General features: G+C 37.8%; 4 protein-coding genes across 4 annotated transcripts; 1 reads left to right on the top strand and 3 right to left on the bottom strand.

The window, feature by feature from the left end:
* The first annotated feature begins 3639 nt into the window (after positions 1–3639).
* Positions 3640–6916, top strand: LOC129259350 (uncharacterized). Its single transcript, XM_054897644.2, has one exon. The coding sequence runs from the start codon at positions 3640–3642 to the stop codon at positions 4657–4659; it is 1020 nt and encodes a 339-aa protein (XP_054753619.2). The 3' UTR covers positions 4660–6916.
* Positions 6917–30700: 23784 nt separating this feature from the next.
* On the bottom strand, positions 30701–37081 carry LOC135153984 (uncharacterized). Its single transcript, XM_064098984.1, has 4 exons — positions 35045–37081; positions 34186–34377; positions 33251–33509; positions 30701–32792 (listed from the first exon to the last, which is right to left on the bottom strand). The coding sequence occupies exons 1-4, from the start codon at positions 35237–35239 to the stop codon at positions 30763–30765; spliced, it is 2676 nt and encodes an 891-aa protein (XP_063955054.1). The 5' UTR covers positions 35240–37081; the 3' UTR covers positions 30701–30762.
* Positions 37082–48356: 11275 nt separating this feature from the next.
* LOC129258812 (UDP-glucuronosyltransferase 2B23-like) lies at positions 48357–53385 on the bottom strand. Its single transcript, XM_054897049.2, has one exon. It carries the CDS (start codon positions 51414–51416, stop codon positions 49827–49829), a length of 1590 nt encoding a protein of 529 aa, XP_054753024.1. The 5' UTR covers positions 51417–53385; the 3' UTR covers positions 48357–49826.
* Positions 53386–64062: 10677 nt separating this feature from the next.
* LOC129259463 (putative nuclease HARBI1) lies at positions 64063–65364 on the bottom strand. Its single transcript, XM_054897751.2, has one exon. It carries the CDS (start codon positions 65362–65364, stop codon positions 64063–64065), a length of 1302 nt encoding a protein of 433 aa, XP_054753726.2.
* Between the last annotated feature and the right edge of the window lie 6725 nt (positions 65365–72089).

Below are 72089 nucleotides of genomic sequence, written 5' to 3'. Positions count from 1 at the left end.
ACAATTGACGTCCGACCAGTTTACGACCGCCTGCAACAGTTTTTTCTTGTTGTTGCACGATCGATCTCTTGGTGTCTTGCGAGCACTCGCAGTCGTTGTAGACGGTCGCACGAACTCGAGGTGGTCGTGACTGGTCACATCTGAACTTTGAACATGTTCAAAATCCGAACGCGATCAAACACGATCGATTCACTCGCATCAGGCCGTACCCGGGGTCGTACCATCGGTCGGGCGATCATCGTGCGAGTGTTGTTCAACGTTGTACGACTTGGTGCGAGAGGTGGCACAACTAAGTAGTCGCATTTACTTGACTGGAGGTCGTGCAACACTTGCACATATGCAAGCGACCTACATGTACAGAGACCTGTCTTGCGACTGGTTGCGATAATAATATGGGCCATAAGACTGTTGCAAGACCGATCGCAACGGCTTACAACATTGCACTACCGTTTCATTCGCATGTATGCGACCGTTCCACTCGCAACCCCTCGTGCAACACTCCCATGTGATCGCACGAGCACAATAAGAGCATATGCGACTTACTCGTGCAACGGGTTTACTGGTTGTTTTTGTTGTACGACAGCTGTTGCAACTGTGAAAGCCTCTGTGCGATCTTATGAGATGACTAGCGATTGATGCCTGTTGCAGCCTGTCGCACGACCAAAAGGTCGCAAATGGTCGTACGTCAATTGTGAAAGGGGCTTTAAGCCGACAGCTCCGAACAAAATTATATGTTCAGCTATATTCATGTATATTAGGCTATCTCTCTCTGTCGTTATACTGGTCAAAGGCCTATCTCTAATGTACCGAAAATAAATAATGAAATATTCCATTCACATGAACAAATGAGTATAGGCCTATAGAAGTTTGTTTTGTTTCTCAAAATTATATGCACCAATACTGACACTACACCGCAATCAAATTCACTTCGACGCGCATCGTCGTGTTAACGTTTTCAGCGCAAAATGCAGATTCACCGATCGACCTCGAAGTTGATGAAAGCGGAAAAAGTTGAGTCGTAAATATCGTCGTCGTTCTTGTAGAGATCCATATCATGACCGTGCGCAGTGCGATGCCCCCAGCTAAAGTGTGCATAAGTTTAGAAAATACAAAGCCCCCCATCTCAACCCCATGACAAGTTCGGTCTCTTCGCTCCCTCGCTTTCGAGTTTCTTCGATTTGGGAGGGGGAGTCTCCCCCCCCCCGGAAAAAAAATATCTGCGTAAGGGCCAGATCCGTATTGAAAACGAAAGCTCCTTATTCTACTGCAGGATGATCTTTTTTAAAATATAATAATAGCGGAATAATGAATAGCCGTTTGGAATGTTTGAGCATAAAAGGAAAACTTAAAGGAGAATGAAACTCTTGGAGCAAGTTAGCTTTTGTGAAAGCAGAAAAATCAAAGAATAAGATCAACAAAACTTTGAGTAAAATAGGACTAGCAATAAAAGAGTTATGAGCATTTGAATGTCGAGATCACTAATGCTATGGAGATCCTCCTATTGGCAATGCGACCAAGATCTGTGATGTCACACACGTACAACTCTCCCATTTGGACACTGAAAATATACCCCAAAACATCTCTTTTTGCTCATTCTAATCATATGACAAACGATTCATCAATGATATAATGTTGTGAAACATCTGTACTTGTCATCTCATAAAAGAGATCACCTCACCTTGTGATAGACTCTATAAAAGTGAGAATATAAGTGAAATAGGTACTAAAGTAATGAGGGAGTTGTACGTGTGTGATATCACAGATCTTGGTCGCATTGCCGATGGGAGGATCTACATGGCACTAGTGATCTCAATATTCAAATGCTCATTACTTTCTTATTATTCATTCAATCTTCCTCAAACTTTCAACAATATGTTTCTTTGATTTTTCTCTTTGATATGGATTCAGCTGGTTTCAAGTGTTTCATTCTCCTTTAATGTAAACTTCCCTGGATAAATGTGACAAAAAATGCTGCCGCCGCCGGTGCTGACGGGGAACTTTATATTGTAGACAAGTTGATCAATGCTTGTCAAGGTTCAAGGAACCGAAAAAGGTGAAGTAAAACGAATAAATTGTGCCAAACTTACTATAATGGGAAAAAATGTGAGGCGGCAAACACTGTATGTAGACAATCACGAATAAGGAACAGAAAAATATGAAGTAAATCGAGTAAACATTACAGAATAATTATGCTGAGGCTTCTGCCCCAACAGCAGATTTGAATTTGCATACGCTATGCTTGTGCAATCGGTACGATCAAGTATTCTGATAGCTGGATAGTGAGTACATAATACTTTTGGTAAGCACACACACTCAATTCGGTATAAACACACACACACACACACACCCTTGTGTGTGTGTGTGTGTGTGGGATATGTGTATGCAGGTGATTTGAATGTATTGCAGTTGGGTGTGAGTGGGTGTGGATGAGGATGGTTGTGATTATAATCATTATCCAACATTTTGGTTCAATTGGAGTTTGGAACATGTAGTGACGAGATACACGCAAGGTATTTCAGGTGGCTATACCAGAATTGAATGTATAATATCGTAATTTTGATAAATCAGAAAATTTATTTCAATTATCATGTGCAGAAGGCAATTATTTCCAATATAAACAAAAATGCACAAATAAACAATATAGAGTTTAAGAAAAATATTGAATATCTCATGGCACCACATTACAAACGAAGATGTGAGGAATCTAACAAACAAAAAGGTCATGCTGCTTAATAATTAGAAAACGATGTTTGGCATTGCTGGGTCACGTCAGAAAAAAAAACAGCATTGTCAAGACGACCCTCACTTGGTAACCAAAGGATTGAAGAGATGAAGACCACCTCTAACATAGCCTTATAGTGGAGAACAATAAATAGGGACCTTACCGAACAAGACATCAGATAGAACGAAGCAGTTCTCGTCGCCCTTGCAGGATCAACGTCATTGGCAAACCCTTCAAGTAAGATGTAAGATCAAGAGGAAGAAAGGCGTGTAAACTGCATCACCGAAACATTCTTCTGAATATGATTTTATGTGCCCCTCTGATAAGGAAGCTCTTCAAGTTTGAGTAGATATTCAACATTGTATAACCTTACATTGCTCGAGCATAATCCCTTCCTTTTCCCCCACCATACAGGTACAGTGAATTTAGAATCATCACACAACCATCTCACGAGTGAATGATTGCTACAGGGCGCGGCCTGGATCTTCCATCGGGCATCAATTCAAACTTTAGTGGACAGTTGCAATCACCATGATTGCTAGCAGTATGAAATTATGGAAACTGGAACTTAGCCCGAAATAGCCGTTTCCGGAACAGAGATCATCATCTACTGCAGGTTTTTCTCAATTTGGAACACGGTCATGATTTCTTCAAGTTGAATATATCCAGAGACAAGCCTTTTTGACACTTGGATAAAGTTCACTCTCTGCAGGAGTCACCCCTATGTTATGTATGTAGGTATGAAAGAACATGCTGATGTTTACCTGTTGCACTAATACCAGGACAGGTTGCATTTTGGAAACCAGTACCATTCGATCGAGAAATTATCTTAGAACGATTTTGTTGTCGTGAATCATATGTTATTTTGCAGTCATATCATTCTTTATTGTTACTGAAGAATGTCAAAGGCTTACAATATGTTTACTGTTGGATTGTCATGTTTCATATTTCTCGTTGTATTAGGCCTATCTAGCTGTGAGTCTGTATCTAAAATACAGGGGCAAAACGTAACATTACGCTTCCCATACCCATGTAACACCACAGAAGTCACATTACAGAAATCAAATAGACATCCGTTTTACATATCCATGTCTGGACCAGACCTCTTTCTGTCGCAATCTAAGACGAATAGATTCAAGGTTTATGATAAAAATGACTATGATAATTGCTCTGTGGATCTGATGATCAGTAATCTAATGAAAGATGATCAAGGCACATACATTTTGTTTGTATACAAGGATGGTGACATACAAGGGGATGACACACATAGGATTTATTTGAAGGTAGACCATCCCCCTGGAAAGGCGTCATGTGTCGTGGGTGATGAAAAGGGTGGCGACTGGGTCTCGCTAGACTGCCAAGCCAATGCAGGGAGTCTACCAGGGAAAATTGAATGTTACCAAACTGGTGTTTGGATGCCTACTTTGGCCGGCCCTACTGAAACGGGATCTTCATTGAAACAGTCCATCCTCATCAGACAATCGGGTCCAGTATTCTGCTGCTCATCTCTGATTCATGAAGACAGAGATATGTGCGAATGTAAAGACACTAGCCACTATCTGTCCGATGGCGACTACATTGACCCCTGTCCTACACCCAGTCCTACCTTTCCTGAAAGTACAACAATGCTGATTCCCTCCACTTTCACTGAAAACAATCAAAGTGACTATTCCTTTGTGACACCATCTACTCCCGTTAAGATGGAAGAGGGCTACGACAACGTACGTTTGATTTTTCTTTCTTCCTTAGGTCTAGCTACAGTGCTCCTTTATAGTTTCCTCGTATGTGTATACAAATGTAACCCAACGAGGAAAAGTAACAGTAACAGTAGTTACGATTCACCAAGAGTGCATAATACCATGCCACTTCTTAAAGAGAATGAAAGGGATAGTGGACAAAGCAAGGGAAAAACAAGTACTACGCAATCATCCTTATAAAGCTTTTACATTGAAAAGGGCTGACAGCTGTGGATGGATGTAAAAGAAGTTTTTTCCTCGTGGTGAGGATTAATTCTATTTTTGTTTTTTTGTCTTCTTCCATGAAAATATAGAAGCTTTGGTATGAGAAAGGGCAAGTTGCTACCAAAACAATTTCGTTGACTTTTACATATATCAAAGTACGTTCAACATGTATCGGTTTGTTACATCTTAACTCCATACAAAAATTAATGTTTTATGTTGATGTTGGCTGTATTTGCTTGGCATAACTTGAGCTATCCAAAATTGTAATCATTTACGTTTGTAATGTTGAACAATGTTAAAATACAAATACATATATATTTGACAACTTAATACATAAATATGAACGCGATTGCATATCTACTTTATCATAAACGATTATGTCATATTAGTTTGAATTGGAAGCTTGGTTTTGTACTTCAGCCAAAAAGAGAATTGTGTGTATATAATTGCATAGACATATATAATACTTGCATATACATTAATTCATCTATGCCGTGTCATTCATTTCTCGATATACTGTATAAAGCAAATAACGCGTAGCTCTAGTTCATGTATCTGTTCAAATCAGCTCATTTTAATATCTTCACATTATTTTGTTCAAACAGACGGAGTGGTTTCGGCAACGTTAAAGTTTTCGCATGCGCTAGTTTGACACACTGGCAACGCACTTTATTTGTATAATCAAAATTCATGAGGAAAATCATTAACTCTCGGCCTTAAACAAACCTAGCACTAATAACACGCGCGTGCAGCAGTGGGAAAATTTACATTCGTTCTTAGAAGGCTAAAACTTTTTGTAAAAAAAAATCGCACGAAGCATTAACACGCGCATGCAGCGCATGTAGCGGCAGCTTTGATATAATTTCCTACAACATAAGCATACGAAACTTAATACCTTCTGCAACTGGACACAGCAATAAGACAAGCATGATACAGCAGAGAGTGATTCTTGCTGTACACACGATACATTGCAACCTTGACTTTTGATTCACAATATCCAAATCAAGTGGTCTTAATACCTTATGCGACTGACTAACCTACGAATAGAGAGGCATGCATGTAATGCAGCGGAAAGTTACTTCCATACTAAGTGAACTTAGATTTTGTCAATTGGGACATAATTCCCTTTGTACTCTACTCTGACCTAGCAATAGAGATGGATGGTGTGTATATATAGAGGAAGAGTGGTAACCGCCTGTGAATAACGGGTCCCATTTGGTTGATCTACAAAAAATAATTATTAACACCCCAACAAAACACACAACAACCTGCCAAAGGTAGCCAATACAACTCTAAAGACAATACTCCAAGACCAGGAAAAACAAAAACAAACTTTGAACTCAAGGCGGAAGCGACACAGTTATCATTGCGACTATGGATAATATTATTTCATAAGATTTAAGCTGTAAAGTATTCATCATGCATCGTTGTACCCCCAATCTTGAAAACGTTGTTCATTTTTGGACTTTGACATCGGTTTCAGGCTTTCTGGCAGGCATTCCTGTAAGGCTATTGTAGTTGATCTGCACCTCAACATGAAGGTGATTTGAATCAGGAAATAAAAAAAAACCTTGACAGAAAAAATATGAAATAGGGTTTAACAATGAACAAAAATTTTATGTGAACATGCGTGATAAATGGGGATTTCAGTTCGAATATTATGAGTTTCACCTTCCAACTCACCATTCGATCTGAATTTTATTATTGAATTTCATTATCTGCACCACAACATGAAGCTGATTTGAATGAGGAAATAATAAAAAAACTTGATAGAAAAAATATGAAAAAAGGGTTTAACAATGAACAAAAAGTTTATTTGAACATGCGTGATAAATGGGGGTTTGCAATTCGAATAATATGAGTTTCATCTTCTTCGATCTGAATTTCATTATGGACTCGTCAAATGCGTAAAACATAAGGGTTTGTTATGTTTCGTATTTGTGTATCATCAAAAGTATTGGTGATTGGTGAAAAAAAATGATCAGAAAATATACAAGCATGAAAGTTGGCAAAACAGAAGAGTATAGAACTGTATTAAACATTTATAGTACGAGTGCAAACTTGAGGTCTACTGGTAAAGCATTGGATGATAGTTTTATTGATTTTGGATATCTTTTCAATAAATAATGTCAAAAAAATTTCGGTTTGCATGTAGATTGATCTCTTTTTGCACATTTGATGATTTCTGTGAGAAAAACTTAATAGGGAATCCAACCTTCGTCAAAAAATGTTGTAATGGAAAAGAGAGAAATATAAAACAGAATAGTGAAAGTTTGAAAGGAATCAGACAAGCAATAACAAAGTTATGGCTGCTTTCAAAGTGAGATCCCAAAAAATATGTAAATTCGAAATTGGCAACTGCGTAAGTAAATTATGACAAGGGGCAAGGACAACTTTATCACAGGCCGTGAACTTAATTATCAAGATTTTGTTTTTTTTTCCTAAGAACACATTCCCCTGGGGCATTAATCAAATTATAACCCAGGTAGCATATTGTTTTATGTTCTCATGAAAAAAAAATATAATTCGAAGTAAAACTTTTTAGCCATTTTATACATTGGAGTAAGTGGAAGAGTAGTCCCTGCATTACATCACTATGACATCACAGATGCGGCAAATTTGAAGTCTCCGTGGGTATAGTGATTGCCGATTTTTACAACTTTTATAAAATGAATAATTTTCTTATGTCTGTCCGATATTGTTAAAACTTTCACGTATCAACTTGTCTGATTTTTCCCTTCCTTCTAGAAACAACCTTTTATTTGGGTTGGATTCCTCTTTAACCCACATACGAACACAGAGGCAGAAACCGGGGGTGTCGTGGATAAGGGACCATAATGATGAGCGAAAGTGGATTTTGTTCATTTTCATTACAAAAAAAAATCGGGTATCATCACAGATGCACAAATAAGCAATAAATTTTCACACTATTTCCCCTTTCTTTGCCTCACTCATTGTTTTTCTTTCTGTGGTTTGATATATATATATATGTATATATGGTTTGGTACGTTTTTATACATCGTTTGGAAAGAAAATTCACAGGGGATGAAATGTTGCCCATGCCCTATCGACAGTCGCCCCTGAAAAATGGAACGTTGGTAAAATCACGCCAAGTCACCATCACGTCATTATCTTTATTTCATCTATCTCGTCCCTTGGTCGAAACATGACACCTTGATATCGCAGATATGACGTCACACAGATATGACGTCAGCATAGAGTGTTTAAAGGAGAATACATCCAAGATTCTCTATAAGAAAACTCGAAGAATAATTGGGTGACGAAAAGCGGTCGAAGTATGAGGGGGGGGGGGATTTATGATCATTTGAATTCCGAATTAATGTCTTCTTAGAATATGCAAGTGACCAGCAAGTGAGTGAAATTGATTCTAATTTCTAATTGATTTGACATACAATAGGTTAACTCAAATAATTCTAGATTTAGATTAGATTTATTTATTTCCACAATCTGATAAAAATACAGGTATAAAATACCATAAAACACACTCAAACATAGAAATACAAGAGGGTACATTATAAATACAGCAAATAACAGAAAGTGGTGGGATTAACAATTTAATTGAATTAAATTGTATTGAGCAGAAAGAAATCTAGAGTTTATTGACTATGCTGTTACAGATTTTAACTCTTCCAGATTTTATATTTCTAATCGTAATTACTTTTGTAATTTCCTGTCCATTTTTTCATCAAACTTTCTTTGAAATTCTTCGTAGATTTTTGCCGGCCCTGGTTAACAGCGATTCTGGACAGGAGTATATTAGTGTTATCTTTAACTCTAACACGTTAACCAACGTCTATTCAGGATGTTACCATTACATGGCGATGTTATCGTAACGAGTTTGAAGACGATAATTCGAACACCTGAGAGGACAATTTGGGGGCATGTTATTCTTTTTTTTTGGGGGGGGGGGGGCGGGGGTGAGATCTTAAATATTCTTCGCGTGATCAACCACATGAGAAAGTTTAATAACATGGAAAGTTCATTTTTATCTGTATATACGTTGTCTATTTACATGATTTATGGATACATATTTAGATTATTTACTATCGCTAAAATCATAAACGTGATTATATACTGTACACGCAATCAATCAACAGAATTGAAACAAATATAAGATGCATACTGTACATGCATATACATGTGGAAGCGTCGTGGTGTGTCGGTTCTGACACTCGCCTTGTAATCAGAGGGTCGTGTGTCCGAATCCCACCATGGCCTATAGCGTCCTTTGACAAGGCTTCAATCCACACTTTGCCATTCAATCTCGGTACCTGGTAGAATGTGAAAGCCTATATAGTATATGCCTATCAACTGAGTCTTGAAACTCTTTTTGGAATTCTCCACAGGTTTTTTTTTTTCCTTGTAATACTTATTTGTTAAAATCATTCGATATCTTTCTCTGGATATTACGTTGAAATCTATTCAAAAGTTCGATTTTTTTTTAATCAAACAGGTCAAAGTTTATTCTCGCTCGCAACTTTGTAGAAATTTTGCCCCATACGCCATGTCTAGTTCCCTTAAGAATTTTACTGTTCTGAAATAATTTTGTACCTGAACTAGGCCTCATTTGTGAGTGATGCAACCCATAATATTATTTCAGATAAAAAAATACTAAAAGTTCCCATAACAGGATTTAGAACTTTGATTGTTTTCACGAGAAAATGCATTACTAAAGAATATTACCTGTATCCTATCTGTAGCACTCACTTTCTAATCGACTAGATTTTTTGTAATTCTCGACTAAAGTTCCCTTCATCAAACATCCATTTCTTAATGAACATATAAATCAACACAAGGGGTATTAAATTGATCCCGATATCTCTCCACCTCCTAACCCCTATTTTGCTCCTAGTAATCTAGATTTCTGGTTGTTCTTAACCTCATTAACCGAACGGTAGCATATGTCATATCTCTCTTCCTGATTGAATTTGTACCTTTGATTTTTTTTTTCAAAGGATTGTGGTTACGTGTTGATATCTTTATCGATATCCAGATGGATGATGAAGTAAGCAAGAACATACAGGTGTTGAAATATATTATAAAGATAACGTGAATCTACGAATGGGGCTACATCATTCGTTCACACTAAGAATTATGGGTTCAAATTTGAACCCTCGGCACTGTAAAAAAAATTTAGCTAAAATTTTAACCAGCACGGGGGTAATTATGTGTCCAACCAATTTTGGGCAGTATTTTACCCAATGCGGGAAGCATATTGTCCAGTAAGATTAAAAAAAACCCAGCAATTACTTTAGAATGGGCACAATTTTCATCACACTGGATAAATAAAATGCCCCAAAGTAATGCCCAATGTTGGTTGGACACATAATTACCCTCATGGAGCATTTTCACCCAATAGTTTTAGAGCGGGGGTTGGTACAATAGCAATACCCCAAGGGGTGCTAGTGCACTCTAAAAAAAGGTTTACCCAATAGTGGGTAAAATGGGAACATGCATGTTGGTTGGGTAAAAAGATACCCAATATTTTGCAAATTTTACGCAATGTTGCGTTGAAATAGCCCAATATGGGGTAAAGAATACCCAGCAAACATGCATGTTCCCTCTCTACCCAACATTGGGTAGAATTTTACTCAGTTTATTAAGAGTGTGAGTGCAATGACACTGCAAAAAATCCGGTGTTGATTTAACACCAGCCAGGAATCTATATCTGTCCACACCAGGGAAGTGTTAAACAACACCAGTTTGGTTTTGGTCTAACACCGGATATGTGTTTATACAACACCAATTAGTATTAAAACAGCATCGGTTTGATTCCAAACTGGTGTTGTTTCAATACTTCTCTGGTGTGGACAGATATAGATTCCGGGCTGGTGTTAAATCAACACCAGAGTTTTTGCAGTGTATGCTCATTTGTGCACCTTTAGGGGTGCAATGAGCTATATTAAGCACCCTATAGCCGGGTGCAGAAATGAACCATGTAATTAAGGTTCAAATTTGAACCTTTTTAATGTCTAGTGTTATGCATTAAAATATTAAAATTTGAACCTTTTAGGGTGCAAACTGGCATTTCTTGGGGGTACTTTCGGACCAGAGGCTTGTTTCCTAAAGACTTACAGTATTGCTATCATAACGCATGTTCAATGGCCAATTGATATCAAGGTTTCCATGGTTATTGTCATAATTGCAAAGCTATTCATTGCAGGGTTGCAAGCAGGGTTCTCATGAAACATCCATGCAGCCGGCTGCAGAATTTTCCCGATCCGATTCGCAAAATCTCTAATTAGATCCGAAAATTTGATACTTTGATTGATACAGAATGTTTCCCATCTGTATTCTAATAGCAACAATTATGAGTGACAGTGTGCATTTTGCAGGTAATTTATTCAGTTTATATAGAAAGTCATAAACATTAATTGCTGCGAAGATGATTACGAAGATCTAAAAACCTGGTGGGCGAGAGAGGATGTCGTGAAGTCAGCCCAATGGCTAAAATCCGCGTAGCCCCCCATACATTAATAAATGGATGGATAAAGAGATGAATAAATGAACAAAATGCTACACATATAAATAAGTAAGTTCTATAAAAAGCATAAAGAAAAGAAGATAAATTTAATGAATAAATTAATAATTAAACATGAATTGGTAAAAAAAATAGAAATCAATATAAATAAGTCCATGAAAAAATATCAAAATGATAAAAGTTATCAGCAAAATTTATGGTGAATTATTTTCAAAACAATAGCAGATAACCATTGAATGTATTAAATAATGTTTCAACTTCTACCAACCTTAAAACAAAATTGAGGCGAGCTTTCATCCCAAACCAAAGATATTAAAGTATATTAATAAACAAAACAAATATACTGGAAATAATAAAGTAGACCTAACTTAACATTTTCATTAAAACAAAAGAAAGATATAAATTTATAATTTGAAGAGTGAATAAATTAGAATAAACTAAGGGCCTTTTCACAAGTGAATCTTGAATCATCTTTGTAGTGATGATTGCTATTGTAATCGTGACTGTGATTAGCGTTCGCGATTCTAATCATAAGTTATAGTTTGGTTTCACACATGCTAAATATTCGCCATTTGCCTTATTTTTCACTGGAATCATCATTCACATTACGATTTTTTTTACCGTGTTGAAGGCGAGAAAAAACATGCAAATATTAAAAAGAGGCGATTATCAAAACCAGATCAACAATCATCATGAATGGATTATACCACCAAATTTAGAAGCGCAAAAAGCAACCCTTCTCTGCTTCATCGAACATTACACCCCTAACATCACAATATGGTCTATATCATAACTGTATCATGAGTGTTATTTCATGACCAAAGGGATGAGATCAACAGTAGTTTCTCACAACCAGTAACGATAAAGTCACGCGGACCGAGACTGGATATTGATTTACTCAAGGCAAACAAGAAATGTACATTAATTATGAATGTCCGTTTATCAATTTATGAAAGTTTGTATTTAATGACGACCGCAACGAGTGGTCAAAGCGGTGACCATTCGGACTAGAATAAAAAAATGCTGGAAATTGACCACAGTCAATGACTGATTGGCTGACTTTATGAGACAAAGAGATTTAACGGTGACCGGTTAGACGAATTCTGTATGTCTGAAAAATAATTATAGGGGCTGAAAATATTTATATCTAAATAAATAGAGTAAAATTCACAAAGCAAAATGCTGAAATTTTCATTAAAATCGGATAACAAATAACAAAGTTATTGAATTTAAAGGTTATCGATATTTTGTGAAAACAGTTTTATGCACATCGTCATGAATATTCATTAGGTGGGCTGATGATGTCACATCTCCACTTACCTTTTTATGTTATTACATGTGTGACGAGTTAATAATACACGTTTAAGTCTGGAGCACAGACTAGTGAAAGTATATATCTCTATGTGAACAACGGACCTGTGAGTCGGAATCGTCATGTGTATATTTGTAAATAAACTGTGTTTTAAACGATTTGACATGACGGCGTGGCTTGTTTTCTAGTTCATGAGTGTCAGAATGGAGAACAGGATTCAGGAGGTTGTCCGGACCAGCAAACGTAACACATGAAATAATAAATGTTTCATTTTTCATACATGTGTAAATGATGTATCTCCATTATGATGAAGTAAGTTGCGGCAATAAATAACTAATGCACTTAATCAGTTGTCAATCCAAATGTTTTAGTTCTTGGTAGAAAAATTTTGAATAAACCTAATTTCATATAATGAAATACAAAAGAAGAAGTGGAGATATGACATCATCAGCCTACCTAATGAATATTCATAAAGACATGCCTAGAACTGTTTCAACGGAATAATGCAAATCTGTAAAATTCAATAACTTTTTTATTTGTTCTCCGATTTTGATCAAATTTTCAGCATTTTGCTCTGTGAATTTTGCTCTATTTATTGAAATATAAATATTTCCAGCCTGGACCATCCCTTTAATTTCTTAATTTCCTTACTTCTCCCCTCCACGTTGACAACACCCGATTCCCCCCAATACAGTAGTGTTAACACTGTGTGACAATGAATCATTGTTATTCGAGACAAATTTCAACTCCAAAATTGTTAAAACAAGCCAAAACACAATTATTAGAGAAAAAAAAGACAGAAAGAAGGAAATAAAGGAAGGAAGGAGGAAAGAAAGAAAGAAAGAAAGAAAGGAGGAGGAGGAAGAAGAAGAAGAAAGAAGCAGAGGAAGATAAAGAAGATGAAGATGATGATAAACATGGTAAATAAAGTAATTCATAATGATACCAATAATATGAATATGACGTTAATTGCAAATAAAATAAACCAAAGGTTTGCAAGGAAAATGCAAATAAATGCACAAAACGGACTAATTCAAGAAAATACTGGAATTAAAAAATTGTCCTCGTCTGGTTACCTTTCATGTCATTCATGACGCCATAAGAAAAATGAGAATTAAAAGCTCAGGTACAATGGGATATTCTTTGATTAGCCACATCATGAACTCCGGATAAAGACATATAAAGCATCCACAGAAATAAATCTCAACCCAAACACCTTTTCCTTATACAGACATTAATTTCATAATCTTCCTCATTCTGGTATAGCCCTGTTTCTAGAACTAGTTCGGAAGATCGTCCTCAATTTTAATTCTGTCATCACTCGAGCTAATTTACATATTGATAATGATAATGATAATAATACATATGATTTATCTAGCGTCTCTTCCCTTTTCATTAAATGCTCAAGGCGCTTAGAAGAGAGCAAAACATAAGACAACTAAAAGAACATGTTTAATTATAGAAAGTTATAAATTAACCTCCCTGGTTATACAACCCATATGGTACAAAGGGCTCAAGGGACCTTTGGTTAAAGTTAAAAAGAGATACTTTAATTATGCTGGAAGGAAAGTGTATAATTATTGGATATAATGTCTACAATATAAATAATAAATAGGCCCCTTGATAAAGGAAACACATGGTTCAATTTAAAACTGCGTTGCATATAATAAGGACCCCCTCCTGAGGGGGACAGTCATATATTTATCTTCGAAATTCCGTCTCAAGGGCAATTTCAATATCCCGTATATCTTCATATATATACTGTCTTACGTAATATATCACATGAATATTGGAGTATCTATAGGACTGACGCATAAACGAGGCCATTCAAAGCCTAGAGTGTTTCATAAATATGATAAAAATTCACTAAAGGGGCACAGCATTCTAGCACCTCGTGATAAACCCGAACTCTATCACGTTCGAAAATGTGACTGCATGAGGATTCCTCATTTATGTTTTATATATTTTTTTTCAGATTAAATTATGTCTCCTAATGATTTTCCTTATAGTTATGATAATAATAATGGTAATAGTATTAATCACAATGTTTCAAGAATAATGATAATCAACTAAAGTGATGAAAATAATAACGTTAATAATAATAATCCGATTTTATATAACACTTAATACATCGGAACGACGTCTCTAATAGCTTTGCAGATTTTGCTATTACGTACAGTATATTATTATTACCTTAAATATAATAATCATACCGCAATCGAGAATGATTATAACTCAAGTTCATTTAATATTCGAGAGCGATTTCATAATTATACTCAACGGTACGTATGAATCCCTCTTTTAACGAATTATTGGACCAAGATTACATGACATGATAATGACTATATAAAACAAACATTCATTTTAGAAACATCAACTTTGTAACGGATGTGCGATACAGTCCGTTTGGCTGCGAAGTTAAGTATTTAATCTCTTTGAGGAAAGAGTGTTATACATGTTTTTTCTCCCTTTTCATACATAATTTAGTAAAACCCAAATGGATACATGGATGTTATGACGTCATGGGTCATAAAGCTTGAAGGACTATTTTTTTTAATTCAGTGCAGTGGGTGCACCATTTTGAAAATTTGTGATAGAGCGAGGCGTGCAAGTTTAATAATTGAAATTTTGCCAAAAATTAGTAATTATTCATTTCTTTAAGGAAAAAGGGGTGTATATAAGTCTAGTCAGCAAGACGTCATGATGATGATGTCAATATTTAAAAATTTTAAGGGGAAGTTCACCTTCATGAAAAGTAAAAAGTAAAAAATAGCAGGAAAATGGGGAAGGTTTGAAGGAAATCCATCAAAGATTTTAAATATTATTTTATCTTAATCTTTCTTTAAATTCGTAACGTCATATGCGAGCAGCTTCCCCGTAAGTCGTGCGTTAAGAAAATCAATTAAATGTGTTTCTTTAATTAAAAATTGTTTTTCATTACCTTCAGTAGGTCTTTATCAACAGACAAATCATTTCCCATCCGCTCATGAAAAGAACAAATTATTAATCATCATGAACCATAAAAACTTATGCATTTCATATTATAATATAAAACGTATGGGGGCCGCTGATCCTATATGACGTCATAAATAAATTTTTTTTTAATAATTTCAATAATTTTCTTAATCTTTGATAGGTTTCCCTCAAACCCTAAATATTTTTTAAAATCATTATTTTTCTCGTATTTTCACATCAAATGGGGTGAACTTCCCCTTTAAATGACACTTATTTAAAAAAAAACTTTTGGAAAAAAATGGATGGGGCACTGCCTCAAATCCAAGACACCCCCTCCCATACGCCATTGCGGGGATCAATGAGGTCCTCCTGGGACGCTTCAAACTCTTTTTAGTCACGTGATCTTGGGAAAAGCACGCATCGTAGATTAGCTAATTAACTCTAATTGGAGACGGATTAGCATGTGATTGTTTTGGTTTGAGGTGTTTCGGGGCCCTGTTGCAAAAAAATTTATGTCATTATGACATAAATTTCGATCATGACATAAAATCATGCATAGCTTATGCCGTTGACATAAATTCTGTTGCATAAAAATATTTATGTATTGTTTTAGCTTATGACGCGATTTAATCATCATTACATAAACTGAATAGTCATGAACGAGCCTGTTGACATAAACTTGGCATAAGTTGTCATTTTTCAGCCGCAGCAAGTTCTTGCGAAAAAGGGTCATCGGCTTCCCATTTTGACGGGATAGAGGCATATTTTGGTATGTATCCAATTTTCATTGTTATATATCATAGATAATAGATCTATCTCACGTTCTGACTAAAAATTAAAGTTTCTTAGTATAAAGAGATATTTTAAATTAATCATTATCGCCGTCAATTTTATGCAATGATTGCTTGTAAACTCTCCGGCTGCTTTTAGCCGTACAACGCCGGCAGTGCTAGCCGGAGGTTCCGGCGTGTGACACAGACAAATAATGCATAGAATCAACACCGTCAGAAAACAGTTTTAAATGATCTTCACGACATTGGACATTGTTTTTAAGGTTCCTGTGTCGGATGAACATGCGTGTCGGATGAACATGCATGTTGGATGAACATGCGTGGAATGAACACCGACAGAAAACAGTTTTAATTCATCTTCACGACATATAGGGCCTATTGGACATTGATTTTTAAGGTTTTTTTTAGAGCACCCCTGCCCTTTCTGGAAAATTCTAAATCTAGTCAGTATATTGGTAGTCTTTCTAGAGTCTAAATTCTAACGTTAACAAGTTAGATCTAGTCTAGGCCTAACGTTAGATTCGACTAGACTAGTCTAGACCCTCTAGTTAGGGCCTAGACTAGAGTCTATCCAGCTCTGTCACTCACTGACCGTCGCGTCAGAGCCAGGCCCTAGACTTTCTAGCCCTCAGTAAAGTCTAAGACAAACTAAGTAAGAATAAGTTAGGGCCTAGCCAGGCCAGACCTATAATAAGTTACAACAGAGCCTATGTTAGTAGATAAAAAAGAATTAGGCTAGAGAGTAGAGCCTAGTTATGGCCTACTTCAAGCGAGGGTTCGTACATGTATAGGCTCCACTATAGATAGTACGTACTTCACTACCGCTACCGTCCGCTCCACTATCAGATATAGTACAAATGAGATAGGTTGAGTGGAGGGTAGCGGTAGTGAAGTGTATTGGAGCCTATAGTATACGAGCCCTCGCCTGAGGTAGACAGGGCCAGGCCCAAAGCCTAAATTAGCTATATTAGCTTGGCCCCTTTTAAGTTCTAGTCTAGATCTGCAGTAGTCAGTAGATCTATTCTGATCTAGTTTTCTATCTAGGGTCTTAGTTAGACTTAGACTAGTCACTAGACCTCCCAGGTCTAGATCTAGATCTAAGAAATTTTAATTTGTCTTGGTTAGCCGAGCTGGCTCTACCATTGTATTACTGCTTTACTAGATCTACATGTAGGCCTACCCCGGTTTGGGCCTTGGTTCTGGCCAGGGAATGAGGTGGTGCAGCCCTGCCCCTGGACCGGGTCTGGCTTGGGTTCCTTCCATTCATGCTTTTATTAATAGATCAAAATCGAGACCTAATTCGGGATCCAATCTAGTTTAGCAATACAAGAGATCTGAAATAGATGTAGCTCAGGCAGAATGAGCGATTGCTTGTAATTTATTTGTATATTCTAGGGCCCAAAATTGAAACTGTCTTTGCATCATTAGTAGTATTAGTAAGCTAATCATTTGTAGGGCCTATCTATCATAGATTATCTAACACTATGGATCTACTAGAACTACAAATGTTACTCTAGATCCATTCTATGTCTAATCTTTAGCCTGGCTTCTTAACTCTGACATTAAAATTAAAATTGAGTCTAGTACTGTAGGTTCTAACTTAGACCTTTGGAAGGCGGGGCCTCTGCTGCCTACGCTACGGTGGTGGAGCCCCCTGGGTTTATGATAGAGCTATGGAATAGGGTAGTCTAGCTCTAATATTGTTTTCTAATGACAGGGGTAGAGGCCTAGATCTAGTCAAGATTCATCAGTTGGAAGATGTGCACTACAATAACAGTTAGAGTATTAGACCCTAGGAGCAAGTTGGGGGGGGGGGGTCCCTCTCTGTTAAGCAAAAAAAAAATGAAATGATTGGTGTGTATTGTGATAAAATAATCTAGAAAACCCTGGGACACCCTCTGTGTTAACAAAGACTGGAGACTACTGAACAGGATGGGAAAGAAAGGGGGGGGGGAGAAGGATTACGCACTGAACTAATTAATTTAAACACTGAACTGAAAAGACATGTAATTTCACAAAAAACTTGTCTGATGAGACTGATGACTACATTGTATGTTGATATCTAATATAGATATTAATGTACATCTTCGATTTATATTTTAGACTCTTCCAATTTTTAACAAAAGCAATGAGTTGAACATGCAGTCAAAAAAAAAGAGATCTACATTTATGTATCCTCTGTGTTTTCTGATTTGAATATATTCTCTGTGAGCTGGCTGCTGGCATGTAGACAAGCTACCTGTTTGATAAGTTTAATACACTTCTGAGGATATAGTGCACATTTTAGTTCTTTGATTTGTTTAACAGGTTAAAAACCTTATCAAATGCCTTCTCTATTAATTTTAAACCAATGCACAAGTAATATGTTTGGAGAAAAGGCATTTCCATTACCGGTAACTACAAGATTTGGTTTCTGATCTGTGGATAAAAATAACCATGATAATTGAAATTCTCTTGGTGACTGTTATCAATAATTTTTTATACTATTTTCTATTTCCTTTACCTATTTACTCTAAAGGATTTTTCAGATAAATTATTAAAGGGGTGCTTTTTTTTAGAAAAAAAAACCTTGGCAATTTGAATTTTTTTAAATCCCAATTTTTTGTATAAATAATAGAATTATAAGGCCTACAATTTCCTATCTTCATTAGAAGTATTCACATATTGCGTGTGTAAATCATTTTTCTAACATATTTTTCTAACAGAAAAAAGGAATTTGAAGCCTTAATGAAACACTTGTACTCTCCTTGCAATATTGCATCCTAAGTGATAAAGGTGCAAAAATTGACCTTGTCATTATTGTTTGCACCCAGAAATGTTCGTTTGCACAATAAAAGGGGCAACATTTTACCTTTTAAGGTGCATAATAGTATTACTTAAACATTAAAAATGTTCAAATCTTTTAACCTTTATTACATGGTTCAAATCTGCTACACCCATAAAGGTGCACAAATGAGCATAATTGCTCTCATTGGCACTACTTATTGTACCAACCCCTAAGGTTCAAATTTGAACCTTCTTAGTGTTTTCATCAAACCATTTCAAGGTTGAATGACTAGACCTTATTTGCCTTTGATTAGTATTCTCAATGCACTCATGGATAGAATTCATTTTTACACAGTTCTGAAAATAGCCAGTGAAACTGTCCCAACACCCCTGTCAAATATATTTGACAAAATCTGTAATTATTAAAATATTTTTTTTAAAGAAGGAACTTCAGTTGTTTATTCAAAATGTAAATATGAATTCATTCTCATATGTTACTATTAAAAATTTTGTATTCACTTTCCTAACAGTTGAACCACACAAACGGTGAGAAGAGGTAGAAATAAAGAGGGGGATTGCAACTGGAAGGAGATGGAAGTCCAGACACTCTGCCACTGTGTACCATTGAACAAGAAATCTCTTTTAGTATGAAGGTAAGTTTTTATATAAAGTTGTGTTTGTTGAATATTCTACTTGTAAATACAAGTATACTATACGGTAATATTTATTCTAATTTATTTTATTGTTTTTAAGAGCGGTTGTAAATGTGATGTACTGTTATATATCATTCATTTTCAAATATGAATCTCTTTTACAATTCATCTCAACAAAGAGACTAACAATGTGAGCTTACAAGCATAAACACAATATAAGTGCATTTAGGAATAAAATAGTGGTAGGAGTAGAAGGGAGAGGTCGCAAGTTGATAACATAAACATGATTTTGACCTCAATTTTGTGTTGTTGTATTTTTTCGCCAAATATGAACATTTTCTCCAACAATGACTTGATTGAAATGAAATATATTCTTACAACCATATAAGGGTATACAAAATAATATTCGGAGACCATTTTTTATTTTACATTATATACATTTTTTTTAATTTAAGCCTGTGATTGCAATCTCAAAAGGCTCTTTCATAATCTTGAAGAGATAAATCATACATGCACATGTATGTGAACACTCTACTATTACAAAGTTGAGTTGCTCAAGTTGTTTTCACTGATTATTCTTATAATTTCAGATTGTTCAAGAGTCAAGACTGTTGAAGACGTGACATCATGGACCTGGTTGCACATGGCAAGGGAACTATCTGGCTGTACCCTTAAGTATTCTCTTTAAGATTTGAAAATTAGCAAAAGTACTAATTTTCATTTTTTCAGAGATAATAATCATTATATTGACATTGTGGATATCTTTTTATGATTGTTATCATAAAATTATTATAATGTTAATGATGATAGGTCATAATAATACAAATGAATTATAAGTAGAAAAGAAGACAACCAAAAAGGAGGAGGAAAAGAAGAAGATGAAGAAGAAAAAGAAGAGGAGGGGTGGAAGAGGAGAAAAGGAGAAGAATAAATAACATCACTGTGAGTTCCTCTTCATGATATTACATAAATATTTGTCTCTTTTAAATGAAAATATTTATTAAGCATAAAAATAGGATTTAGTTATTCTTGTTTTTTAAGATGTATTATTATGTATCATGTTTGTAGTTGTACACTTGATTGAGGTACATGTATTGTATTCATATAGGATATAAATAATATGTTTTATTTGAATCCATGTACCTCTTTAAAGGACAAGTCCACCCCAACAAAAAGTTGATTTGAATAAAAAGAGAAAAATCCAACAAGCATAACACTGAAAATTTCATCAAAATCGGATGTAAAATAAGAAAGTAATGACATTTTAAAGTTTTGCTTAATTTCACAAAACAGTTATATGCACATTCTGGTGGGTATGCAAATGAGGTGACTGATGACGTCATCCACTCACTATTTCTTTGGTATTTTATAATATGAAATATGGAATATTCAATTTTTCTCCTCATTGTCAAGTGAAAGAACGATTAATTCCTCCCTGAACATGTGGAATGAGCATTGTTTAATACTATATGATCAGTCAAGTTGTTCCTTATTGTCAAATCTATAAAAAAAGAAGAAATATAGTATAATTCAAACAATGAAAAACAAAAGATATAGTGAGTAAGGGACATCATCGACTGTCTCGTTTGAGTTGTGCATACAATGTTTTGTGAAAAATAAGCAAAACTTTAAAATGTCATAACTTTCTTATTTTACATCCGATTTTGATGAAATTTTCAGCGTTTTGCTAGTTTGATTTTTCTCTTTTTATTCAAATCAACATTTTCTTGGGTGGATTTGACCTTTAAATCATATTTATACAGTCATGATTAAAGGACATGGGACAGGTAACAAGATTACATTGTTTTACAAATTTTAGTGTGATTTTATTTTAAAAGTAATAAATTTACATAAAATGTCATTCTTTTTGCTTCATCTCTTTGTTCGTTTTTTTTTATTGAATCGGGAGGGGGTGGGGTGTGGTAAAAATATGATTTGCCCCTCAGAACACACTTGTTTCCCTCCTAAAAATATTAATTAATATTTGTAGGAAATTGTATGATTGTTTTTTTATGAACTCTGAATATTGTCCCATAAATTGTCAAATTAGGAAAATAATTGATTGAGATGAAGATTTGAAGTAGGAAGGGCGAGAAATTAAAAGGAAATTCATATAAAAGTGAGAAAGATCCAGAGATGCAAAGATATATATATATAGGGAATAATGAGAGAGGGGGGGGGGGCGAGGTGAAGTAGAATGGGAAAAGGGAAAGAAAAAGTACTATAAATGTGAAGGAGTCATTAACAGAGATAGATGTATTGAGAATTGAAGAGATAAGTTCCGAGAATGATAGTGGGCCAATCTCGGAGGGAGGATGATAATGAAAGGGGAAAAGAGGATAAAGCATTTTTTTTTTTGGGGGGGGGATTAAATTTGATGAGAGAGAGATAGACAGAAAATGGCCAGGTGCTCAAAGATAAAAAAAATATAAATGATGGGTGACAGTGGTATTGACATATTATATAATGTTACCATGGCAACACGATTTCCGACACATGTAAAAAAAATGTCCTGTATTTGTCTTTACCTCGAGACCAATGTGTGAGCCAAATTTCATGAGAATTGGTTGAAAACTAATCAAGTAGTTGGAACCAATATATATTTTACCCAATTTGGGGCTTATAATATGTTGTAACCATGGCAACACAACTTCCAACACACACAAAATATGTGTCTCTCACACCTTTACCTCTCATTCAATGTGTGAACCAAATTCCAAGAGAATTGGTTGAAAATTTATGAAGAAATTAAAACTGAAAGTATTTTACCAATTTTTTGTCATATAATATGCCGTTACCATGGCAACATGATTTCTAACACACAAAATAGGTTTTGGAGCTAGGGGAAGCAATCGCAATTCCAACACCAACGCCAACACCGGACTTGAAGTCATCCAATGTGTGTACCAAATTTCTTGTTTAATCACACCTGAATTAAGCACAAAAGAGGCGATTCTAGACTGAAAGTCAACGTTATTATCATTATTTCGGGAGGGAGGGGTGGTGCTTGAAAAACATGTGACGTTGATATATTAAATTATGATATTATTCTAAGGAAAATGTCCTATCCTAAAAAATTAAGCACAATAACTTTTAAGCTTAGGCCTAGCTTTGCTTATAAAAATAAGGGAAATATTTACGATAATTATATTTTTTAATATTGAAAGAATACATCTTAGGCTATCCAATGACACAAAAATTATTTCGAAACTCCAAGTAAAACTCAATATATCATCAAAATTACAAAGGGCATAATTATAAAAAATAATCCTAAAATTACCCTTAAGTCACTTATTGCAGAAAGCCGCAGGTTATGTCTTGATTTTAATCACGACATAAATTTATGTCATTCAAATGGATTTATGTCATGATGTTATGTCGTGATTTATGACATAAAGCTTTATGCAACGGATTTATGTCAATATTTGTGTTTATGTCATGATTTATGCTGTATGACATAAATCGTGACATAAATCATGACATAAATCAATACATAAACTTTTTTGCAACAGGGCCCGGAATTACTAAATATATTTGTCAGGGATTTTGACAGATGGGTAGCCGTGGGTCGCCGTGGTCTATATAGTGGTTACGAATCTCGTCTTTCAATGAGAGGGACGTGGGTTAAAATCCCACTTTTCCTTCAGCAAGAAATTTTTCCCAAATTGTGCTGCACTCAACCCAGGTGAGGTGGATGGGTACACGGCAGGATTAATTCCTTTAGTGCACCAAACGCCTTTAGCAGCTGGAACTAAATGGAATATCACAGCGCGCCATTGAATAGGAAACTAGATAATCCGCGCGCCTCATAAATGCTATATATTTACATAATATTGAATGGCCTTGATGGAAACATCAAATATATTGCCCGCAACAAAATCAAATTTGCCCAAGTCTAAACGGAGCATTTCATAAAAGTTTCCTTTATGATTTTTCCCCGGGGGGGGGGGGCACTCGACCAAAAAAGTGGTAGGGGTGTGCCGCGGGCGAGACAAAAAACGGGGGCCTTGGAGCGGGCTCATTGTAAAAAGGAGGGTCCTCGGAACGGGCTTCGGAACTACAAATGTTTGTGAAAACGGGGGTCCTTGGACAGTTGGAACGGGTCGCCTGCGTGCGAGTGCGTATGTATCCCTATGGAACGTACTTGCAGCTAGCCCGGCGGCACGACTGACGGGCGCGCTAGCGCAGAGGCGATGGTCGGACAGCGAGCTGCGGCCGCTTTTCACCAAAATTGCGACCGGAACGGCGTAACGGAAAATATGCGAAGCCCTGGAGCGGATTTTTTCTTCTTTTTTCTCGAGAAGAAGAAAATGCTATGCTCTGGAGCGGCTTTCTTTGTTCTTTTTCTCAATAAGACAAAAATGCTATGCCTCGAAACGGAAATTTGAGTGTAAAAATGGGGGTCCCCTCCGCGGCACATACCCACTATGCATTACATACTGAGTGCCCCCCCCCCCCCCCGGGGATTTTTCACCGTCAGAAGTTTGAAGCTACTGCAAACCCTTGCATCTGAATGGCTGAGAGCAAAATAATTGGTGAATTTACTAACAAAACTTTTCATGGAAAATATCCCCTTGTGTTATGTTATATAACTACAGTCAGATGAAGTAGCTCTTTGTAGGCATTAATAGCCTCAAGTCAGTTGAAACAGAATGAGACGTGGGAAGATGCCCGGATGATAACGCAACCTCGCTGTCACTTGACAGGAAAATCTCGGCGGACGTGGCGGAAACGAGTCCCGGGGCACTGTTCCTGAATTAGCAGCGGGATCCTCACTGGAAATGCTGCAGATGCCCCCATTTCTATCAACTTTCTTCTCTCTCCCCCTCTTCTTTCTTGGTCTTCTCATGCGTTATAATTATTGTACCAAGTTCTTTCAGGAATGGGGGGGGGGGGGGCGAAAAATGAAGACGAACCCCTCAGGAATAAGGGGATGGAGGAGAGGGAGGGGGGTTATCTTTCTAATGGTATTGAAAAGGTGGGAAGAAAGAACAAAATAATCTCAATCAAAGAAATAATAAATATTGATTGAATTGGAGATTTTTCGCAACTGCAAGGGAGACGGATTCAAGAACACAGTACATGTATTAAAAATTCTCGCCCAAAGACAGAGACAGCAGGGAGGTCTTTGTCGAAAATTGGTGAACCGGAACAGCAGTTTCTTAATTCCTAAGCATCTGAGCTTAACAAAATTGGAAATATATATATGTCATTTGTCCAGAGTCCAGGACGATACTGATGTTTTAACACACCAATTTTCGACAAAGACTTATTGGTTGTGCTTTGTCATCTGTTGTTGAATCCTCTGTGCGTCACGGAATCGAAAACTCCCCAATTATGTAACAGAGAACGGGAGGGAGTGATACACAAAAGGAGAAGGAAGTGTATAACGAGGACATGATATTTCTATCACTTTTGTTGATGACACATGCAGTTACAATGTAGATTTGATAAGGAAAAAATACGTTTAACATGAGCAAATCAATATTGAAATTAAAGGAGATTTCGAAATTCAATTTTTAGAATATTTTATGCATATCTTTTTAATACATGACATCGGATTAATCATTATGCTTTATCGCTTCCCTTATGATATGCAAGTCCCAATGTTTTCACGTCATTTAGTGAAGAAGGGGCTAGTTACAACAGAAATCGCACGAGTGCCAACTGCCAACTCTAAGAACAAAACAAAGAAATTAAAACAAAGGACGTGCAAAAAGAATTCTTCAGGATATCCGCAAACTGCTCATCATGTAATGAGGAACATACGAATCGGATGCAAGACCCGACTGACATACACCATGAGCAATGTGTGTGGAAGGAAAATAAATCATGTCATGTCAAAAGATTGGCTGCCATCTTACTCGACAGGTTGTTGACATTTCGAAATACGGAAGGCTTCCTGGCAACATTAACGGCGGTTTTCAAGAATATCCTCCAAATCTAGCATTGATCAACACAAATACTTTACTGATGTTCAGTAAAGGATTAATCTCATTGGAGAAGAGTTATGAACACATGCTTCTCTCATATCTGTATCCACTGACGGACCCCTCCCTTTGAGAGGCACAATCCAAATTTGTAATGTAAATATGTAGCTATAACACAAGTGTGCCCCCCCCCCCCAATTTGAAAGGCGGGACCCTTTTTTGCTTGTTAAATTTTTTTTTCGTGGACGAAATGGCCTTTAATTTTGAGTGAAAACTTAAAAAAAAAATTGGGGGCTTGTATTTACTATAAGAAAACTAAATCAGCATTTAAAAAATATTTAAAAATGTTGTGCAAACTAGGTAAAGAAAAAAAACATGACAAATATACTTTGAGTATATAATTATGTAATTAAAGTGGTGTAAACTTTCATTATCATCATGGTCGGCCCATGTGATATTAAACGGATCGAATATCATCGTCCTTTTCCATCGACTTGGAAAATATTGTGCCAGAACCAAACCACTTACTGTGATCCACCTACTACTGTACGTAAAGTGCTACTTGATCGTGTCAAACAGTTCGCAAAACAATTATTGTATCCAATACTTTTTATGGGGTGGGAGGAGGCGATCTAAAGGTGACGTCATTTTTTTCTCAATGAATAACAGGGTTAATAATTATAATAGACATGATAGACGACTCGGACCTCTTTTTAAACTTTTTCTTTCTTAATTTTTATTTCCGTTTCATTACTCCAAAATCGATGGGGTGGAGAAGCCACTCCCCCCCCCCCTGTAGCACAAAACCATCATATGGGGGGAAATCTTTGCAAGTGAAGTACGGGCGGGGAAGCATAATTATAAAAATCAGCTCAAAGTCACTTGAATTGTGACCTTTTCTCGAGGATCACTTCTAACCGCATCACCTACTTTGGTCTTCACAAGTAACTAGATCTCTATATTCAAACCTTATGTTCGAGAAACCGTTCCTTGTCATTCAACTGACCGACAGGGAATAAAAGTGGATGGGGCATTAAGCCTCCCTTTAACGACAATAAAGGAGAAAGAAACTGAAACAAAATAGCGAACCTTATTTTCCCAAAGAGGACAAGGGATGAAAATATATACATGTATGAATCGGACTTATTACGACACCTAATTCGGATAAGATTGATTTTATTTCCTCCTACATGTATTCATGATACTTGTATCCAAATTTTCCAATTAAACCACAACCACCAAATAAGACAGAGAGACAGGCCTAGGGCGGGGTAAAACAAACACATAAACAAATAACCCCAGCAAATCAACAAACTTTAAGCAGATAAGAGTCAAGAGGCAAATGCTTTGAAACGTGGACACTCAACTCTTTCCTGGACCCTATGCCCTAAGGCGACCGCACACCTTACGATTGGTCTGTGACTCAATTTTGGAAATAACGTAGTAGAATATGATGCTAATATTGAGACTTGGAATATCTTACAAGGATCGAAATCATCGTACGAATACCTATGTTTGAATCTGTGACTATGCTATCATCTTTCTCAGAACAAATTGAATATCTAGTCGTAATGACGTCATAGCAGTCGTACGATTGGCTACGATTTGAAACTGATTTGGCCTTTACTCCAAAATAAAGGCTTGCAATCTTTTAAAATGGTTTTATAGTATTCTTTCAATTAATTTTAACCTCAAATAAAATGATATGTTCCATTCACATTTTCAGAAAAACAGCAAAATGCGATTTGTTCCAAAATCGGATCGCGAACAGTCGTAATGTGTGCGGTGGCCTTTAAGCTTGTTATGTGTTGTTGTTTGCACCCCCATCGCCCCCCCCAAAAAAAAAAAAAACACACACACACACGACCGCTCCAATGCCCAATTTTGAGACATTTGGAAACCTGCCTCTTGTCTTTTTAATCAGTGGTTTCTAATAGGAAGGAGAGATGAAGCAGATCATTAGAAACATTTGAGAAATGACCTTTTTCAGTGGCATGGAAAAATCTGAAACAGATGCCCCTAGTATTTGGAGAAACACCCATTTCCAGATGGTGAAGTCTATAAGGACAGTGGAAGACTTGTTTCCTCGGAAAGAAGGAGTCGGGGAATATAAATTCAAACAAAAAAGTAAAGAAAATAATAAAATATACAAGTAGAACAAAAAAAACACAATATGATCAGAAAAAGATTATTACTTACCGAAACGGTGGAAAACTCAGTACATAAGGAAACAACTTATTAAGAACATTGATACAGGTGTTAGTTTAAAATAATAGTAATAAACCACTGGTGGTAGACAACGTAATTCCAAAATAAAAACATGAAAAGGGAACAAAATGAACGAACAAAGAGCAAAGCAGTAAGTTAACGAAATAATGTTCACGATAAGCTGCCCCCTTCATACCCCCCCCCCCCCACACACAGATACCATCCTGTGTGTCGATACATTCGTTTTCTCGCAAAATAAAAAAATGCTAGCTAAATGTCGCCGTCACAACGGAATAATTTCTGCGTATTTGTATACTTTAAATCTTGTAGCTTCAGTTTGTCTAGGGTCGGGTATGTTGGTTGGGCTCGGGTCTGCAACTCATTTAATAGAAAATCACCGTAGATGGCGCAAGTCTTCTTCAAACGATGAGCAATAATTCATAAACAGTAGGATATTATATCAATTTCGTATATGAAAGGCAAATCAACTTTGAACAATGAATAAATAAATAAATCGATGAATACATATATGAATAATTAAAATCTAAAAATCCGATGAATACTGAAATGTGTAGTAGAAACAAAACTCTGTATTGTTCTTATTACTAGGAAATGCCATTTGCAACAGGTGATTAAAAAATGCAGCGTCCCGTAACACAAAGGTTAGCGATTAATCGTACGCTTGATTTTCACGATTAATTGTACATGCAATCAATCATAGAAAAATGTTCTACGATCATTGCTAAGCTTTGTGTTACGGCCTCTGAACAGATCGTTATTTTGTTTGAAAAAAATGGATTTCTTCCTCCAATCAACATACACAATTTAATATATCTTTTGAAAGGCATACGGTAAACATTTATTACAAATAAAATGACGAAAATCGAACAGTACTTCTACAATATAATATTTGTAAACAAATAAAAGTAAAGAACTGACCCCAAACAACCTAAAGAAAAATACTAAATCTGAATAGGTTCTCGTAACATCTCGTATAGGTATAAAATTGTAAGTTATTCACTAATGTACACTGGGTTACACACGAGTATGTTAAAGGAGAATGAAACCCTTGAAACCAGCTGAATCCATATCAAAGAGAAAAATCAAAGAAACGTATTGTTGAAAGTTTGAGGAAGATTGAATGAATAATAAGAAAGTTATGAGCATTTGAATATTGAGATCACTAATGCCATGTAGATCCTCCTATTGGCAATGCGACCAAGATCTGTGATGTCACACACGTACAACTCCCTCATTACTTTAGTACATATTTCACTTATATTCTCACTTTTATATAGTCTATCACAAGGTGAGGTGTTCTCTTTATGAGAGGACAAGTACAGAGGTTTCACAACATTATATCATTGATGAATCGTTTGTCATATGATTAGAATGAGCAAAAAGAGATGTTTTGGAGTATATTTTCAGCGTCCAAAAGGGGAGAGTTGTTCATCAGTGACATCATAGATCTTGGTCGCATTGCCAATGGGAGGATCTCCATAGCATTAGTGATCTCGGCATTCAAATGCTCATAACTCTTCTATTGCTAGTCCTATTTTACTCAAACTTTTGTTGATCTTATTCTTTGATTTTTCTGCTTTCACAAAAGCTAACTTGCTCCAAGAGTTTCATTCTCCTTTAAGTTATGATTCAAAGTTTTACATACAAGATTATAAAGCAAGAAATATTCTCGTAACATCAACTACACAATACTTTTGTTAGATATGCTTAAACAATCTGCAGTGTAGAACTGTAGGCAATGATACAAGAAAGTGAAGAATATAATTGACTAATTTCGTTATAAATGATATAGAAATATTTAGACATTTACAGAAATAGCCCAATTCGTTGACATAGTAGGGACCTCGTTGAACTACAACGAAATACACAAAATGAATAACGAATAAACTTTAAATCATCACCATCGCAGAAGGTTAAAGAAATACATTGAAAAAATAAAATCAACATTAGAGGCTGGATACAGCTATCACTATATGATATGAATTTACTTCAAATAAAATTCTAACTCTAAGTATAAGCGTTAAGTTTGGGTTACATCATATCATGGTAAACATTTGCCTTTACGTCTTATATCATTTGTTACTTCCATTACAATGTGAACACATTCAGGCATGTATAAAGAATTCGATAATTAGATAACGAAATGGAAACTTCTAATTGAGAAATCGCCATTATCAAGGAAAAACTGAAAATTGCATTAAATTCCCTCGCCTATCTTTCGTCACATTTTCTTGTTTTCTTATCATCATTGGCGTTATGCTAAAACAGGGGCATTGTCACTAAACAAAACCATTGGAATCAAGATAATTTTGTAAGATCTTCTCTCTTCTTATATCAACAACTTTTGGGTATTTCCTCATTCAAAACAGTTCAATTTGTGAAGATATACAAATCTTAATTAAAAGGTGAATCAGATAGAAACTCTCAGAACTTCGCAAAAACCACTGGCGAATTTACAAGCATTGGGGACAGGCCCATTCCTTCCGTTCTTTATATAAATTACATTCTCATCATCTGACGCTGGGTCCGCCCATGCATATTTATGAATAGAGAACTTCCAAAAGACCACGGTCACGATGGTTGTTATAGTTCGACGAAAGAAAACGAGTGTGATCCATATATGTTCATGGTGTCATTTTTTTAATCGCCCGTCCGTCAAACTGTGAGAGCACCCTAATCTCTTGCACAACCAAGAACATACAATGGCAATGCCGTTGGTCACCATCACAATCGATCGGTCACCCATGATAAAAAAAGGAGAGCTCCCTAATTTCCTGCACAACCAAGAACATACAATGGCAATGCCGTTGGTCACCATCACAATCGATCGGTCACCCATGATGAAAAAGAAAAAGGTATTTCAAAATGAAAACACCTGACATATTCTATTCTAGAACATAAATTTGGAGTGATTGTTTGAAGGGCGGAATTTAAAAACAAATTAACGCGGTGGTCCTGGTCCTGGCATATTCCATTCCGGTCTGCACCCTGGATGCATGTTCATGTGGTATGGATGCGGAGGAAACAACCCTGGAGGGTGATGTCTCTGAAGGGCCAGGTGGCGCTGTTGATTGTAGTAGTGCATCGCCGCCGTCCTCAACGCCATCTGGTGATGGTGGTAGGCCGAAAAGGTCGTGTTGAATTGATGGTGCTGATCGGATGGGTGTTGGAAAAGATGGACATTGCCCGGTGCCGGCATCGGGCGCATGTTAGGGGGTACGTTTGGGTTTATGTGTTGATGAGGATGCGGGAACCGATGAGGCGGGCTCTGCATTAGTGGTTGCAGAGGGGGCCCTTCTCGACCCGTCTCTGACAGAGAGGGACCTCTGCCCATTTCGCGGTCATCCTGCTCGGGGTGCAAAGGCGTAGCCGCTTCGACGTTCAACAAGGATTCCGATTGTGTTTCCTTTATAGGACGTGTCTTTGTACCAGATGATTCTTTCTGCCGTGAACCCGATGAAGTGTCAGTGACGTCTTTTCCTTTCTCATCTCCATCATGAGTCGCCCCATCTGGAAGCTTTGATAGGGGATTTATCTTGGCACGAGGAACATTCTTTGCAACTCTCTTATTCTTGACGTCAGGAAGTTCAACATCACGATGCCCCGAGTGCTGTCTTTCGGTCCGTCTGGGTTGTTCACGTTCTTTCGATAATGAACCCGTGTCTCCCGCAGTTGTTTCTTTCGATTTACTCTGGTCTTTGAGACGATCGGGTACAGTCGCCAGTCTTGCCACTTCTACGGGGCTGTTCCCATGACTTTCCTTGAGAATTGCAAGACGTTGGTTCATCATGGCATGGTACTTCGGTTGACTGACATCAATGCTGCGTATTCTCGAGTCCGACTGGAACGTACGGGACTGATCAACCTTTTTCGATCTAACACCATCCTTGCGTTCTTTCAGTTCATCTGTAACCTTTTCATCAGGGAAACCACCTCCCACGTTGTCATCACTCTCAACTGCGTCCGCCATATTTTCATAATTCTGTACGTGTACTTTTACAGCTGTATTGTATGCTGAACTAGTAACATACCTACGTGTGTCTATTGGTCTTAGTTGAGGGATGCGTCTCGGTGATGAGCTACCAGTGCCTTCTTCTCCTGCAGCGAGTGATCTTGAGACGGAACGCCCATCGTCACTTCTAGTTTGGTTTCCAATCGCTTGGGCAGGTCGCCGGCCCATTACAACCGATATCTTGTGGGCCACCTGTCGCCTGGCTTTCCCTTTGGCTATTGGTTTTATGGATGGCGTATTCTCAATCTTCTCAGAATCTCGTATTTGTTCCTTTTCATGTTTCTTCAAGGATTGCTCCGATTCTACAGTTCTGGATTCACCTCCTTTTAAGCAATGTTCTTGACCGTCACAATTTCCTTCATTCCCCATCATCTTCGACTTTCCGCATTCTTTGTTATTCTTCCCCTTTTCACGCATCGGAACGCTCCGTGTAACCGCAACAGGGACCGGCTCAAGAGTTATGTCTTTAATAGGCTCCGCATTCGCGTGAGCCGAAGCCTTGGGAGGTTCCTCGACCCTCTTCTTGACATCCCTCTTGTCTTTCTTAAAACGGACATCGCTCGGATAAAATTTAGTTCCAGATGTGACAGCGTCGTCCATCTTCTCTTTGTCCCGACCGTCATCCGTCAACTCGCAGTCAGCGAGTTTCACAATTCGCTGGTCCTCATTATCTTCTTCAGGTGTGTATCTTGGCCTGAAGGATCTGGCTTGTGGGTCCAGGGTATTCATATTCATAAACCTTGGTGCCCTCTTTGGTTTTCTCCTCCTTACGGCACGGTCGGAAAATCCGGAACGGAAGTAGTTAGGAGGATACTTCGAGTCGACGTCTAGATCGTCTAGGATGTCGAAAGTGATCTCGTTGAGGATGTCGTCGGAACGGTAGTCGTGGTGGTGTAACTCTTTGTCGACGATTCGGCAGATATCATCGATGTCACCATCATTATTCACATCTTCCATATCTATAGTGCATGGAAGAACACATATGAACGATTCTTAAGGATAATTGGAGAAATGACACGGACGCTAATTTTTTTTTTACTTTTTTCTTACTTTTTACCGTCCTCAACTCAGACAAAGTCTTTTCAAATTCCGACAACGGCACGTTGGACCATTTACTAGATAAGTTGAAATAAAATTAATCATCTATACTGTTTGAGACTCGTAATACCAGTCTAGGAAGCATAAAGGCACTCATTCTGTGAGTGATTTGATATGGTTTTGGACACGGTTTATCAGACCCTATTATTATCATTACCCTCACCAAAAACTCCACAATTATTTACATCATCAACAGCATCGTTATCAATGACATCGACATCATCATATTTTTAAAATCATTATTATCATCATCATCTTCTTCTTCATTACTAGAGTTGTGATCGATTGCATATTCTACTAGGACCCTGGTTACACTTACCCTCACGGCAGTCATCTGTGTCGACAATCTCGCCCTCTTCCAATTCTTCGTCCCTCAATTTTTCGCCCTTCAATTCTTCGTCTTTCAATTTTACATCCCTCATTTCATCGTCTCTCAAATCTTCGTCTTTCAATTCTTCCTCACTTAATTCTTCCTCCCCGTAGCTGATGTCTGATAATTCGGTCGGATCGACATCAACATCCCTCCCGTCACTCTCCGCATAGGACTCGTCGGCGACTCCGTATCTCGCTTGGCAATTCTGGATTAAAGACAAATGGAAACAGGAAAATTTTGACACACTACCTTGACAAAATAAGGCACAATACCTAACAAGTTACCGAGCATTTAAATATTTATCCATAGGATTTCATTTTCCGTGAACTATTCATCGCAATAAGTATTACATCTTTCTCTTAAAATATTGATGTACATTCGCTAATTTTGGGAAATACAAGAAGGAAAAATTATTGTCATACGGGGTGGTTACCGAACCCCTGTAGCACTGTCTCCTATGAATGTAAAAAAAGAAGATACATTTATGTCCTGCTTTCATCATGTACATTCGCCAAAGGGATTCGTTTGCTTACAGCAACGAGAAAGGAAATGATGAAAAATAAAGAAAAATAAACTTACAGAACACGAAGACAGCAAAGAAGAAGAATAAAGAGAAGTAGAAAAAGGGAGGATAATAATAAGAAGAAGAGAAAGAAGAAGAGGAAAAAGAAGAGGAAGAAGTAGAGGAAAGTGAAGACGAGTAAGAAGAAGAAGAAAGATAAGAAGGCAGGAGAGGAAAAGAAGAAGGCGAAGGGGAAGAAGGAGGAGGAGGAGAAGAAGAAGAAGGATTAGGAGAATGGAAGTAAGATGAAGAAGCAACAGGTGGAGGAAAAATAAAATAGAATGAAAAGGGAATAAGCTTGATGTTGAACGTTCCAAACCTTTCTAATAGCGCGGATTCCGTCACCGATGGCCTCGCTTAGATCATCATTGGCATGGCTGTTGTTAGTGGAAGGGTTGTTATTGAGACGGTCATCGAGCTCGTGATCGCTGACGTCGGTCTTCATCGGTGGTGTGATATCGCCTGGTAGGATAGGAGGAAGCTGCAAGGGTGATCGGAGAATGCCTTCATTCTGTGACAAAAAAGCGGCACAAGATATTCTAAGAATGTATAAACCTTCTCGAAAATATTCATCATGATAACCCCTCGAAAATTGTTTTTTACGAAATACACAACAATTTGATCGATTTTGTTTTTGGGAGAATGTATTACGATTAATGAATCATTGTAAAAATGTTATTTGGCATAATTTTCTACGTTACCTTGTCACAGTTTTGATTTGATTTGATTTGAATTTATTTTTCTTCTACATAACAAAATAATATAACATAGATGTAACAAACATATATTGACAATAAATCAGGTATAAATCATTTAGCATAAAATTAATAGCAGAAGATGGATTGCCATAGTAAGCAAAAAAATGCTTGAAAAATATGACAAACCGAAACATATTTTAACCATATAATCATATTATGAGCAGTTTATAGAGACAAATGTGTAATCAATCAAGATAATACAAATTCATTCCAATCAAATGCAGAATGAAACCAAAAATGTGCCGGACAATTCAGTTCTTTTTCCCCTTTTTTATCCAACAAATTGATCATCATCGAACTGGTGAAAAACGGACTGTTAAATTTGGATCGGTTCGAAATACCCCTCCTGTATATTAAAGGTACAACTTCCCTCCATTTTAACAGACAACTAGGTGACGTTGCAAGCGGAATTTGGCCTACCTGGACTACGTCATCCAAAGAATTCCACGAGATCCTCAGGGACTTTGGGGTCGGCGGTTTTCGGACTTTTCCGGAAGAACTGCGTCGGAACTTTCCGCCGTGCCGAGTAGCCACCTTCTGATGGCTATGTCTCCAAGACTTCTTCGGATACTTCGTGTCGACATACGATCGAAAGAGGATCGGATCGTGAGACATGACGTAATCTTTCCATGCCGAAGACTTCCGACAACTCTCGTAAGGTTCCTCGGCATCGCACCGTCCCTTCTCATCAGATGTCGGCGTGCTGGTTCGGAAGTTTTCGGATTGGAAGGCTCCTTCGGCTGGACTAGGAGATCGAGATGCACTTCGGCCAGCTGCCGAAGACTCAACATCACTTTCGTCTTTAGATTCATTGATTTCCTTTAAAAATGTTGTGGCCGTAGGCTTACTTTTCACATCTCTGGCTTTTGAATTCGGTTCCAAATGTTTGGTTTCATTTTTCGTGTTTTTCTCTCGTTTTGAGAACGGGTAAACCGTTGGCGGTGACAGCAACTCTTGATCATCATATCCAGACCAAGAATTCGTTGGTTCGTGTTCTGTGAGTGCTTCATCGCTTCTGTTTGTTTTGATTAGTCATGAGGAAGAAAATAATAGGCATACATAATGAAAAAAATATATCAACAATCCCCCCAAAATATAGGCTTGACAACTTACTTCCAATGGAGCTTTGAAAATTTGTAACGAAATAACCAGAACAAATTCTTTTGATTGCTCAACCTACTTGTCTTAAATTTCTTGCATAAGATTCACCTCTCTCACTCTACCTTACTCTCACGTCAAAATATTTAACGCTAATGATGCAGTATTAAACAGCGGATCTCCGATACAGCTGAGGAAGGATATACAGAAGAAGAAGCTGTAATCACCGTGGAAGTCATTAGCGAGTGACGACTCTAGGACATAGTAAATACATTGAAAATACCCGTAAAATCACAATGAACTGCTGAGCTTTTAGGGATGTTGCAAGAAAATATTTGAGATCAATTGCAAATTTTATATACCGGTATATACAAAATAATGATAGATCAATATTCACAATAGCAAATCAATTTGAACTTCTTGTTTCTAAACGTTGTCCAGTAATTGAATTGCAAGAGTTATGATTGATTTAGAGACGCAGAATTGACTTGCAATTGATCGCAAATTTCTTGCAACACTCCAATAGTCCAAAATTGGTGAACCAAGACAGCAGTTCGTTTTAAGATTCGAAACTGAAGAAAATTGCAAATATATCGTTTGTCCAGAGCAACAGACGAAACTGCTGTTTTGATTCACCCAATTTCGACAAAGACTACTTTGTTATGAAAGCTTTTGACAACAGATTATACACGTTCCACAGAGCTTCTGCGTAGTGGTTGCGTATAATTCATTAATTCAAAATAAAGTGGAACGCCACTCGTGTCACTGACAGTCTCGCCTGCATTACACCATTTAATATATAAGTTTGCAGCATTGAAATATTATTAACCCCTAGGCCTACCCCCTTCTTTCTCTCTCTCTCTCTCTTTATTCAATTTTCATAGAATAGGTACATGCGTTTAATGTTAGATCCATTTTCTTGTTATGATGCTATCAATATTGACGACGCCGTCCGCCAAAGCTGCGCCCATACTCGCTCTGATATGCATGCGAGACAACAATCATCCAAATAACTCACAAATGTTAATGTTTTAAAACATTTGTTGCTGTCGATTAGGCTACCGCAAAATGCTAAATTGCAATGACTTCAAAATTTAATGATCACTAGATCTAACCTTGAATTTGTGACCTAAATTTCATGCAAATTCATCTTTCAGTGACATGCGTTGACATGCATTTTTGGAAGAAAAAAAACCTTAGGCCTAGACTAGCCTAATCTTGTAGATTTTGAAGTTGACGAAGACGTCATGTCCGGACAAACAACCCTTCCAGACATTAGGCCTATACAAAAACTAGGCAAAAGTGAAATTTTCGTGACATGCAGTCATATCCTACCTTATTCGTTTGTGTCTACTTTTCCTCTCAATCACAGACTCGTCGTCGCCGTCTGATCCTCGCCTTCGGCTTCGCTCTCCTGTGCACTTCAACGTTTCCAGAACCCCAGCAAGATGATCATCAGCCGTGGTCTTCCGGAATCGCTTTCGGAGGTTCCGATGATGGTGGACTAGCCATTCGCAATGGTTGTGCCACCTGTCGGGTATCGGCGCCCACCTGCGGGAGTCATCCACCCGTTCGGACAGGCGGGAGAGGGGTGAGATGGGCTCTCTGTTTTCTTTATCGGCGCCATCTTCTGGCATCTTGGATTCGCCTCTGGGCCTAGTACGTGACGACCAAGACAAGTTATCACATGGATATCGCGACATCCTATCCTCTTGATATTGACGAAAATAAACCACTTTTTAAATCTATTTTATTGTGTCCATTATCGTCATTAGATTTGTTTTATCTTACCGTTTTTAAATTTCAATAACGTCACGCAAAGATGATATTTTTATGCTAGCTGTGCGCGTGCGCAAGTTGCTGAGACATCGCGTTACCAAGACAGCGTTACCAAGCAGAGAGTTGCATACCGCGCGAAACAGCATTTCTGGCGCGGCGGCGTCACATGTTTGCATTGTGACGTAGGGTATGAAAAATCTCTAGCAACCTTGCGTAACAACTTTGCAATATTAGCTGTTTGTTTTTCATATATAACGTGGCGCAAACAAAGCATTATTTCCTCTCGTCATCTATTTGCTGAAAAGGGAATAGCTGGTAAGCTCTGTTACTCTATTCATTTTTCCTTCTAAAAGTCCAAGAAGGCATAATTATTTATTTTATTGGTCCGTATCTTGCTTGATATCGGAAACCCTTTCAGAAGACTAAAATATATCAATAGAACATTGGCGGATCCAGGGGGGCCCGGGCCCCCCTATTGGCGGAGCAAAAATAGAAACGAAAAAGGGGAAAGAAAGAAAAAAAAAGAAAAAGAAGGGGAGAGAGGAGAAAAAGAAGGGGAAACATAAGAGGAAGAAGACGAGTGAATAAAATAAGATGAGGGGAAGACTTAGAAAATAATTAAGAAAATCATTCATGTCATTAAAAATAAAATGTTCGCTCGCGCTTTGCGCTCGCATTGCCTTTTAGCTCATTTACATATCTTGTTCATTATAGAGTTTAAATATCAAGTTTGGAAGTCACTATACAAAACATATTTCATCTCGGAAATCGAACTTTCATTATTTTGTGTGATTTACAAATTGATTTTTTTTTTAAGTGCTCTGTACAAATGTCAGTTTTATGGTCTGAATATTAACATTTTCTGCTCGCGCTGCGCGCTCGCAAATCTTGATTTATCAGGTAGGATGGGGGGTCGGGTGTCCGGACACTTTATATTTTTGAAGCCTTCATTTTTGTCTTTGGATTACACTAAAAATATGAATTCAATAGTTGTAATCATCTTCCAGTTTGTTCTCCATAATATTTCCTTACATTTTGTACGAAAAATTGATGAAACTTCGCTTGTAAATTTTTCCAAATGACTTTCTAAAATTGATCGTCCGGACACACAACCTGTCCGGACACACAACAACTGGGTATACCTATTATTTTCGTGTGTTTCATAAAGTTTACAAAATATCCCTTTTCAGGTCTGATTGATAAAACGTATCAGCTAGCGCTGCACGCTCGCATTTTGGTTGGCGAGTTATGTATGTCTCAATATTGATTATACAACAAACTACTTTTAATCCCCTTTTCATGACAGTATAAAAAAAATTAGGCTCGCATTAATGGTTAATAACATATTAGCTGATGCATCCTAGTTATAATTACAAAAGTGATTGAAATGTCCAGTTTTCAGGCCATCATATCATCAGATTTCGCGCCCTCATTAGGCATTAATGAATAAGATATTAATTGAATAATTGAATTGTCCCTTTTGTTTCATCTCGAGCTTAGCAAGAGGAATAGGAAGACCGTCTTCATTTTCATATGATGAAATGTCTATCATTTCCAGTTTCAGATCACAATATCAAAAATCTTCTGCTCGCGTTTTGTGCTCTCATTATTAATGTAGAAAGATCCCCTATTACTCATTCTTTTCATGATTTACAAAACATGAATAGAGTGTCCCGTTTTTAGGTCTAAATCTCAATTTTTTTTCCGCTCGCGCTTCGCACTCGCATTAATTGTTCAGTTATATACCTATTCTTTTAAAATACAAAAATTGCTTAGAATTTCCATTCTTCGGGTAAAAATGTCAACAAATTTCAGCTCGCCTTTCGCGCTCGCATTATTTGATTTTTAAAATACGTAACGACTTCATGGCTAACTGCATGCAGTCTTTAACAGGTACCTTTTCCATCAGTTCACTTCTGCTCGCGCTTCGTGTTCGTAGTAATTATTTAGTTGCATACACATCTTTTTCAGGATAACAAACATTGCCCAGAATGTTCAAATTTTAGGAAAAAATACACAAGATTTCCAAAAAAAATTAGCTCGCGCTTCGCGCTCATAAATAAGGATCATGATATTATGTATTTATGTTGATTAATAAGAATAAATCTAAAAAAGTGACTATTAGGACTACCCCTTCAAAGAAACCAAAAATCGAGCGGCCGATCGGGGAAAATATGGCTGAAAAAAATCCGCCCCCCCCCCTATTGGCGAAGGCTGGATCCGCCCCTGGTACTTGCCATACCGGGTTGCAATATTAATGAATGATTAGCATTGTACGTGTGAGCAAAACAAAACATGGTTTTTGGTCGAAGGTGTTGGTTGACTCTTAGAACTTCTTATGCATTAAGGCTTCTTTCGATTAGGAGGAAATTGAAAGTGCGATGAATTCAAGTATCATGGATCAGAGTTTAACTTTGTATTCATTGTGCTATAAGCTCTTATTAAAGGGATGGTCCGGGCTGAAAGTATTTATAGCTTAATAAATAGAGTATAATTCACTGAGCAAAATGCCGAAAATTTCATCAAAATCGGATAACAAATAACAAAGTTATTGAATTTTAAAGTTTAGCAATATTTTGTGAAAACAGTCGTCATGAATATTCATTAGGTGGGCTGATGATGTCACATCCCCACTTGTTCTTTTGTATTTTATTATATGAAATTGGGTTTATTCAAAGCTTCACCTCCAAGATCTAGAAAAATTGGATTGACAACTGATTTAGTGCATTAGATATTTTTTGCTGCAACTTATTTCATTACAAGGGAGACATATTATTCACACAAGTATGAAATAATGAAAAAATTATGATTTTATGTAATAACATATGCACGTCGTCATGAGTGTTTAAGAGGTAATCTGATGAGGTCATGTCACTTTCTTTTTTCTTAATTTATTGCATGAAATCTTAAATATTTCGTAGTTTTATACATGTTGGTATGGTATGTCTCCCTTAAAAGTTGCAGTAATGAATTTCTAATGCATTAAGCAAACCATTGTCAAACCATTTTTTTGCTCTTGAAGGGAAAATTAATAAACATTATTTCATATAATGCAAAAGAACGAGCGGGGATATGGCATCATCAATTTTTTCTTTCAATATTAATGAAGACATTCATAGAACTGTTCCAACGAAATCTCTAAAATGTAACTTCGTTATTCCTTGTCCGATTTCGATCAAATTTTAGTGCTTTGTCTGATTTGTCCTTATCTGTTCAAATTATTTTCAGCCTGGTGTATCCCTCTGATATAAAAAAAAAAACCTTACTTAATCGGCAGAACTTAATCCCCCTTTAGACCTTTAAACTACTTTGTAACTTTGATGCTGTCTAAATTGTGATTTACATTGCATGTAAGCACAGACGCTTATGATTCAAATTTACTTGAATGTTAAAGATAAGATTCTCGGGAAAACCACAAACATAATTTTTGTCATAAAAATACGTCATATGCATACTAGAACTGTTATTCCTTATTCTAAATTGCCAATAAAATTATCCACATGCTGAATACTTTGAATATGTAGACCTGAAAACGGAACATTTTAAGCACATCCGTAACTCACTAAATAAATGTGAGTGGGAACTGAAATGTCTGAAGATTAAGACAGGCAAATTGCACTTTTTAAGCATCTCACTAAAATGAAAGCATGAAACGTGAACTAAAATATTGTTTGTAAATTGACCTAAAAACCAGAGATATTTTAATTCGTTCATCTTGAACATGATGTGTATGTCAGTAAATAATTCGAGCGGTTCTATTTTCCAATTCTTAACTTCTAATTTTTTTTGAAATTTTCAATTCCTCATACTTTTTTCTCCTTTCTTTTCTTTTCTTTTCCTTTCTTAAGGCACCAACACTGATGGGGGGGGGGTGCTTTGCAGCTCCTACAAAATGCTCACGGAACGCTTAAAAAACAGGTAAAGTTGATGATGATATAATTTAAAATGGAAGCTGTAAATGTAGTAAAAAGTATAAAACTATCATAGGACATTAGACCTGAAACAGGTTAGTATTGGCACCCCACTGTACTAGTGGTCAAAGGTCTACTTATACAAAGATAAGATAAAGCTTTCTGAACTATCGAGCAATAATGATGGAGAATTAAAAAGGCCCAACTGAAGATTTTCATGTTCTCGAGCTGTCGCTTATGTTAATGGTTTTAATGTTCAATTTCAATACAGGTCTGAATACATGAATTTTCCTAAAATTTGAGCTCGCGCTTGGAATTTTACCTCCATAAAATGTTCCTGACTGACGGGCCTGTGTTCTGGGCCCCGTTGTACAAAGAGTTACGAATGATCCGATCAATTGTAACTCTATGGAAATCCATCAGTGTCATAATTTTTTCTACAGGAAATTTGCAAAATGTCCTTTGTAATCAAAGGAGAACACCCCAAATTGTCAAGAAGTCAATGAATTTATGGATATGCGTTTCATATCTAGAATTTTTTTAACAAACATGCATTTCATTTGTTGACTTTGCTGGCTTTCCATAGTTGCGATTGATCGGATCAATCGTAACTCTTTGTACAACGGGGCCTTGGTCTATCAGCCCCTTCCTCTATACAGCGTGTCCCTCAAAAATGTTAATGGCACTTTAAATGAGTATAATGTAAGAATTACTTAATCACGTATATCATTTTATAATCTTGGACTAGCATTTATTTCATACAACTGGCTCATCAGAAAACGTCTCAATTCAAGTTTCGGTAATCCGTAGAATAAAGTACAGTGCATCGTCCACATCTTCATTCATTCTTATTTTATTTCCTCTTTGTTTTTTTTAGATTTTGGCCCACAATTTCCGGGCCAAGAGTTTAATTAAAAAAACTTAAGGTTTAAGAAACTTATACTAAAAGACATATAAAATAACATTTTTTAAATCCATGATCTCACCTTTAAAACTTCTGTAATCATGCCTAATCTGCAGTTTGTAGGGGCGAAATTTTGGTCTTTATGTGTAATTCGGTTGAAAGTTGATTAAGATGCTTGTGGAACATTGAACTATTACTCTTCTACCGATCTACCATTGTTAAGGTTTTTGCTTGTAGTCTTTTTCCTGTATTTGAGCCCCGGATTTGAGCATAATATTATAATAAGTATTGCCATCTTGCATGGTGCTCGTTAATTGAATTCTGCCTCGAACTCATCTTTATAACCTATTCAGATTTTTATTTTTTTGTGGCATATGTTAGAATCACAAAGGCCCTTTGCTCGGGTGTGAACGTCCGTCCTACATTATCAATAATGGTTGAGAATTGCAGTTTTCTTTTGAACCAAGATGCAATTAAAATGTTGGTATATGTTATGAGATGTGTCCTGGTCAAGATATGATAACCTACACTGCTCAGAATTTGAGACCTCTGTTTCAACAATGGACCTATATGAAGAGATGGACATTCATCGCTTAGATAATGAATTCACTAAAAGGTGACTATTATTGTCATCTGAATAACATTCTCTTCATACCTGTCTACCTTGGTCCTATGATCGCTACCATGAGAAGGGCCTGTACCCCCCCCCCTGTAGCAGTCCGTGATTGGAACTTTATATTTCACAGATTGTATGCGCAGTTGATAACAAATCACCGTCATGGAAGATCGATGTGCAGTTCTGATTTACCTTTGGTTTATAGTTCTACATGTATGTGTTTTATTTGAGAAAATGTCTGCATATTTTAATATAGAGCCAAATGTGTCATTGATTGATAACCATTTAGAATTCCATTTTCTAAAGTTTCTCCATAATATTCCAGATATATATACGTGGCACACTAACGTGTATATATCGTGTATTTCTCAATGTTATTGAGGTTCTTACGTGCTTCTGGAAGTGTCTGGATTGAATAATACTTTTATATCACAGAAATCGTCTGCTTCTCAAGTTTGCCGCTCCACATATGAAGCCTGTTGACTGAAAGGCACATGCTAAAAAAGGGTAATAATAATAATAATAATAATAATAGCCAATTTTTATAGAGCGCTTTTCCCAGAATGGCTCAAAGCGCGTTACAGCATACCATTACCCCGGTCATTGGATTCATTTCAATCCCGCACGAAAAGTGCACAATTTCAGCCAACAAAACTAAGACTGGGAAACTGATCCGTCTTGGTAGTCATGGTAATTTCTACTGTCACAACATTCTGTATGTTCTTATGAAGATGTACGTAACCGGGTGACGGTGACTATCACTGGATCAAAGAAAAAATAATAATCGCGTTAATCGGAGGTTAATCGTCCATCTCTTCATAGGTCTATGGACCTTTTCGCACGTGAATCATGAATCATCATTGTCTTGATGATTACAATTCGTCTTTAGAATCATCGGACCTTTCACAGGCTCTCTCGAAAACTGTGATTTGAATTCGAATTCCCGAGCGAAGGCGGCATGTGCCCTTGGTGACTTGTCAATCAATTATTATCTACGGAAGTGCTTGAAGGATACGTAAGCTCCCCCCCCCCCAAAAAAAAAAATGTTTTGGCGGTGGAAGAATTCTGGCGCAGTGATAAACTGGTTCAAAACTAGACAAAAAAGATGCAATTCTTCATTCATCACATTCGATGTCGTAAACTTCTACCCATCCATCACAAAATAACTGATGGTTAAAGCACTCCAGTTTGCAGAGAAGTTCACAAAAATAACACCAACAGAAAAAGACATCATCATCAAAGCGAAAAACACCTTGCTGTTCCACAACAACACACCATGGAAAAAGACAAACTCATCAGATTTGTTCGACGTCACCATGGGCTCATATGACGGAGCATAAACATGCGAGATGGTGGGAACGTACATCCTCGCCGAAATCAACAGCATCATACCCAAAGAAAACATCGGCCTCTACAGAGACGACGGATTAGCCGTGATCAGCAAACCACTAGCCATAGCTGAACGCATCAAAAAACGGCTCTGCGACAAATTTCAACAACTAGGCCTCCAAATAACAGCCACAGCTAATTCAACAGTCACCGACTTCCTCGATGTCACTTTCGACTTGACCAAGATGGAATACAAGCCATACGCCAAACCAGGAAACATCCCTACGTACGTTCATGTTGAATCCAATCACCCACCCAGCATCACCAAAAGAATACCCAAATCCATAGAAACCCGACTATCCAATATCTCAAGCAGCGAGGAAATATTCAACAATGCCAAACCGGAATACGAAAAAGCCCTGAACGAAGCCGGCCACAATGCTACCCTCACCTACAACCCCAAGAACAACACGGATACAAGGCCAAGCCAACAGAAAAGGAAAAGGACGATAACCTGGTTCAACCCGCCATATAGCCAAAATGTCAACACAAACATCGGGAAAAGATTTCTGGCCCTGGTGGACCAACACTTCCCCAAGTAACATGAACTCCATAAAATCTGCAACAGAAACACCCTAAAGATAAGCTACAGCTGCATGGATAACATGGGCAAATCCATAAAGGCACAGAACAACAAAGTATCGACAACAGAAAAAAGCCGAGAAACCGAAAAGTGCAACTGCCGGAAAACAGAAGACTGCCCTCTACCAAGAAAATGCACAACAAAAAACGTGATCTACGAAGCCAAAGTTACCACCCCCCACGACGAAAAATCCTACATCGGATTGACCGCCACCACATTCAAAACCAGACATGCATCCCACAAAGCGTCATTTAAAGAGAAGAGGCACAGCACCGAGCTCAGTAAGCATATCTGGAAACTGAAAGATGAGGGCACACCCCACATGATAACCTGGAGAATCGTACGCCATGCACAACCCTACTCTCCACTCACAAAACGCTGCAACCTCTGCCTATGGGAGAAATACTTCATCATCACCGCAAACAGAAACAACAATTTGAACTCTCGAACTGAACTCATATCTACCTGTAGACATAAGAAAAAGTTCCTCCTTGCTGGATATGGATAGCCCCACCAGCCCCCCCCCCTCACATGTAAACATGTAGTAATGACCCCTAAGCCCGGGGGGGGGGGCACTCGACCAAAAAAGTGATAGGGGTGTGCCGCGGGCGAGGCAAAATACGGGGGCCTTGGAGCGGGCTTATTGTAAAAAGGAGGGTCCTCGGAACGGGCTTCGGAACTACAATTGTTTGTGAAACGGGGGTCCTCGGAACGGATCTCCGTAACTTTGTGAGTGCGTATGCATCCCTATGGAACGGGCAATCGTGCATGACGCAGCTAGCGCGGCCTCCGCCGGGTGCGCTCGCGCTTAGGCGATGGTCGAAAAGCGCTCTACGGCCGCTTTTCACCAAAATTGTAGCAGATCAATGCGACCGGAACGGCGTAACGAAAAATATGCGAAGCTTTGGAGCAGATTTCTTTCTTCTTTTTTCTCGATAAGAAGGAAATGCTATGCCTTGGAGCGGCTTTCTTTGTTCTTTTTCTCAATAAGACAAAAATGCTATGCCTTTATGGAACGGAAATTTGAGTGTAAAAATGGGGGTCCCCTCCGCGGCACATACCCACTATGCATTATATACTGAGTGCCCCCCCCCCCCCCGGGCCCCTAACTACCCCTGATGTAATAAACAATACACATGTACCCCTTCAGTAACCCCTTTCATCTCTGTCAACCCAATGTTATACCCTAATGCACATGCTCTGTATACTTTATTCTGTCCCAAAATTGTGTTATTCATACTAATCAATCGCTGATGAGCCTTAGGGTGAAACAGTCTGTACGACTAGCTTAGTTAAGCAATCCAACCAATAAATTATTTATATATATATATATATATGTCATTGTTCAAAACCCACCTTCACCCGACAAAGGAAATTATAATTGGTATAGTGTCGAAAATTTGTCTATCTGACGGTCAATCGGATCGGGGTCGCCCTAGCCACTAACCCGTCTCTGTGGTCTAGTGGTTAAGGCACCGGCGTTCAAAGCTGGGGGCCCGAGTTCGATTCCCGGCAGAGACATTTTTTCGGCATCACCAATTTTTCCAAAGGGTAGATAGCTCTGGGGAACCTTGATTTAAGCTACGCCTACCATTGTTCTCTTCATCCATTTCTTTACAATATATATATATATATCCGAACTGGTCATGTTCAGTCAAGGCCGTTGACTGAACATGACCAGTTCGTAAAGTGAGCACTAAAAAGCGAGAATTTTTTTTAACTTATTTTGAATTGGTAAGAGAAAGAAGTTTGGCAAGATATGATTCTAGAAGCGGTCACCTCTCTGACCTGTTATATTGAATTATCTCAAATTCAGGTGGAATTTCAATGCCCATTCCCTTATACTGTTGTGTGTTCTAGTTTCACTACGTTATTTCCCATGACTTGCATCATATACTTTCCCTTATACGTTGATAATTCCAGTGTCACGAGATATCGACATGTCTTTTTTCAATTTTGTGTGACAAAGAGCACGCAAATATTATTTCTAACTATCACAACTATTTTGTACAAATTGGATTTTCATTACAAAATGTAATAAAAGGTCAAGATATACATGTATATAAAAACAGTGAGGTTTAGCGAATCAATACCCCTGAAAACCAGTAAAACAGTAAATTGCATTTCAATAGTGGAGAAACATGGCAAAGCTATGCAGTATAGGTTCATTAAGAATTGCCTGGTTTGATAGAAATAGTTATATCAATGTATAATTTATAATGTATCAGTGATGACACACGTTCAACCATTCATTTTTGTATTCAACATGATCATAAAAATCAATTTGTGTACTTTCTTTATCCCCGAAGATTTGACCTGAAATAGGGATTGACTCTCAACAACTATGAAAGATTATTGTGATAGGGCTAGTGATATATTATAACTTAGTTTTAGATGGACCCCATTATATTAAAAAAGGAAATATATTTGAGTTTCCATTATGGAATTCAAAATCCCCAGTATATTTTTCTCGGGAAAGATATGTATACATATTGGCCTACTTGTATTTCCAATGCTTTGACCCGTAGACATGTTTACTAATTGAATGAAATCAATGAATGCCTCTTTCCTATGAAAGTAAGAAGGTATTCAGTTACTTGTTGCTATGTCTTGAATGCCTCTGATCTCGGCTTTTAAATCAAGAAAGTTTTCCAAGGGCGGCGCGGGGAAATTTTGATATAGCTGGAGGGGTGGGTCGGACGAGACGACCCTCTGTCATAATATGTCAGTGTCAAAGTGATTTCATATTTCTTTTCAATCGAATTATAGGATAAACAGTTGCACGGACATCTTCATTTTATACTCTACCACCCTCTTTCTTCTCTTCTCTCACCCATCCCCCCCCCCCCCCATTTTTTCACGACTTGAAAAATCATGGGGGATCGCTTCTGTGGTGCTGTCCTTGAAGTATGTCAATTTGAATATGTTAGAGAACCTATAACAGGTCTATTTCGTGTTTTATATGATTTTCACAAAATGTCATATCCAATATTGTCTTGTATGTGAAGGTTTCTTTTGATAGTGTTTGAATTAAAAACAATAACAAAGAAATTATGCTAAAGGATTAGACAAATATCTTATGTGTTAGGAAATATAATCATGTCACAAATAAAGAAAAAATTTTGGTCAAAATTAACGAAAACATTGCTTAGAATATATACAGAAAATTTGGTTGAGTGACCATTTTAGGTCGGACACCAATATTCACAACATATATTGATTATTATAACTAATCTTTTGAACATTGTGTGATCTAGATAGTTGATAGGTGAATTCAGACCTTTTGTTAATTAACGACCGGATAGTCTTTTGAACATGCATGTTAGCTCATATAAAAACGAGAAACTAGTCATCCATATTCCTTCACATTCAAGTCGCCTTTTTCATCCTATATTTCACAAAACAAAGAGTAAGACATAGAGTATCAAAATAAAGAAACGTTAAGCCTTCAATTTTTGTGTTAAATAAATTTATTTAACTGATTTGAAACTATGTAGGATATTTTGTCACATTCTGTCACTAATAAATTGAGGTGTTCCGGAGAGCTAGAGAATATAAAAGTTTATATATATAGATATATATATTCGAGTGTATGGAGAGGGCCGTAGCAAGGTCAATACCTGTCTTCATCAAGCTTTCGGGAACATGCCCTTCATCAGGATCTAAACCAATATATAAAATACAAAATATAGGCCTACTAATAACAATGGTAAATACAATATAATGCAATACATAACGGAGATTAGTAATTATAGTCCATAAATAATAACAAATTATACATGCAAGGTAATGGTAAGTCAATATGTAACGAAGTATAGAATATATAGTTACCGTAGGGTCCGTCAGTATAGTGTATGTTGTTTACAGTTTACAGTTATCAATTGAAAATGCTGATTATTGTTATGCAAGGGATTTTCACAAGCTACAGATAAATTTTATAGAAATTGAAGTAATATAATCAGCATAATTCAATCTGCACTTACTGTCAAAGAGAGAAAAAGAGGAAATTCTTTGGCAATTATCTGACACCATTGTATTTACCTCCAATCGGCGTCTTTTAGATGTATTGACATTAACTGAACTACCATTTTAGTTGATTCCTAAATGCCGTTTTGATATTATTGTAATTGAAGCTTGTTCAATGCGGACAATTTGCAAAATAGTAATGTAGCAATTTTTACTCAGACTTAAACATGTAACTTACGTAAGCGTTTTAATACTGTTTTATAAGACTTAGTCATCTGCAAATATACGTCCTGGAGATTATGAGGGGACTTTAATACCGGTAAATGCATGTTTATACATGGGCTTGTTGACTAAACGGTTGATTTATGTACATTTGTAATTTCATCGAAAAGATTGTGAGATGTTTTGTAGCAGAACCAAGAAATATACGTGCAGACTGGATCCCAAGAATAGTTCATCTAAAAACATGGTTCCGGTTTCTAGCTACCTATAAGAGAAACTTCATCTTGAATATATTTGTTTGATAAAGTTTAATTTTTAGTCTTCAGTAGAATGTTACGAAGATGTAATATAATACGTCTATAGATATCACATTTGAGACTATATTCATTGAATGTCTAGAGGTAAACAGTGATATAAATGAATATCGACTGACATTCCATACCTAGTGCATTTTCATGCTATTGAAAAGGCACTTAAATGCAAAATATTCTACTCCCTGAATTATATTCACATAAATTACGCATTTTGATCAGTAGGAAATTACTGTTTTGAAATCCTGAATATAACGAAGGAGCTGTTATTTCCCACCTAATGTTCGTTGGTAGTGATTTGACACTTCAAAGGCACTTAAAGTTGTATTGATTTTGTTATAAACATTTTTATATACATAAAATTACTGTTTTGTAAGAATGTTTGCAGAGAAATAAAAAAAATATAAGCATATATATTATAATTTAGTCCGCTTTTACTTTTGACATCGTATGTATGACATTTATGATAACTCTATAGCAAGTCCTTCCTATTAATATCAGGAAAACTGATAAAACAGCGAGGCAAGCAATGAAGAAAATTGATACATCTACAAGGTTTCGTTCAATAAAATTTAGGTTAACAATAGGTACTTGATACTGCGCTCCACCATGTTTGATGATATGATCCACCCAGAAGGCTGCCTTCTGAGAAGGAAGCATTGGTCGATCAAGAAACATGCCTGATAATCTGTCCATGTTCCTCTGAAAGGTTTCATTGGTGATGACGTCATGAAGTGCATCATGTATTTTATTTTCTGTTAGTGTGAGTTTATCGATGGTGATGCCGATTCGATGAGCACTAACCTTAGCACCTGTGTCGTACTGATCACCATGGATAGGTATAACAACAATTGGTACACCGTGGTAAAGTGCTTCATAAAAACCATTATTTCCTCCTTGGTATAAAAAAGCACGGGTCTTTTCATGACCCAAGAGGTCATTTTGCGGTAACCATGGCAACGTCTTCACGTTGGGAGGAAGGTTAAAACCAGTCGGGGTGCCTTGTAATTGGAAAATTACCTTTTGGGGAAGACGTGCGAAAGCATTGATGAAATCTTTGATGACTTGAATAGGAACTGAAGTGAAATAGGTGCCCATGGTGCACACGATGACACCGTTCTCTCCAGAGCTTTGCATGAAATTTTCAAGTTCTTCCGGAAGTGCATTTGATGGTCTTGTTGTTAGACCCCCTACAGGAATAACATTAGGAGGTATGGCGCATGGAAATTCCACCGCAAAATCACTATTTACCAAAAACAATTCACTCTGAGCAAAAAGCTGCTCGATGGAAGTATCTGATATGATGTTATGTTTTACTTTAATTTCATCGTATGGTCGGCGAAAGTACATTCCAAAAAGTATGATGAATAATTGTGCAATCGAGTTCTGGACACGTTCCTTAAAGTTCAGTTTATTAGAAAGACCACTAAATATTTGTGGAACGTAGGCTGGGGAATTATCAGATCCAACTAACGCGGTTACCATACATGGTGAAGATACAGCTGACAAAGCTATATGAGGTATATTAAACCGTTTAGCAATAATTAGAGGGCACAGCCAACTGATGTCTGAGATTATTACACTGTAATTAGCACTTTGAAAATGATCCATGATATTAAGATCAGAGAGTAAGGCGTCGCAATCATTAGCTCTACCGTCTCTCATCACCTCGGCTAGGGTCCAGATCTGGGCAGAAGCAGGCATGAAAGCACGTTCATTAAAAGCATTGAATTGTTCATGAACTTTCTGCACCGGGATAGGATGACGAAATATTACAAATTCAAATAGTTGCGAGAATTTGGGATCAGTGGCCCTGTGGGCGTAGGCATTGCTGATAAGAAACGTTACATTATGACCCTGCTCAACAAGACGTTCTCCAACAGAGGCTGCACATAAAAAATGGCTTCCCTCACCGAGGATGGCATTCATTAATATCTTATGTCCAAAACCAATCTGGATAAATGACATAGTAAAGAATACAGAAATCCATTTAGATGACACACTCTCCATCATCTTGACACAATTCACAACCTATCTGGAATAGTTGGATGAAGAGCTCAGACGTACTGGTCTATTTGCCTGACGCATGACGTATCATCCCAATACTGTAGTATGAAATAAGATTGTTCGGCTACCAACGTGGAAACGGCCGCAACTGGTGCGTTGCAACTTGAATATCTATTGTATACGGAAAATGTTTATGGTTTGCAGCTCTTTCAGGCCCAGGTGGGTGTTTCATAAAGCTGTTCGTAAGATACGAATGACTTTACGCACGACTGGTGATCCTTTCTTGGGCTATGTGATATCTCTATGCAATGGATTTATGACCTAAGAACATGTTCCACTCATGCGTAAAGTCATGCGTAACTTTACGAACAGCTTTAAGAAACAGCCACCAGGGGTGTTCTCGGAGACGAAATTGTATTCTTCTCCATGGACTGGTTTTCAGTTTTCACGGATCTATGCTCCTTTTGTCAAAAGGTAGAAACCCACCGTCCCTTATTTATATGATTGTACGTGTAGCCAGGATACTCGTTCGATGTGAAAGGTTTATATTACTTTAACCCTGTTCAAATCCCCGGAGGCGCCACTTCCATTGATGAGAGGATACCATGCGCGACCATGGGGTCTCGAAAAGCACCCTAAACACGTATTTTCCATATTCTGAAAATGCACCCCTTAACAAGTATTGGCGTGTGAAACCCTACCCTTAACAAGTATTGGAAACAAACCGATACCCTTGGTAAGTATTCCCTGAATTGAACCCCTAAACAAGTACAGCGATATTCTTATGTCACGGACGTTGGTTTTACCTTTACCTACATCATTGGTCTTAGTACGGCCCCACCTCCCACCCCTCATGCAAATCGGGACTCTAAACACGTAGTGTTGGACTAGTGTTGGGGCATAAAGTACATATTTTATATTTTAGTCTTTACCCTCGCAAATATGACCCTAAACACGTAGCTTTCCTAGCGAAATAGATATCCTTTTTTCATTATTTTAGTGTTTTTGACACCCTTATTACGTTACGTACGTAACGTGCCCTATGTTGAAAAAGACATCCTTTTTACGTGTTTTTTTTGGTCGCGCATGGTATCCACTCGTCAATGTAAGTGCCCCCCCCCCCCGGGTTCAAATCAAGAACTGGACTGTTTACCTTACCCTGTTCAAATAAAGCCCCCATCGCACTTGTTCCGAATCAAGCAGAATCAGCCGGAATTAAATGACTATTGTTCGACCACAAACTGGTAAAGTTTTAGAAAAAAAAATACATAGAATGCATTCAGAATGCAGTAAGAATGTACTTTGAACACCATTCGATATTCTTTCCACTTCGAACGCACCTAAACAATTTCGAACATGACCTAATCGTTTTGAGCGCCCACAAGAACTGGCCCGAATATTCCGAATGCAAACATAAAACAGTCAGAATTTTTTGAATGCCCCTCGAATATCCAAATACGCAGCACAGATTTTAAACCTGACTCCGATTGAGGCTCATTTCGACTCTAGTGTGACAAGTGTACAAGTCGCCTGGTAAATTTACCTTATTAATTAGATTAGATAAGATTTATTGATTTATTTCATGTCTTTTCTTTCCATTTTTCAAATACAAGTCATAAATACATAAATACAAATACATAAATACAATTACAAAAATGAACAAAAGTAACGACCTTACATTTGCTAAAATTGGGTAATGTAAATTATACGAACAAAATACGATACTTATATCATCATTTCATAAAACTTAACATTCTTAAAAGCATGAGTATTCTTGTGTATATTAAAAAAAGAAAGGGGTGAAATGAAAAGAGAGACCGGCTGAGAAGCTTGGCTTGTTGGACGCTGATCTCTCGAATACGTAAATAATGTAAATAACGTAATATAAAGTGAACTTGGTAAATGATCTTTCGAATCAAAGGAACGTAAATAGTAGGAAAATCGCTGAAAGTGTGGAAGATAAATGCATGGTCATGAATGAAAAAAAAAAAAACAGAACAATGGACGGGGGACAAGGAGAAAGAATAAGACACAAATAACGATAAGAAAAAGACAAATAAGGAAGAGGGAGTGGGGGAATGGGGTAGGTGGGATCTGTATGATTATCAAGTAATCGAAGAGGTTTGTTGTGAGTAGGGGGCAAGTAGTGATTTTTTAACTTTAAATTTAAATGTACCTAAACTTAAGCTCTCTCTCGTATTCAGGGGAAGGGAATTCCACAGTTTGGGGGCAGTAAATATAAAGGTGTTTTGTGTAAATGCTGTACGAGTCCTTGGCAGGTGAAACAAATTGATTTGTCTAGTTGGGTAATGGTGAATTTCATTATTGACTCGAAATATGTTGTTAAAAATGGAGGGTAACCCTTGGTTGTTATACTGATACATGAGAATCGCAAGATTCAATCGATAAATATCGTAAATTTTTAGGATATTGTTTGAGTAAAAAAGACCGTCTGTATGGTGTCTAAAATCAACCTGACTTATGATCCGCATAGCTTTTTTTTGTAAGAGTAATACTTTATTTAACATATATGTTGCACTGTTTCCCCAGGCGAGTATTCCGTAATTCAAGTGGGGTAAAACTAGTGTTGAATACAAAGATTTAAGAATGTTAGGGGGGAATACCCATTTGAGCTTGTTTATTACACCAACATTTATAGATATCACCTTACATATGTTATTAATGTGATATTTCCATGAAAGTTTGTCATCAATGAATGAACCTAAAATTTTTGTTGTAGTTACCTGTTTTATTTGTATGTTATCTATTAGAATTGGATGAGGTAGTTCATTAAATGTGTTGCTAAATAACATAAAATTAGTTTTCTCTAGATTAAGGGATAATTTGTTGGCCTTAACCCATGTTGACACTAAGTTTAATTCGGAGTTGACCATCTGATAAAGAGTTTCTATGTTTGTGTGTGAAAGAAAAAGATTGGTGTCATCTGCATACATAATAAATGAAAATAAGTCCGAGGATCTGTTAAAGTCGTTGATATAAAGTATGAAAAGCAGCGGGCCAAGTATGGAACCCTGAGGGACACCGCAATTAATATTTCTCAATTGTGACATATGATTTTCAATGCTAACATATTGTTGGCGTTCGTGTAAATAATTACGGAACCAGTCTAAGACAATGCCTCTGATACCATAATGTGACAGTTTATGTAAAAGAATTTGGTGGTCTTTTGTGTCGTACGCTTTAGAAAAATCTAAAAACATTCCTATCGTATGGGAGCCTTTGTCAAAAGAGTTTGCTACTTTGTTGATTAGGGAAAAGATAGCATGAGATGTACTATGATGTTTTCTAAAACCAAACTGACAGCAAGTTAGAATTTCGTTATTATTCAAAAAGTCAATAGTACGTGAAAAGACTATCTTTTCTAATATTTTTGAAAAAATTGATAATAATGATATGGGTCTGTAGTTTGATATTAAAAGAGGATCACCTTTTTTAAAAATCGGTATTATCTTGGCTAATTTCATTTTAGTTGGAAAAACACCAGTTTTGAAAAAACACCAGTTCTCAAAGAAAAATTACATATATAAGTAAAAGGTTCAATAATACAAGAAATAATCTTTTTCGTTATTTCATTATCAAATCCGTCATGTCCACAACTTCGTTTGCTACGTAAATTATTAACTATATCGAGAATTTCACTCCCATCTACCGGGGTAAAAAACATAGAATTCGGGTTAGGATTAGGTAAATATTCATGAAAACCTTTGTTACTGTCTGGTATCTTACTGGCTAAATTTGGGCCAATCTCGACAAAAAAAGTTATTAAAGTGATCGGAAATTTCTTGTACATTATCAATAATTCTATTATCGATTTGTATCTTAGATACAGAATTTTTCTTTTCATGTTTATTCAATACTTCATTTATAATTTTCCATGTATTTCTTGCGTCTCTTTTACACTTCGTGAACTGGCAAGAAAAATAATTCTTTTTTTCTCTTCGTAATAGCCCTGTCAGTGTGTTTTTGTAATCTAAATATCTTGATTTATTATTCACAGTTGGCTTTGCTTTATATTTCAGATAAAGATTATTCTTCCTATTGATACATCTGAGTAAGCTAGTTGTGATCCATGGGGATCTGGGGCTTCTTTTCCTACTACGCTGATTAGATTGTCTTACCGGAAGACATTCATTAAATAAATTAGTCAATTTATCCATAAAATCATCAAAACAATTATTTTCTTCAATCATATCATAAATATCACCCCAGTCTAGTTCATCAAGTCTATCTTTGAATGTGTTAATATTGCCCTCAGAAAAGAATCGTGTGTATATTTTAGAAGGTTGTTGAGTCTGTTGTAGGAAATTTGCAAATATTGGGAAGTGATCCGTGATATCAGAGATGACCACTCCAGCGTGTGGAAAGGATGCATATTGGTAAATATGTTGTCTATTAGAGTGGATGAGTGATCCGAAATACGAGTTGGTTTAGATATAAGTGGAATAAATGATGACGTAAGGAATGTTCCATAGAACTCCTGAACAAAGGAATCAGAATCATATTTCAGTAGATTAGCATTGAAATCACCCATTAAAAAGCAATCCTTACTCCGTAAAATTGGGTTAAATAGAATATTATCAAGATTTAACAAAAAATCATAATGACTGGGATTAGGATGTCGATATATTATTCCAATCACAATATTTTTTCTACCAACGAATTCGATTTATATAAAAATTGTTTCTCTGGAGTCATTGACATGGTTTAAAATATTTTTTTCAGTATAATTAAAGTCAGTTTTAATGTATAACGCAACGCGACCTCCCTGTCTGTTGGGTCTATGGAATATAATGAGTGTGGTGTGTCTGAAAGCCAATGTTCGGTTAAGCCGATTACGGAACAATTTAGATTAAGCCTATGGTCAAGAAGGTTACGTAGGCACTCAAAATTGCTATTCATACTCCTAATGCTAGTGTGGAACATTGAAAAGACAGACTTATCTAGATTTGTAAAGTGAGAAACAAGTTGATTTTCAGTGTAGTAAGAGGAAGGGTTAACCTGTTCTTCAAAAGGGGCTACAAAATCCAAATTATTTGAGTTGAGAGTAGAGATCATATCATTAACAAAATCACTGTCGCGATCGTTAGAATGGGAATGCATTAATGATTGAAAGACATTCAAGAAATCATCATTAGTTAGGTCAGTACCAGGAGTGACATTATTTGCCATAAAGGGTAATCATTGGCCACCTAAGGGGAAAAGGATATAATAGCTGTGGGGGCTGGGAAAAAGCTTGTCAATACGACTAAACGTATAGACAACGGATAAAAAGAAAATACAAGCATATAATGAGTAATGACTTGAAAGAAAAAAAAAAGCAAACAAACAAACAAACAAGATAATTCAAATAAACTCAAACGAGTCGCCGAAAATAAAGAATATAAGACAAAGCCGTGACCATGCATCCATCAGCGAGCATTTGAGAAAGGATTAAATTAGAGAATGATAGAATACACCAGTTTTGTTTTTCGAGGGGAACTATACGGTGTGTCAAAGTATATAAAGTATATATACTCACTACGTGCGGGTAAAAAGATACCAAATAAATCAAAATTAAAGACCAAAGTAAGAAGAAATGGGGGAGGGAACAAAACAAAACAAAGAGAAAAGGCGAAGATATGCATGGGGGGGGGACCTAAATAACAAAACATTGATGTCAACTGTTTTACTTTTCAGCTACTAGAATATAATATTTACAGAAGGCCAATTACATACACTTTTTGTAACAAAGCATTACTATTCTGAATCTGCTTTATATTGCAACACAGATAATATGTTCTTGATGTTGGCTGCAAGAGTAACGGAGGAAAAAAAAAGTGAAATATTGGAGGGAAGATAACAAAATGTTTCAGTGTTGAATCTTTTGATATTTTGGGTTATAAACAGTTTAACTCTTTTCGAGTAAAGATCGGCCAACACAAAAGCTGGAAAGATTTCATTCACAGCAATAGGAATTTCCAATAAGCCAAATAGGTAGGCTTATACAACACTACAATGCAACTCTGGCTTGAAAAAGTAAAAGGAAAATACCGTTTGGCCTATAAACCGTTTAATTCTTTTCGAGTGAATAACGTTCAACTCTAGCTGGAACGATTTCATTCACAAAAATTGGCATTAGATTTAGATAGGCTTATTGCACAAAACAGGTATTAATCCTGATCTTGACATGCCTCGTGCGGTATGTGATTAGTTGCCGCAAAGAGAACATGTCTTGTATGTCAGCTTAGTACACATGGTACATGAGAACACGAAATATTGGCGGGAAAAGAAACAATGATTATTAACGAGATAATCTTTGATTTACCGTTTCACTCTTCAGAGTAGCGTTGGTGAGAATGTTATAATAAAAAATACCAATTGGCTTTTGGGGGTATTAGACTTTTCATTACCTTTTGGCCTATGTGAGCCAATAAGATAGGTATATTGAACAAAACGCTATTATTGTGATCTTGACCTGCTTCGTGCATGTAGTACTTGCTGACAGAATATACTTGTCTATCACATGTCGGTTTATTATAGAGTATTATATAGAGTAAAGGAAACAACAATAACAAACATACGGAACTTTGTCGGGAAAAAAAAACACGCATTACCAGTCACGTTGTCAAGATAAAAATGTGTAACCCTGTTTTCTATTTAAAGCAATAACATTGAGTCTTATTGTAAGCACTATTGTTCTTGACCTGATTCATATTGTTACAACACAGACCGCAAGTTGGCGGGAAAACAAACAATCGTAAACGAGTTTAATAGATCTTTGGATTGCCGTGTTAATTTTCAATGCAAGGCTGACTTGAAATGTAAAAGGAAAAATACCGGTTGGCTCGTTTGGGTAACGAGCAATTTAACTCTTTTCTTGTAAAGATCGTTCAACTGTATAACTGGAACAATTTCATTCACAACACTTTGGCGGGAAAAAATCATACATTACCAGTCACGGTTGTCAAGATAAATGTGTAACCCTGATTTCTTTTCAAAGCATTAACATTGAGTCTTATTGTAAGAAAGCACTATAATTCTTGACCTGATTCATATTGTTACAACACAGAAATCATTTTGGTGGGAAAACAAACAATCCTTAACGAATTAGATCTTTGGATTGCCGTGCTAATTATCAATGCAACACTGGCTTGAAATTTGTATGGAAAAATAACGATTGGCTCTTTAGGGTAATGAGCAATATAACTCTTTTCGAGTAAAGATCGTTCAACTCTATAGCTGGAACGATTTCATTCACAACACTTCAGGGGCGGATCCAGCTTTTTATAAAGGGGGGGGTTGGGGTGGTATGCGAGGGAGCGTAGCGACCGAGTCCAAGCGAGCGGAGCGAGCGAGGGGGGAGGGTGTGGGAGGGGGGTGTCCCCCCTCCCACAGTAGGGAAAATTTTTGAAAATCTGTGTGTGAAAATGGCGTTTTCTTGCATCTAAAACACCACTCTTTTAAAAAAAAAGATAAGATTTAAAAAAATGGTCCCCGGATTTTTTTTTTTTGGGGGGGGGTTGCAACCCCCCCAACCCCCCCTCTAGATCCGCTTCTGCACTTTGGCGGGAAAAACATACATTACCAGTCACGGTTGTCAAGATAAATGTGTAACCCTGATTTCTTTTCAAAGCATTAACATTGAGTCTTATTGTAAGAAAGCACTATAATTCTTGACCTGATTCATATTGTTACAACACAGGCAGCATGTACTTGGCGGGAAAACAAATAATCGTTAACGAATTAGATCTTTGGATTGCCGTGTTAATTATTAATTCAACACTGGCTTGAAGAGTAAAAGGAAAAAAATACCGATTGGCTCTTTTGGATAATGAAAAATTCAACTCTTTTTGAGTAAAGATCGTTCAACTCTAGCTGGGAACGATTTCATTCACAACGACAGAGCAAAAGAAACAATAACAAAAATACGAAACTTTTGGGAGGAAAACAAGCATTACATGCGTGATTGTCAAGATGAATGCATACCCGTTTTTCTATTGAAAGCAACGTTGGCGTAATGTACAAGAACAATACCGATTTATTCTTTGAGAAATTCAGTCTGTTTTAAAACATTGAGTAAAATCGCTCAATTGTCATTCAGGAACGATTTCAATCAAACCAAAATATATTACCAGTAAGTCAATTAAGCATGCTCCAAAAACAAAACGATATTTCTCTGATCTGCTCTTGACCTGTTTCATGCATCTAATGCGTGTCTTGCATATTGGCTTATTAAATAAACTGTGACGAGAAAAAAAAGTAATACATGGTTGTCAACAAAATAAATTTATAATCGTATTTCTAACGTTGATTTAAATACTTTCGAGAAAAATACAGATTTCCTCCCCTTTTTCGGGGGGGGGGGGGGGTATAGAGGCTGTTCACACCGCAAGGGGGGACCGTGGGCGGACCGTGGATCGCGCTATCGTAGCGCGATCCACGGTCCGCCCATTGGCATTCGCCGGATTCACACCGCAGTGAGATAGCGCGGTCTATCGTAGCACCCCCTTTTTTGAGAGGTCCTGTTGCCATGACGCGTGACGTCATGAGGTCAGAGCGGTCAAAGATTTCGCGCGCTTTTACAAACCCGTACTAGTTAGTTGAGAGCGCGATATCGCTGTGCCTATTATGCTAGCCGGCCTACGTTTATTTCATGGCGTTGTAGAACGATGACTTCCGGCGTGCTATCGTAGCTAGGGTTCACACCGGCAGAGATAGCGCGATCTAGCGCGCGCTAGACCGCGCTATCTCTCGTGGACCACCCCCAAGAGGTGCTCCAGTGGCACGCCGTTTTGGCTCGCCGTGGCTCGCTGTTGGGCGGACCGAAACGACGTTGTACCTTCCACACCGCAGAGATAGCGCGCGCTAGATCGCGCTATCTCTGCCGGTCTGAACAGGCTCTTAGACTGTCTGAGGAAATACATCGTTAAAACTCTAAGGCACAAACGATTTGATCCACATAAAATGGCTATATAAGAATTATCTGTCACAATTTTTGAGAATATGCACATTTTGTATCTTTAGACCTATAACCTGGCAAAGGCTTTGAGTAGCGTTATTTGTCTTCAGAATAAAGAAACATTAACTAAACAAACAAGAAACAAAACCATTTGGCTACCAGATTATTCAAAGCATTTCGGTCTATTTGACTAGTTACATATATTCCGTGCTTTATACCATTTGATCTATTTTTAAGTGTTGTCAACAACGAAAATACCCATGGACGATGGAACGTAGTTAAATAATTTGCAGTATAACAAAGCAATGCTATGTCAACGAAATGATTAACGCTTTGCATTTTACAGCAACTTTGGCATCAAAAACTGCATTTAGATGTCTCGTTTCTTGTTTAGTTTTTGTTAATTATTATTATTTTTCTTTTCAGAAAAGATCTTTTGGAACAGAGCACGTACTACATGTTACTTAATAGATATTTCCCTGACCACATGAATTTCATGACAAGTAGCAAAAACATTCTGTTATCAAGGGAGTACGCTAATTCAACCTGTATTGATGGGTTCTGGGGGGGGGGGGGGGGCAGAAAAGCACGATTTACATATACATTTTATTTTCGTGAGTTATTTTCTCTTGTTTTGTTAAACTTGTAATGATTGAAACGGTTTTTCAGACAGATTTGGGGACATGGAAATTGTGTTATTGGGGTAAAATGGTTACCGCTTCACATAAAGATATATTTAACTTTTTTGGGGAGGGGAGATAAACTGTATAATAAGTACAATTTGATTGTATGTAGAACTTACGCATATAGGTAGACCTTGTGATGGGAGGTGTTTTTGGGTCGGTTGCTGTGATAACTAAAGCGCCTTTCACAATTGGCGCCTCACTCGTGCGATAATTTATTTTTTCGAAAATATTTTTTCCGTCCTGTTGTAGAAGTGTTGTCTTTGAGTCGCAAGCAATATATAAAATCGTACGAGAGGTGAACGACCACTGCACCAGGATACAACAGTCGTGAGACGTAATCGTGCGATTATTTTCATGTTTCCGGGTGCAACAGTCGTACAACGGCTGCAACGGTTGAACGATGATGCGACCAAGTCGCATGACATATGCGTTTTGAAGCGCCATATGTCGCGCGACCTAGCGACCCGTTGTACGACTACTACAACCGATCGTACAAGGCTACGATCCATTGTGCGACACACCGCACCACCTGTCGCGCGAGGTGTTGGCCTATAAATACGACACGCGATGCGACTTTCTTCATTACAACCGCTGATGCCTGACGAGACGCTGCTACAGTGAACAAGACACAACCAAAATACAAGCATCGGCATGGCCCCAAAGAAGTCAAGGAAAAAGAGGAAAAATCAGCCTGATGAGGAGGAAGGGCCCCAGCCTATACCCGTGGCCGAGGAGAAAGCTACTGCTTCTGTCATAGCTGGTGATGAGGGTGATGAATTTGGTGAAGCCCAGACCGAGGATGATAAATGCTGCAGGAAGGGGGCCAAGATCCACCAGCCGCCGCCAGTGATGAGAACAACGTGACAGATGGCCATGCTACCTGCGGTATCACCAAAGCCATGGAGCAGGAGCTGGCCGAGTTTTTCGCTGACAATGAGTTCATCTACGACAAGAGCAAGGTGGACTTCAAAAACTCTAAGAAGAAGGAGCGCAAGTACATGGAGATGGCGGAAAAGCTGGGAGTCACCGGTAAGTAGTAGCTGAAACATATGCACATTCCGATTTATTGATGATGTTTATTAGTTAAACATGCCAATTTTTTGGATGTTGACTAATTTCTTGCTTCTACATTTTGTATATTTTCAGTGGCCGACATCAGACTATGGTATAAAAGCCAGAGAACCTTCCTGGGGAAGATGAAGACCGCTGGAAAGAAGAGTGGTCAGAAGGCCATCGTCCTTACCCCCAGGCAGAGATGGGTCAATAACAACCTTGGTTTTCTGACGAAGCACATAGTCCATCGGTCACAGGGCTGCCAACTGGGCCACCTCAGTGGCCGAATTACTGAAGCCGCCTCCGACGAAGAGGGTTTAGATGAGGAGGGTCCAGATGCCAGCCAAGCACCCAGCTCCAACCAAGTCTCCAGCCAGGGGGCTGCACCTCCCAAGAAGAGGCAGAAGAGGGGGTCGCCCACCGATGTGGACAAGGCCCTCCTGGAATTCATCAGAACATCCACCGAGCAGACGGCCATCCGGAGCCAGGTGGATGCGGCACTCACCCAATGCGCTGACGAGAGGCAGGCCTGGCTAGAATGGATGCTGCAGGCCGTCCGCCCACTCCCAAGACCCCTCTGGCGAGAGTTTACCAGGGACAATTTCAACTTGGTGAGTCGCTACCAGGATCGGGCGGACCACCTTTCCACCACCCCAGTATCTCGCCCCAGCACTCCCCAGATGATCCAGCCACTCAGGCCTCAGTCAGCGCCGATCGGCTTCACCCAGGACGCTCCACCTGCTTCCTTCCTTGGGATGCTTGGGCCAAGGAGCACCTGGACCCCTCAGAACCCTCAGGGAGGATTTCAGCAGCCCAATTTACAGGCCCCCTTCCAGCAGCAGGCCCCCTTCTAGCAGCAGCGTGCCCCCTTCCAGCAGCAGCACCCCCACTTCCAGCAAAAACAGCAGGCCCCCTTTCAGCAGCAGCAGCAAAGAGGCAGCAACAGCGCCAACACATCAATCATCACCCAGTTGAACTTGTCAGATGAAGAAGATGAACAGTGAACTTTTGTTAGGATTGTTTTTATTGTTACTTGACGAACTCTCTCAACTCAAATTATAATTTGACTATTTTGGAACATTTATTTCAAACTTTTTTCAACATTTACTCGGTGAATAGAATTCATTTTCTTTAACAAAATGTCTTGGAAAAAATATATAATTTTTAAAACAACATGATTAATGACAATATAAAATTTGTTATATCTGTACATCTTTTTTATTCTCATAAATCACGTTTTTTCAAAAATGTTCTTTTTTTTTAAATTTCAAATACATGCTATTAAAGGAGAATCAACGTTTATTATTTCAAACATTTCATTGTCAAAGAAATTTTTGTTTAAAATAAATGTTGACATGATCATTCATTTCTTCTTTGAAATGATTCATTCCACTAAATCAAGGAGGCAGCAACAGCGCCGTCACATCAATCATCATCCATTTGAACTTGTCAGACTTGTCAAATAAAGAAAATGAACAGTGAACTTTTGATTGGATTGTTATTGTTACTTGATGAACTCTCTCAATTTGATTTACAACTGACCCATTTTGGAACATTTATTTCAAACTTTATTTTAAACATTAACATGGTCAATAAAATTAATTATCGTTAATAAAATGTCTTTGAAAAATATATATCATGTTTAAAACAACATGATTAATGACAAAAAAAAATATGTTATATCTGTACATCTTTTTTATTCTCATAAATCACATTTTTTCAAACATGTTCTTCTTAATTATTTTATTTCAAACACATGTTATTAAGGAGAGTTAACTTTTTAAATTTCAAACTACCTTTCGATGTAAAATTAATGTATGTTTAAAATAACTGTTGACATGGTCATTCATTTCTACTTTGAAATGATTCATTCCACAAAATCATGATCGAAGTTTACATGCCATTTTTATGGCAGAGTCTGTGCTGTATCCCAAGTAGTGCGCCAAGTGGCAGTCTATATCATGTGTTGTTGCCAGGGCAGGCTTCCAACTGGACTGCTGTAGTAGTGCTTCAGGTAAGTTCTCAGCTTCTTGCCCTCTTTGTTTGCCTGGTAACCTCCGCCAACTCGTTCAATATCCTGCAGAACTGCTGCGTTTCTCCATGCCCCAGGGATGTGGTTGCCCAACTCATCTTCATGGTCAACGTCAATGTTCTGAAGCCCAGGAAAACGATCTCTCCTTAGGTTGTGGAGGCACATGCAGGCCATAATGACTGTCCTGGCTTTTTCTGGATCAAGCTGTAGGGTACTCAACAAGCATCTCCAGCGATGGGCAAGGATGCCAAAGCTGTTCTCCACCACACGGCGAGCCCTCGAGAGACGGTAGTTGAAGATTCTCTCCTCGTCGGTCTGCTCACGGTTGGAGTACGGCTTCTGCATCCATGTCCTGAGAGGGAAGGCGTCGTCCCCAATTAAGAAGTAAGGGGTGTCTCGGTCATCATCTGGCAGGGGCTCTTGATCTGGCAGGCCAAGAGTACCATTCTCCAGTCCACGTCTCAGCGGGCTGTGGTTGAAGACCTGGGCATCCGATGATGAACCTGGATTACCAACGTCAGCCCAGAGGAACTTGTAATTGCCATCAACTAGGGCCAAGAGGATGAGGCTGTAGAAACCCTTGTAGTTGTAGTAGATCGTACCAGAGCCTGGTGGATTTCTGATGGCCACGTGTTTTCCGTCCAAGGCTCCGCAGACATGATGAAAGTTCCATCTGTCAGCGTAAGTCCGTGCCACTTCTCTCCATTCATCTGGGGTAGTTGGACAGGAAAATACTTCATCTTGGTATTCACTGATGATGGCCTGGCACACCTCTGGTATAAACAGAGAGATGGTATTATGGGCAACACGGAAGGCATACTGCAGGGTTTTGTAGCTGTTGCCGGTCGCAAGATATCTCATGGTGATGGACAGTTTGAGCCCAGGATCCAGTGGCTGCCGGTAGCGATAGGACTTCTCTATCCTCGGAGTGATGCGCTGCAACAGTTCAAGGAACGTTTCTGGTGGCATCCTCATGTAGTTCAGGAAGTCACCCTGACATTCTCTCTGCAACTCCGTCATCAGATTATCATACTGTCCAAAGAGCACACGTCTCTCAATCCAGGGTTTGACCCACCAACTTCTTCTTTGCCTTGCATGTCTTTGACGTCTACGGATGAGTAAGGCCATCAATATGACATGTCTGTCTTGAACGTTTTGGATTTGCCTTCTCAGACTTAGCAAATGCAAGAGCCTCCCAGGAGCTATTGGTCGAGCAGCAGCCATGTTTACAGTATGGATGGTCCAGACATTTGGGATGAAAGCTCAGGAGTTCTCGAGCTTATATTGGGGGTGAAAAAAAATCGTACAACGTTGCAAAGGGGGCAAGACAGGTCTTCCAATAGTCTTAGGGTGGTACAACGGACTCGTACGACAGGATGCATCATCGTACGACATGAAAATACTCGTGCAACCCTCGTTCGGGGTCTTACGAGTGCGTGCAAAGTCGCACAACACTCGTACTGCCTGTCGTGCAATTATTTTTCATCGCGTCAGTCGCTCAAAATATCGGAGCACCACGGTTTTTTTTCCCGACCGAGATGCGACCATTTTGTCGCATCTGGATCGTACAATAAGTGGTACAACGGCTACAACGAGTCGTACAACGGGAAAAATTTCGAGTCGCAAGCCGTTGTAGTCTGTTTGGCAACAATAATTGTGAAAGGGGCTTAAACTCCCAAGTCTGATTTACGTTGCGGGTGACCAGTTGCTCCATGTTGTTTGATGGGGTTTCCGTTTCTGCTTATCTTTCGTGTTTGTAGGAACAACTTGGCTCCTTTAAGTCTTATTCTGGTCGAAACATTCATCTCACGCCGAAGATTATAGGCTATGGAAGCCAAGCGACCCCTCTCCCTCTTCAGGTTGGGCGGGAGGTCTGTGCGAATGGTAACGCGGGAGAAGGCAGGGTTGTCGTCGGGAGTGGTGGCGGAAGCTGCGGCGGCGTATCAAAAAGGGGGTGTGGCATGGGCGTTGGTCGGGGTGTCCGCGGGCGTCTGTACATCAGTGTGATCCGATCGAGGTCGTCTCGGTTGGCGTTCGAAAGCGTTGAGGAGGCGATCACGGTCCGGCATTCTCACGAAGCGGATGATGATGGGATCTGGGGTACAGCGGCGTAACAGGGGTCGGTGGCCAGGGGGGGGGGGGGGCAAGAGCCAAAAATGTCCCGGTCATATGGTATGAACAGGCGTAATGGTGTAATGAGGAGACTATTTTGAGAAGGCCAGCCATATTGCGTATCGGGCAGAATTTATCTTTCAAAAAAAGTTGCGAGCGAAGCGAGCGAGCAAAAATGTTGACCTTTTTTATATAAAAATCTAATTTTGTGATAGATTTTGACATGATATCCAGAGAATAATATATTTCACTCTTCTCTCTTTAGATTCCTTTTTTGTGCTCTGTACGTACGCCACTGTGAACAGGATTATTTGCGGCAGTAGCGTGAAGAGTAAAAAAACGAGGGGCGCAGTATAGCACATGTCCCGAGCGAGCGAAGCGAGCGAGAAAAAATCAACTTTTCATGAGAATCTAACTTTTAGCTATTTTTTGACATTATATTCAGTAAATAAAATCATATCCTACACTTTTCCGCTGCTTTTCTTTCCTCATTTTTTGTTTCTTGTTTGTAGAACTTTTTGGGGCCATGGCCCAACCCCTCCATACGCAGTGCTTCTTGATATCAAAGCCATTTAAACTTCGCAGATTGCCGCTATTTTAATCAAATCGTGGGCATATACAGAATATAACTTTTACACAACACATTTATTCAACACAGTTGCGTGATGAACCAAATATTTTGAGGGGGCAAAACATAGAAATGTGGGAAAATTTTTAAAAAGTCGCCAGCGTGCAAAGCGAGCTGGAAAAAAAATTGCCTATTGAAATTAAATTCTAATTATGTGATAGATTTTTCCATTAGATTCAGCAAATAACACATTCCATTGTTTCCTTTCATTTCATTGTACGTTGTCTCCTATAATTTCTTTTATTTCCTCTTGAGTGTGGAACCAAGACCCCCGCGCCTGTATGCCAGTGACTGAACGTGATTGAACGGGGGCGTTATAGAGCTGCCATTTGAAGGTTATAAATGAAGAGCCCCTACTGCGTGGGGTCTGGGGCAAAGCCCCGATAGCTTATTTGCATAAAATGTAGCAAGCTTATAGCACAATGTTGTATGCAGTCCATCTTTCTTCCCGCTCTTTAATTTAAATCATCGGCAGCCTTGTCGTGTTATAATTTTTTTCTTGTCCCTTTTCTTTGTTTTCCAATTTAGCTTTTGACTAATTACATTCTACTTTCGTTTCCCCCTATTGTTTGCCATTTTGTAATCTTTTAATTAATTTCCCACCGTGCTATTTCGGAATGATTTGTTCTTAAATGATCTTCTTTCGTACATTTTCCCGCTTTCCTTCCTTTTCCATTAAAAAAAATTTCTTCGTTTTCTTTTCACTTTTCCCATTCCTTTTCCTCCTTTCCTTTTTAGTCCGGGTTATAATTGAGCAAGGTGCCACTTGGAGAAGGAGAAATTTTCATATAGTGCTTCTAGACCATTTTTTTACGCTGAATATGAATATATGAGGTAAACAGGCTGTATCTTGAAAATTAACCCGTGAGGGCGCTTTTTTCAAAATGGCCGCCAAATTTCCATAAAATTTGAATATTCGTACATAGATTTTGACATAAGCATCCAATTGCCATGAAGTCAAGCGTCATATGAAAGCCAATTAAATTTCCTACAATTTGGTACTATTTATAGGGGATAAGTAGGTCATTTAGCCGAGATTTCAAATAGAAAACTGCATTTTTTGTATTTTTTTCCCCAAAATTGAAAATTTTGCAAATACATGATTTTACATAATTCTAAGAAAAATGAATCAATTACCTTGAAATGTTCCTGAAAACTGTATTAATATATTATTATCATGTGGATGAAATTTCAACTCTGTATCATTTTTCTAAGCAAATTTATAAGGTATCAAACTTGAATTCTTCAATATCATAAATGTTGCTTTTTGTATGCATTTCCATAGACTAATACGTATAACATGTATAATGCATGTATGTATAATGTTTACCGGTAGTTAAAAATTAAATGCAACTATCTCCGCTTTTTAACCACTTGGAGAGTTAAGAGTAGGCTTTTCTTTATCAGCTACATAAAAAAAAATGTTGGCACATCAAGGCCTGACCCTCTTATGGGGGTGGGGGTGTCGAAGTCACCCCCCCCTGCCCTTTGCTATATCATGTTGTTATATATTGCCTATTTGTTAGAAAAATAACAGATTTTTGGAGCACCCATGGAGTCAAAAACAGGCATTTCTGCTATACAGTACAGCCACTTTGATTGCTTTGAAACCACTTGGAGAGGAAAGAATAGGCTTGTTCTATCAGCTATACATCTAAAGAAGTAGCACATCGAAGCCTACCCCTCTCGGGGGGGGGGGGAACTTTTGCTTAATATTGCCAATTTATTTGAAAATTTACAATTTTGGACCCAACATTCAGGCCAAAAAGCGTTTGTGCTTTGTTGTACACCCCATTTTATTGATTTGAAACCACTTAGAGAGGAAAGAGTAGAATAGAGTAGAGTTTATCAGCTACATATATATAAGCGCTGGCACGTCGAACCCTAGCCCTCTCAGGGGCTGTCTAAGTCAACCCCCTCCCCCCCGCCCTCTTTATCATGTATATTGCCTATTTTATTGGATATTTCACCATTTTGGATCACCCATTGAGGCAAAAGCGCGTTTCTACCATATAGTACAGCCAATTTTATTTTCTTGCAATGACTTGGAGAAGAAAGAGTATAGACTTTGCTCTATCAGCTATAAAGAAGTGTTGGCAAATCGAAGCCTCTCCCCTACAGAATGTTCAGCGGGCTGTAGAATTTACCTTACCAATTTTCGGTATTTGACTATCTATTGGACATTTACAATTTTGGATCACCTATTAAAGCAAAAGGGCGTTTCTACTATATAGTACAGCAAAGTCTATTTACTTGCAATGACTTGGAGAGGAAAGAGTAGGCTTTGCTCTATTAGCTCCATATAAAGAAGTGTTGGCAAATCGAAGCCTCTCCCCTTCAGAATGTTCAGCGGGCTGTAGAATTTACCTTACCAATTTTCGGTATTTGGCTACTTGTTGAAAATTCACTATTGTGGAGCGCCCATTGAAGCAAAAAGGCGTCTCTGATATATAGTTCTGCCACTTTTATTGCCTTGAAACCGCTTAGAGAGGAAGGAATGGGCTTTGCTCTATCAGTTATAGAGATGTGTTGGCAAATAAAAGCCTACCCCCTTCTGGGGGCTGTCAAAATCACCCCCTCTCCCCTTTGCATTATTGCCTATTTATTGGAAAATTCACAATTTTTGAGCCCCTATTGAGGTAAAAAAGAATCTCTGATACATGTATATAGTTCTGCCACTTTTACTGCCTTGAAAGAGTAGGCGGACAGAATATGCTTTGCTCTATCAGCTACCTATAAAGAAGTGTTGGCACATTGAAGCTTACCCATTTGGGCGGCTGTCAAACCATTCCACCCCTTTTGCATTATTGCCTAATTATTTGAAAATTCACAATTTTGAGCCCCCATTGAGGCAGTATGCACTTCTGCTGTATAAAAAACCCGATTTCATTTTCTTGAAACCATTTGGAGAGCAAAGAGTAGGTTCTCCTCTTTCAGCTATATATGTTGAATTGCTGCCATATCGACGCCTGACCCACTTCAGGGACTATAGCTGTAACCCCACCTTTTTTACGATTTTTGCCAATTCATTGAAAAACTCGCCATTTTCGAGCCCCCATTGAGGCAAAAAGGTGTTTCTGGTATATAGTAGAGCCACTTCTTTATATAGCTGATAGAGGAAAGCCTACTCTTTCAAGGTGGTAATAGTGGCAGAACTATATGTCAGAACCGCCTTTTTGTCTCAATGGGGGCACCAAAATGGTGAATTTTCAATAAATAAGCAATAATGAAAAGGGGGTGGGGTGATTTCAACAGTCCTCTGATGGGGATATGCTTTATATGTAGCTGTTAAAGCAAAGCCTTTATTCTTTTCCCTCCAAGTGGTTTCAAGGGTGAAAAAATGCAGAACTATATATCAGAAATACCCTTTTGCCTCAATGGGGGCTCCAAAATGGTGAATTTCAAGAGGGGGGGGGTAATTTCGACAGTCCCCTGAAGGGAGTAGGCTTTTATTTTTGTATGTAGCTGATAGAGCAAAGCCTATTGCCATGATTGTTTCCTCTCCAAGTGGTTTCAAGGTAGTAAAAAAGGCAGAGTTGTAATCAGAAAATGACTTTTTGCCTCAATGGGGGTTTCAAAACGGTGATTTTTTTTCAATAAATAGGCAATAATTCAAAAGGGATGGGGTGATTTCAACAGCCTCCCGGAGGGGGTAGGCTTTAAGTTTATTTGCCAGCACTTCTTTATCTTCTGTATATGTGGCTGATAACGCAAAACCTATTCTTTCCTCCCTAAGTGGTTTCAAGGCAGTAAAAGTGGAAGAACTATATATCAGAACCGCCTTTTTGCCTCAATGGGGGCACCAAAATGGTGAATTTTCAATAAATAAGCAAAAATGAAAAGGGGGTTGGGTGATTTCAACAGTCCTCTGATGGAGATATGCTTTATATGTAGCTGTTAAAGCAAAGCCTTTATTCTTTTCCCTCCAAGTGGTTTCAAGGGTGAAAAAATGCAGAACTATATATCAGAAATACCCTTTTGCCTCAATGGGGGCTCCAAAATGGTGAATTTCAAGAGGGGGGGGGGGTAATTTCGACAGTCCCCTGAAGGGAGTAGGCTTTTATTTGCCAGCACATCTTTGTATGTAGCTGATAGAGCAAAGCCTATTGCCATGATTGTTTCCTCTCCAAGTGGTTTCAAGGTAGTAAAAAAGGCAGAGTTGTAATCAGAAATTACTTTTTGCCTCAATGGGGGTTCCAAAACGGTGATTTTTTTTCGTCAATAAATATGCAATAATGCGAAAGGGATGGGGTGATTTCAACTGCATCCCGGAGGGGGTAGGATTTTATTTGCCAGCACTTCTTAATATATAGCTGATAGAGCAAAGTCTACTCTTTCCTATCCAAGTCATTGCAAGAAATTAAAATTGGCTGTACTATACAGTGCGTATAAAAAAAAAACGGGACAGATTTGAAAAGTCTATAAAAATTTTGTTTCAAATAATGATGTCTATATTTTGGTGTTAATAGATGCTCTAAGGTCTTATCTTTGAAATGCAATTAAAAAAGATAAATTTTGTTCATGCTTGAGCGAACACGGGACGTTTTTGTTGGGGGTTCAAAAAGAGGCTTGCGCCAGAATTGCAGAATATGAGTAATATGATGATCAGACTTCTTGCTAATCGAGAGACTTCATCTTGACCTTTTCATTATCTGTGCCACAATTTTCGAATTATGCTGTCAAATTTCATTTACAAATTTATTTATTTAATTGATATTTTGTTTTTTCATTTAAACTTCTCTTACCTTTTAATTTTCCTTCATAAGTAACTGAGAAAAGAAGATTTTTTTGTCAACCCAAGCAAGAAGATTTGAATTATTAATTGGGAAAACTTGTGATTATTCAAATCCTTTTATTATGTGAAACAAATTATGTTATGTACCTTTAAAAGACATGAATCTTTTTTTCAAGGGGTCATTAATTCATTGACCAAGTTTATTTGCTTGACAGTAAACACAGGAAGGGATTTATGTCTTTCAGTGACAATTATGTATTGAGTCAATTTTGAAGGAGCTAGATATGGCAGATCGGGTAAAATGTATTAAAAAGTTGTGAGCGAGCGAAGTGAGCACGCAAATATTTCCACTTTTTTATTACAATATCAAATTTTGTGATAGATTTTGACAAAATATTCAGAAAATAACACATTTTACTTTCTATCTTTCCTTTTATTTCCTGTCCACTCTTTTTCTTGGTCATAATTTTTTTT

This window comes from Lytechinus pictus, chromosome 4 (genome assembly GCF_037042905.1).
Source record: "Lytechinus pictus isolate F3 Inbred chromosome 4, Lp3.0, whole genome shotgun sequence".
NCBI lineage: Eukaryota > Metazoa > Echinodermata > Echinoidea > Temnopleuroida > Toxopneustidae > Lytechinus > Lytechinus pictus.
The sequence above is the reverse complement of the archived record's forward strand: the minus strand, read 5'-3'. Positions and strand labels throughout refer to the sequence as shown.

Coding starts and splice junctions, on each gene's coding strand:
- LOC129259350 (XM_054897644.2), top strand. CDS start 3,640: ATGTTTACTGTTGGATTGTCATGTTTCATATTTCTCGTTGTATTAGGC.
- LOC135153984 (XM_064098984.1), bottom strand. CDS start 35,239: ATGTCTCACGATCCGATCCTCTTTCGATCGTATGTCGACACGAAGTAT. Junction 34,378..35,044: donor CTTTGGATGACGTAGTCCAG/GTAGGCCAAATT, acceptor TTTTTGTCACAG/AATGAAGGCATTCTCCGATC. Junction 33,510..34,185: donor GAATCCGCGCTATTAGAAAG/GTTTGGAACGTT, acceptor TCTTTAATCCAG/AATTGCCAAGCGAGATACGG.
- LOC129258812 (XM_054897049.2), bottom strand. CDS start 51,416: ATGATGGAGAGTGTGTCATCTAAATGGATTTCTGTATTCTTTACTATG.
- LOC129259463 (XM_054897751.2), bottom strand. CDS start 65,364: ATGGCTGCTGCTCGACCAATAGCTCCTGGGAGGCTCTTGCATTTGCTA.